The following is a 72,089-nucleotide window of genomic DNA, read 5'->3' as shown; positions in this document are numbered from 1 at the left end:
GAAAAAATTTTCTTAAAATATTAATCCACCTTCAGTAACAGATTGTAAAACTTCTTATACCACTTAGCTGATCTGTTCTGCCTTTACATTTGACATATTTTCTTGTTAATGAATTAGTACTACATTACAGTGATCTATATGTTTATCTGATCAAGTGTTCTGAAATCTTTCAAAAAGCTCCCCAAATATAAAATTCTAATTAATTAAATAAAAATTAATTTAATTAATTAAAATTCTTTTAATCTCCAGTTAAGTTTGGGATGCTACAGAAGGCCCCTGAAACATCCCAAAGAGAGATTTTTAACTATAAAGTTTCATTTGGCATTTTAAATAACATGGAATTGTCAAATGAATCATAAAACTTCTAAGGTTATATTGAATGAGACAATATTATTAATATAGATATTGTAGAAATTATATGGACTCCCTAAAATTCTGGTATATCTGAAATGTTACCAGTGATAATTATGGGTATAGTGAACAGATTTCTTTATTGATTATAGTGTAACGGTGTTTAACCATGCTTTTAAATCTTTTGTCATTTATAGACAGTTAATTGTTTTCTTCTGATGGTTTTGCAAAATGCTTTCTCTTCAAGGAGATTTACTGATTCCTAATAAATTTCACACTATAGCACTGAACTAAACTGGGTAAGACATTTTAAAGTTCTAATGAAAACTCTCATTAAAAGAATTAGTTACATGGGACTGATTAACCTGCTGAATATGGTTATAATTTTTGATATTGTTTGAAATACTACTGGCTTTTAACCTGTTTCCCAGACGTAAAGAATCTCTTCTCCTTAAGCTAGTTATGGTTCACAGCAATTTGATAAATTATACCTATGTAATCACACTTGGAACACTTATCTTTTCTCTCTATCTGATCCCTCAAGAGACTAAAAACACTTAGGTCCCCAGTGGCTCTATCAAACAAATTAGGGAGATCATCTCCTAACAGATATAGGAGTATAAAGATATTTTAAGGATTTTAAAGAGAAAAGAATTTACCTAAATCTGTAAGGCAGAAACCCATGAAAAGCCTTGACGTGTCTTTCTTGGCCTTAGCAAACCTTAACATTCTACCCTGAGACTCCGTATTAAAACTTCCAACACAGCCAATTTAAAAAAGCCTATATGATCAAATAATCAGACTTAACTTGTAAAAAATTAATCTTGATTTGGCTATATTTGAGAAAACTGAGGGTAACTTAAGAGAGAAAATAAATTATATTTTAGTGGATATTAAATTCTAGTTTTGTTAATTGAGGTCCATATTTACTAAGACACTTCCCAGATCATTCCTTGCTGTTATGTCACATTACTGTACGGTTTAATTGAATTATGAAAAGGATACTCTAGGTTTGTTTCTGAAGCTCAGAAATCTATCCTTGGGTAAAGTTCCAATGCCCCATGACCTGCAGCCAGGGGATTATACATACTGCAACAGGCATGACTTAAAGAACTGTCTCCAACCTGAATGGAAGGACCCTTTTTCAGGTACTCTTTACCAGACCATACACACCAAAGCTGAAGGAAACGGAGTCTCGGATTCATTTCCTATCTGAAACATCCCCTGCAGTGCACTGGCCTATCGAGTGCTGCTCACCTTAAAACAATGCCCAAATGGAGAAAAAGCTACCAGACCAGGATGAGAAGAAGACGACATCTGAGCTAGACAGCTGACCCAAGACACCGGACCAGGACTGTATACCAATTACTTTGATAATTTCTCCAACCTTTGATTATGATCTACTCCACTTGTTAAGTTTATGATAAATTACCTATGTCTAGTACTTCTGTGTTACCTTGGTGGGTTTCCCTACTCCAAGGCTCTAATTAGATAGCCCTCAGAAACGTTATTCTAAAAAGAATTTATAGTTCTGTTTAGGCCACTGTTGATCTTACAAGGTGGGAGATTTCAACTGGCCAATTAATACCTGCTCTGACCCTGACCATAAATATGAACTTTCTCATAGGATCAAACTCAGAAACACAAGCAAAATTTTAACCCAAAAATACAACTTCTCGACTATTAAATTCTTACTCATGACTTTATTAACGTTACTAGCTGTATTACTTATATCCTGTCTATTTTATAAAATTGTTGTCTGTTACATTTCCCAATGTGTAACTAGGCCCACAAGATTGATGATGGCTAAACATCTTGAAGAAACAGATAAAATTTATAACCCTGAATAAAATAAATATAATAGTGTGATTCTAGGTATGGGAATGAGCAAAGATGGGTAAACACTTTCTGTATCATAATAGACTAGTAAGACAGGTGATCCAGAGAACTTTTAGTATCAACAGGGACTGACAAAAAAAAACTTACACCTTGAATGGCAACTTAGAAGATTCTTCACCTGAACTAGGAATGAGCCATTCTAGCACCGTGGGACAAAATTGGTCATGAAATGTCTCTCAAAATATTGGTCAAATTTAGGACCAAGTGGGAGCACTGTGAATGAAAATACTACAATGTGCATGAAAATACTGCAACCATGACAGTAAACAAAGAATGCTGAATCCGAGTCATCAGCGGCTGCTGCCAACCCCCAGCGAGTACATGCCTACAGCCCGGCCTCTCAGCCACTCACAGTGGTGCCCTCTGAGCAGACTCAGAGTAAGAAAGGACAGGATACTGGCCCTAGATAGCCAGGGGCTTGCCAAAGGAATGAATTCAATGACCCAAATGTTTGCTTCTCACCATACATAGAAAACCACTAAATACTTGAACTTGAGATATCTGGTTTTCTTTAGATAACAAGCAATATTTTATTGTTCCAATTACCTGGTCTTTGTTGTAAGCTTCTATATATCCTAGCTCCTCCCCTACCTCTTGGGAGCAGTCCCTCAGAGTGATCTGAGAGGCTGTCATCCCGGCTCGAGTCCTCCAGCCAAATAAAACAAAGCCCTTAACATATAGGCTGAACGTTTATTTCAATGACGTTCCAGAATAGACACAACTCATCAATTCTGTAATGGAACACACTGAATCAGGAACCAAAGCGTGTTTTAGTCCGGAAAATCTCCGGGTTCCTATTTCTTCCTGTCATTATACAATCCCTCTAGAACTCATTAATTTGCTGTCTGCTCCTCTGGCAACAAAACTCGTAGAAGACTCAACTCAGCAGAGCGCCCTGCTGGGGAGAACACCCCGCAGAAGCACTGCAGGCTGCCTGCCCTCCTGCACGCTCTGCTGACCCTTGGTGTCCTCCGTGGAGACCAGGCCAACAGAGTTGTTCCTAACAGCTACAAATTCGCACACGTTAAATAAATCATTTTATTTTATATGGTATTTTACGTATATACACATCTCTGAAAACAGCTTTGCAGAAGCTCAAATCTTCAACATCAATCCCCAAAGGCAAATCCGGTCCCCAAGGGGAAACAAGACTTAAGACGACGCTAAGGCCTCCAAAGTCCTCTCAAGGACCGTCAACCAAACTGCCTGCAGGTCTGCAGCTGCAGGCTGTTACATGTCTGATTTTAAAGCAACCCCTTCCTGCCCTCGGGTATTACAGTGTCCCTCTATGCCCTCCCGTCTCAGGGTAAAAGCAGCCGTTGCAGAACCTTGCAGGGAAGCACTGACAGGAGTCGACAAAGAGGATCAGAGCTAAGCTAATACTTCTGATGACACGACCTTGTCACTGTGTCACTTTACAGATGAAGATATATATAGAGAGAGGTGGGGTGATATTGCTCAAAGTCACACAGCTAATAAGTGGCAAAGTCTATAACTCTGCTCTTCCCTTCGGCGTGACGCCCCAGCTGGGACGCCCACAGGGTTGTCTCATGCCTGCCTGAACAATCCTCTCCTGTCACTCATAACCCACCACAGGGTCTGACCCTAGCCTGCCTTTTCAGCATCTATTTCCTCCAGTCTCTCAGGAACAAGGCCGTTTGGGCCACTGTATGACTTCCGGCTCCCGGAAACATCAGTGCTCATGCTGGTCTTGCCTGTGCATCCGGCCCGCTGCTCAGAGGCTCTTCCTCCCCTGCAGGAGTACGTTTCCACTCTCCGCAGGGACACCTCCTCAGGGGAGCCCTCTTCTCGCTCTCAGCACGGCAGGGCCACATCCCGAGCTGCCCCATTAGGACAGTGTGCGCCCAGGTCTGTTAATCAGACCAGCAGCATCAGAGATAGGGATTATGCCCGGGCTACCCTGCAAAACTACTGCCCGCCACACAGCCCCCAGCCAGCAGGTCACCTGGAAGTCACAGCAAGTGCCCCACCCAATCCAGAAGCCTCTTCATTTGCCAGCATCGCTGATGACTGGTTTCCAAACTTTGGTCAGTTTCGCACAAAACAGCACCTTCAACTGTGAAGCAGAGGGTTTCGCTTCTGCTCCCCATCCTTACTGGTAATGTCAAGGAAAACAAAGAGGCCTTTTCTCAACACTTTTATAATGACACCCTCCCACCCACAATACTCATATGCTCAAGAGCTTTGGATCCACGTGATTTTCTTTCCCTTATGATAAGCGGCTCAAAACACTGCGGGATTCCTTCTATTTAGAGGGTATTTGTACTCAGTTTATCGGCTTTAATCTGTTTTTGTCTCTCTTCAATATCCCTAGCAGTTGCCACCTCTTACTCCCTTCAGCAGCCTCCCTCCCAACATCTACTCTAGGAAATCAGCTGTGATGAGGGGCCCTGGGGCAGTCACAGACGATGCAACTAAGGCAAAGAGAGGGTCCATAATTTGCCCGAGAAGATCAGCTTCAACCCCCAACAATGTGTGTCACGTCCCTGTGTTTAACTCTTATGCTAAGCAAGATAACTTTTTGTAGATTATGGTTATAAACAGATGAGGTATAAAAATACATACAAGGACACACATCTACTCTAAGATGCTCACTAACTCCACTATTTTGTTTCTACTTATTTCTATTAAAAAATATTAAGAACCTCTGCAGTCAGTATAGCAAAATGTTACTGGGCTTTAAATCCAGAATATAGAGGTGTTAAATGTGTCATTACTCATACTTATTTGTATGTTCACAATACAAAATTATTTGAAAGTCCCTCTCACCTCCCCCTACTCACTACTGGCTCTCACCTGAGCTCCCAGACCACACATCTAACAACCTTTCACTTTACCCACAGCTGAACTCATCAGTTTTCCGCAGAACTCCCTCTGCAGCTTTCCCTCCTCAGAGCACAGAAGGACCATCATTTACCTCATTAATCCACCCAGAAACCTGGGCCTTACTCCATCCTGCATTCACAGCCAGCCTTCATCCTTTCCTTTTTACCATCTAAACATGCCTTCAATATGTTCGCTTTTAAACACTGACCGTCCCACCGCTCAAGTGGAAGCCACCAACACTGCCCACCTGGACTCACGAGTCTCCTAAGTGGCCCCACAGCCGCTCTCCCCTACTTGAGACAAATGGGACTGTGCCACTCCCGCGCTCTTTGGACTCTTTTAAGACCCACTCTTCTAAGAAGAAACTCCAAGTTCTTCACCAGGTGAAAGTCTTTGCCATGAAATTGTCACCTCAGGGAGGGCAGGACCCGCCCTCTCCCCTCGGCCCCGCCCTCTGGCAGAGCATCAGCTTGGGAGGACCTGCTGAGCTACACCAACCTGTATTCTAAACCTGGTCTGAGTTCTTAGCAAACTGCTTCACTTATCCATACAATTCCAAGGTAAATTAGAAAGATTTTAGATGTTGAGCTAGACTATTGATTTTGGGATTTTGCACTAGCAACCTGCAAGGACATGTTCTAAAGATTCTGTCTTCTTAAAACCACACCCAGGTTAAAGGAGTATTTGTGGAATGTCTTCGGAGGAAAAGGGACTGTACTTTTACAGGCTTTATGTTTTATAACATGAACAACCCGGACAGGGTCACAAATGGAACCGCCTCACAAGTGACAGAAGACAGGTGAGAGGCACAAAGCAACAGGTTGCAAAGATGGTAAGAGTAAACATGATTCTCCAACCCCCCCAAAAAATTTTTGAAACAACCAAAAATTCTGAATTTTAAAAGTAAAAGAGTATCATATAGAGAAATGAAATAAATAATGCTCTTCATCAGGGTTTCAAGATCTCACTCCAGAGTTTTTAGCAGGCCATACTGAATCCTAGCACAGAAAAATCAAATGGACTTGTAGTGAGAAAGTTCCAGGAAAACTGCAGTAATTCCTCCACTTGTGTAAGGACATACACTCACCTGCTGAAGGTGAATGTAAACCGCATTCTGGATAAATTCGAAAGCTTCCAGGCTCCGCTTCTGGATGCCAAGGACATGGACAGCTTGGAAGCATGCTTCTAACTCAGTCACCGGCATTTTTACACTGCAGGGGAAACGGAGGCACCCAGTCAAGAGCAGAGATGTTCCTGTCGTGTCTCACAGGCCGTGCCTCGGGGATTCAGTGCCCTGCAGCAGCCCGGCCCCAGGCAAGGACCAGCAGCGTTTTCCACCCAAGCAGGAGGGGCACTGTGCTTGAGAAAGCCCATCTCCGATGGGGGCAAGAGGGGCTGGTGGGGTTCAGTGAACCTATAAATGCCCACAGAAATATGCCTGCATTCATTCAAGTGATGCAAACAACTGTAGCAGGCTATTTAACAAAATTTCAATTGTCAGTGGAAATTTTGCCATTCCTTTCCGCTTGTCCCCTGCACTCTGAGACAGGCTTAGGCTCTCTTACACCTGCAGCTCTGTGCAATAGTTGTGAAGTCATTTTACTTTACAGATACCACGGTTCTGCCCAGGGTGATATCCAGCCCAGAGAGGTGGCCCAGGCCAATTTAAAGCTATGTGGCTTGCGTGCAGGGACAATTACAGGAGCTGGTTCCGGAGCCAGGCCCCTCCCCACCTCTGCTCCCCTCTCTCCCGAGGCCCCGCTGCCAAGCACTCAGGCTCCGTGACCTTAAGTCCTACTCTTCTACTCTACTCCAAACCCTTTTCCTTTTCTTTTTTTTCCCTAATTATTCCCAGCTGGAGTGATTTTTCAATCTCAATATCTGAAAAAATTCCTGCAGCCGAAAAAGAGGTCTCCAGAGGTCAATGCCCATATGCTGGTTCCTGAAGAGAGCCCCTGGCTACGGGGACCCTCACCAACACTCACGGGGCATCAGAGATGTTGCAGGGTCGGCCACCCCCTACAAGAGTTTGCTGTCACCCCAATGCCTGCACAGCATCCCTGCTCACAAAATATATTTGGTACACTTATCGGTTATTAAGAAGCAAAAATACAAAATTGCTCATATTTCTTACTAATATTATCTATGAAGCTGGAAACGGAATTGTAATAAAATGTAACAGTTTTTACCCTATGTTAAATCTGTTCCTTTGAGTTTAAACCTGTGCCCTGTTTCCTAGGCTCAGACTTGGTAGCTCTGCACCATTTGAAAAAGAAAGTTGCCTTTAGCCTGAAATCTGCAGGAAAGCCTATTCTCCTGGCCCTGATCTTTAAAAATGTTAGCTCATCTGCACTTCTGTAGAGATGGCAAGTTGCATAATAGAGAATAGCCTTTGTTTTTTTGGAGGTTTTACAGGGGTACCATGATTTGATCCACATGGACAGCTGCAAGAACAGTGGATTCAAAGGACAAACAATTCATAAAGCAAGAAGTATGCAACAACCAACCACAACACCCCCCGTTTTTAGTATAAAAGGAGACTGAATTCTTACTTGGGGAAGATAGTTCTCCAGGACATCAGTCTGCCGTCTTCTGGGTCTGCCAGCATTGCAAGTGAAGTCACTATTCCTTGCTCCAACACCTCATGTCCCGGTTTATTGGCCTGTCATGCGGCGAGCAGAACGAGTTTGGACTCGGTAACAAAATGACTGCATTGGAGGTAGTATGTCTCCAATGTTTCCTCGTTTCCAATATGTAACATGCACATCATTTATGATCTAGTGCAAATAATTCATCAAAGACAACCACAAAAAGAAACTATACTCACCTAGCTATCAACACTGAAGTCACAACCTGTCAATTTTATATGATGTTGAACAACACAATGGAAAAACCTAACATAGGGAGTTGATTCCACGGAAATAAAATTATTTCTACTCCTTCAATACTTTTTCTTTTCTTTTCTATTTTATTTTGTTTTGCTTATTGAAAGGAAAATAAAAGTCAAGTCATTTTATTTCACGTATTTTTGTTATAGCTACATTCTTTAAATACTACAAAGAGATTTAAACTGCAAAAAATTGTTCATATATTAGTATAAAGATATATACACAATCAATGGGGATTAGGAAAGGAATGGACATTTACTAAAAATCCACTGCAATCTTGTCTTTTACAAGCATATCCTGGAATATAAGCTGTATGATCCAGGGGGCTCCACCCCCATTCTCACTGTTGAGTCCCTTAGCAATCAACTACTAAGGCACCAGCATAGAACCATGTGATCAGTATTTTAGGAATAAATTAGGGAATTAGCACATTCAATTCTAAAACAAAAACCCTAAAATAAATACTGAACTTATTTACAGATAAAGAAAATTGGAACCAAAAAAGTAGTTATTTCCCCAAGGTCACAAAGCTAATAACTGGTAAAGACAAGATTTGAACTCATCTGCCTGATTCTAAAAACTAAGGTGGAAATCCCATTTGACTGGGGAGGGTCCAGCAGCAGAGCCTATCACCCTATCTTTGTTCAGATCTAGCCTTAGACAGCCTGAGACAGCACCACATTCCTATGGAACTCGAGGGCAAATGATAACAATAAGGATTTTATATCCAGTAGTTTGTTAGGTCTCATTTATATAAAGTGTCAGCAGGTCAGCAGAAAAACTCTGGAAAATATGAGTGGGTCCAGAGCTTTCTGCTGATTAGTAACTCAGTCTCTCAGGACATAGTGACCTTCCCATGAGAGGCCTCATGGACATAAACTAAAGGCAGCTGAGCAATGAAAACTAACAAGAACCTGGAACTCAAGGAAGAAGGTTCCCTGCCATCCCCCACCCAGTTGCCTCTTCACCCGCGTGGACACGATGGCAGGAGACCCAGATTCTTGTCTAAGTTACATCATCATGGATTCTCATCCATAATAATGTCTGACTCTATGCCGCCTTATGTCCATTAAAACTCAAATATGATAACACCAATATCTCAGCAGAATATCTATGTCTCCACTTCCTGTCTTCTAATAGGAGAATATTTTTATGGACAAAAAGCAGAAATCCAATTTAAAAAACCATGCACGAAGCCAGGTGAAATTCTGCTTAAGAGACTGCTCTCACGCTGAGTAAATGAAAACTCAGAAAAAGTGGCCCTTCTCCCTCAGTAAATGGGAGGTAGCCTGATGTGTGTGTGTGTGTGTGTGCACGTGTGTGTGTGTGTAAATCAAATACAATGAATTCTGGGATGTGTACAGTTTTTTTAAGTCACTGTCATTTCATGGGAATGAGCCAACATTTAAATAATTTGAATCTAGTGTTCTGAGAGAGTCTCGGGCTCTTGGTGGAGGAGGTGAAAGGGGAGAGTGAAGGAGGAAAGAGGTACATGAAGCAAAGAAGTAAGAATACTGCCAGGGAAAGGCAAGACGTTAGTTTTGTTCTTCCTTGCACCACATACAAATTAGGGACTCGCTTTCTGCTGATGACTTATCGAGCACTGAGTTGCAGGAGAAGAGGGGACAGCTCATTGCTCACTGAGCTTGTGACTGTACGTGGCATCTTATAGACACAAATCATTTACCCTGATCAAACACTCTAGCAGCAGGCTGTAATTCTTCTGTTTTGAGAGACAACAAAGCAGGAGTTCAAACAGGATGCATAACTTGACAAAAGTCAGAGGTCCAGTAAACTAAAGAGGATTAATTCAAACTCAGATCAGAATGCAGTCTGATCTTCCCACTCCCAGGACTGGAAAATCCTTAACACAGGCTCCCCAGCTCCCCTGCATTGTTCCTGGCACCAAGCATTTGCCATGGCAATGGTCACCATTTCTCACAGACACAGCGCTCTGTGCAGCAAATGACCTTGATCAGACCTTGATCATCTACCTGCCACGCCCACCAGGCTTCACCATACAGGCAGGAAAGCTGGCTTTCAAGTGCATACAAAGCCATTCCTTGTCTAACCTGGGCTCTTCTGTGGTTTCTCCAGCCTAAAGGCAGCCATGAAACTGCTCACAGTTTGTACATGAGCCACACTACCTCTCTCCATCTGTCTCCCCACCTATACTACTTAGCTATGAACATTTTGAGAATCTTCGACACAAATTTTTAAAAACAAAAAAGAAAGGATTCTGGAACAACTACTTAATACTTACAATTTTAAATGACAAAATACGAAGTGAGTATTTACAAACCGAATCTTCCTTTCTAAATTTCAGTTTTAAGCATTTAAAAATATAATAGCAAAAAATTTTCACTTACAAAATTGACAAAAACATAAACAATAATCTGGAATAAGTTAAAAAATAATGCCCATGTTCTAAATGGAGAAACTTCAGGGCTGTACTGAGGGGTAAAGTAAGAGGTGGGAATGTAGAGACATCAACAAATTGCATGGAGGAAAGCAGTTTTGTAAAGATGTAAGTTCTCATCAGAATAATGCAAAACTTACTGAAAACTCCCATGACAACTCCAATCTGATTTTTTTTTAACTTGAACAAAATATTTTGGAATTCTTCAGGAATAATAAAATCATAATACTAGACAAGAAAATTTGGGATGGAAGAAAAGAATGAAAAAAAATTCAGACTGCCAATTATTAAATAAATTTTTACAATATGTAAGTTATGGTGCTGGAGTAAGAAAGGCAGATTGACAGAAGGGAACCATGAGCTCAAAAAGAGACTCTAGTGTACATAAGTATTTTGTAAAGGTGGGATTTCAAATCAAAGAGAAAAGTATGACTTCAGTAATTGTCCTGAGACAATCAGACAGTCACCTAGAAAGAATAAATACTATTCCTCTCATAAGGACCACAAGATAATTTACAGACAGTGATGTAAATATAAAAAAGTACTAATAACAGCAAATACAACACTTTGTTCTTATTAACTCAACTTACCCTTACATTAACAAGTACTATTATCATCTCCATCTTAGAGATTAAAAAAAACCTACAGAGGAGATTTATTCCAGTATAAGAAATTATTTTTAAGAATAATTTCAAAGATAAAACACATAAGGAATACATTTATTATCATAAGAATATTTTGAGACACTACCAAAATTAAAATCCTCCTAAACAAAATGAAAGGCAAGAAATGACAAGAAAAAGCTCTGTGATACATGTTGTTGAAGACAAGAAGTTAATGTTCATAACATACAAAGAGCTGTCACAAAGCAACAAGAAGCTCCCCCACTTAAATGTGTGCAAAGGATAAAAGGAATCATTCATTTTAAAAAAGACAAATGGCTAATGAGTGAAAAATGCTCAATACCTCACTGGTCATCAAATGCAAACTAAAACAATGAAAAAGCACTTTTGCTCATCATATTGGCAAATATTTTTAAAAGATATTCTATCTAGTGTCCATCTGTGGGAGAAGAAACCATGAGCGACATTTTCAGAGGACGACATGTCAATGGATATGTAAACTCTGAAAAACGTACGTACACACTGACTCAACACCACTTCTACGAATCGTTTCCTCTAGGAAAAAACAAATTTAGTCCAAAAAGATGTACCCATCAGGGCATTTACACAGCACTGTTTACAATGGTGGGAAGAAAAACTGAAGTGAAATCATATCCAGCAATAGAGAATTGGTTACATAAGTAATTGTGCATCTTTTCATTCCCCTATGGAAGGAATTTCTAGAGTTACTTGAATGGAGTCTGTGATGAATGTAAATGTCACATCCAGGGACTAAATTTCCAGAAGCCTTAACTAAAGGAATACTCATAAAAGATCACAGGAATGTCTGTACAAGAAGGATGCCAGTCAAATATCCTTTCTGACAGTGGAAAATGGAGAAAACTTAACTGTCCACCATCAAGACAATGATGCGGTAAATCACGACGAGCTGTGAGCAATGAGGGAGCCGGCGTTTCGCCGTGGTCCAGGGCCTTGTCCACAGCATTCTCTCACCAAAGGTGTGCGTGGGAAAGAGACCACACCCGCAAATCAGGAGACCCCTCCACTCTATCTGAAAGGACCGTGTGAGTCTGGAGTGGGAGGACGTCTATGATATACACCTGAGTGATTAAAGCGAGCTGCAGAAAAACATATAGTATGGTCTCATTTTTAAATAAAGCATATATACACACACGTATACATGGAATTCTCATATGTGTGTATATATGTATGTCATAGGCATAAAGGTCATGAAACATATATATCAAATTTTCAACAGTTTTTACTCTTCGGAAATAAGGGGAAGGGAGGTAGGGCCTTCCTCTACCACCACAGTTCTCTTTTCAGTATTTCAGTTAAGTATACTTGGAATTTAAAAGTTTATTTAAGTCCGAAGTAAAATGGACAATGCCTCCACAAGACAGAATGCTATACTGGTCATCAAAAATCATGCCAGAGGAGATAGAATATTGTAGAAAAACATATAAAAAGCCGAATGGAAAATGGAGGTGTCCACACAGTAAACAGTCACAGAGTGCTCTCTGGTTTTTTATGACAGAGGTGATCCACACTGATGAAAATATACGTTAACGTGTTAATTATTATCTTTGAATAGCGGGACAAGGATAGCCTCTTTTGCCCCCTTTTTCAGAGTTATTATTTTAAATGCACATTCTTTTTCATCTGAAAAAAAGCATTTTTAGGTGTGTAGTACTATGCATTGGAGAATAATACAAGAATACTTAGAGAAACAAGTAACTAGGAGACAAAGCAGCAGCATCACACAATGTAGGACGGGCGATCCTGATTAACACCACGAAGTTACATAAGGACCCACAAAGTGAGAGCACCTGCTGTAACAGGGCGTGGCCCCCTTCTATTTGTCAGCAGTGTCTTCAGGGCTGAGGCAGTTCTGAGCACGGCCAGTGTCAGTGCTGGTGTCTTGATTGATGCTACTGGGGGTGAGGGCACCTGCAAGCCGAGAGGAAGAACAGAAATCATCCTCTGCCTTTTCTGTCTTGTTTCTTTGTTACTTTAAAAGAGAGCCATATATAAGATAAACCGTGTATCTCCCCAAATGAAATTTCAGTAATGAAACCGTTTTTAAAGACTTCACAGCTTATATTCTGCCTATAACTGTCTTTTCAACAAAGATCATATTTATTAAATGTTAATTAACTCAGTTAATTAACTCCCTGTTGAAACATTCTAGTAAAGAACATGAAATGCAGTATGTAAAAGAACCACACCTGCAGTGACTAGCTCAGCTGTCTTGACGGCAGTGCAGTCAGCCCCCACCATCCCGTGGCCCTGAGCTCCTGATGCTGGTAAGAGATTACGCTGCCGCCTCAGATGGAGAGAAACGGTGAAAGCATTTCTTGAACCCTACAGCACTGACAAAACATAACTGACAAATCCCAGGCCCCTTTGAGGCTCTCATTTTCTGTTTCTGGCCAACCCCCATCAATGAGCAGAACCACCCAATCCCCGAGCCATGGGACTCACGTGGGAAGCAGTTTTGGAGAAATTTCCAGGTATAGAATGTAACCAACTATACATAGAACTCTGAAAAAAGAAAAGATGCCATACTCTGATTTTGGAAGACACTCAAAATATTCTCCTAAGCCTTAGTAGCTGGAAAGGCTGGGCTTCTCCTAAGTCACTTATTTATTTCACAGCCAGTAAGCATCTCCCTCAAATCCTGCTTCCCTGTGTCTGCTGGGAGCTTGAAGCACACTGCTGCTATCGATCTTATAAGTCACATGGCAGAGGCATGTGTCTCACGCCTGCAACCCTCACACAGGCTCGCCTCCTAGCCTCACTGTCTGAACTGGGCCCCATTTTCTCACCTGTTTATTTGGTATCTGTTCTTCTGTAAGCTACCTGAAATGCGTTTTGGAACATGTCAGAAGAAGCAGTGGGTTGAGAAATGGACAGATTGAGAAGTGAGAGATGGGCAGACAGAGAGAGAGACTCCAAGAAAAGGGGAACAAATAAAATTTCCTATGCAAAACCCTCTTCTAATCAGGGAAGGAAACCACCACGGAAAAGTGTGAAGAGGCAGGTAGCTTAGGACTGTTTCCTGGATTCCATGAAAAGTAACACCAAGAGATGAGAGGGTAGAACTTTAAATAGTAAAAGAAAAAAAGCACTCATGCTTGAAAAATATATCTACAATATGTACTTTCTAAAGAATAGACTGAAATCAGCAGGACCCAATAACACTATACTTGGGTATTTACAGAAGTGAGAATCCCATCTCCAAACCACAAGGCATCCCTTCAGAGCACTGACAGTCTACATGGGGCGGTCATAAAGCCATCACCGCAAAAGCTATGCTACCCTGCACTTACGAGGAATGAGCAGCTGTGCTCAGGCTGCCCACGCGCGTCATTTACACCCCACAGCACCTCTACGGGGGGGACGCCTAGCGAGCCCCGTCTCTGCAGGACAGAAAACCAGTTCTGGAGAGGCTAAGCCGATTTACCAGTTCTCCATCTCACAGGACTGGTCTCTCCAGAGCAGGACACGAACTCGGACCCACGATTGTAACCATGGTACTACAGTGCTTTGTGTGCTGTTTGTGTGTATAATACATTTGTTTCTATCATGAAAGGTTATTTAATAAATGATCGGTTGTCTTGTCTATCTCATTAGCTCACAATCAATCTTTTTATACTGTTGAATTGTACTCTTTTCCCCTGAAGAAAGGAACGGAAACAGCGGGGGTCAGAAAGAGGTGGGGCTCCATTCTTTATCTGGGATCTCATCTCATTGAAGTCCCCAAACAGGGAAAAGGAGCAAATGTTCTCTTTATCTTTTAAAGAGAGGGCTCCAGTGATGGTGACTTATTCAATTACAAAATCAAGGCTGGGGAAAGGGCACATGCAGCAACTAGAGCAGTATCAGCTGTAGGAAGGTCAAAAGTGCTCATGGGAGGGCTCAGGGGGCAGCCTCATTTAATTTCAATCAATAAAACAATAACAAACTCTAAAACTACTGGCCTACAATGGATTAGCTCTTTCTTGACATCTAGCAAGTTTCCACAGCCCACATGTAACATTATCGGGAACCAGTGAAAGGAAGAGTCCACAGACAAGGAAAATCAATGCCACAGGCAGGCTGAAACCCAGGCTGGAGTTTAGGAAGAGAAAGGGCATAGTTAAGAACTGGGGAAAGGCTGGGGAAAAAAATCATCACAAGGACTCTCAAGCATCATCCAACAATCATATAATCATTCATTCAAGAGAGAGTTACTGAGGTCGTATTCTGTGCAAGATTGTACAGCGGGTGAAGCAAGAGCGCAGCGTCCATGGTGGCAGCAAGTTGCGGGGCTCAAATACACTTCTGATCCCAGTACCTTGCACACTTGTCCTCAATATAAAGGCAAAGATAATTAAAGTAAAATAATACTCTGTAAACTCAAAGCATTGTTGAAAAAAAAAGTTAAAGAAGACCTAAATACCAGGACAGACACTCCACACACATTCCCCTATCAAAAGAAAGTGCTCTTGGAATGGCAGTGCTCCCCAGAGCGATCCGTATATTCAACGTGGTCTCGATCACAATCCCAGCGGGCTCCTCTGCAGAAACTGACTATCTGCTGCTGCAATTCATATGGGAATTCGAGGATCTCAGTAACCAATACGTCCTTGAAAAAGAAAAATTTGAGAGGACTTATAATTCTCAATTTCAAACCTTACAACTGTATCTCCAGGTGAGATTAGAGGCCATTGTGAAGTTATTACTGTGTTAATTCTTATTTACTAAATTCTCTACAATGAATATTACTGTTACAATAAGAAAAATAAAAAGTAAGTTATCCTTTAAAACATGCACACCGATTCATTCATTGGGAAAAAATTATTCTATCAATTAAGAGATAAATATCTATTGAAAAAGGACAACTTAAAAACAAGAGTGCATTTGCATTTTTCATAAATTGAAAACTGAAAAGCACAAAGACGTCAAGTTTCTAGGGAGACCAATGCAACATACTAATAGTTATTTTCAGAAATTCTAATTTAACAATGAAAACTCTGGAAAGGGAAAATCGTGACTGAGAGCCAACTGCAAACACATGGAGAGCAAAGGCCTAGAAATCACAGTTCCTTTAACTCTGCTCCTAACACAATAGGAGAGGAAATTCCTCACTGAGGGGACAGTGGAATCCCATGCATAAGACAGGATACACAGTACAAACTGCACTAGAATTGGGGGTGATTTCCATAGAAGAATTCTAAAGTTACAAAATTGCTGAAAAACTATTAAAACACTGACAGAAAGATTAAAACACACAGTCATATATATTATATAGAAACATAGGTAGTCTGCTCCCATGTTGCATTTAAATACAAATATATTTGTTCATTTATGGGCACTTATGACTTTATCCCTGGTAGAATATTTCAACTAAAACAAATAATCAATATAACACTCCTTTGTCAAATCTACTTGATAAGTTACTCTGCTATGTAAACATAATGTGTCTAAGATAGATCTAAAATTAGTGAAAAAGAGCTTTGTATGGCTTCTTGAACTATTCTCAAAATTCAAAGCTTAATTTTAAAACAGATCTGAACAGTAATTCTATATTACCTTTTCCGTCGTGAAATGAACAACACAGTCTGTTGTCAAAATTCTGTCCTTACAATGATTCACGAGCACCGTATCCTCACAAAACTGCTGGACAGCAAGGCACTATCCAGACACTGTGACCCAACAAATGAAACACAATGAAGACAGTGACCCTATTTTGGAGGGCTTATAGTCTGTGTCAACACCAGGGTTTTATTTGATTGGTTTGATTGGTTGGCAAAATAAAATCAATCAAGTACTTTCTTCTTTGAGCATTCTATAAGTCATGACTCTGCTGTTAGTGTCATGAGCAGGAAAGACTTAAGCATGACTTGATTAGATCAACTAGCAACAATCATCACTGGAGAGTGAGTAATAAAGAAGTTAACTGATAGCAATGCTTCTCCCTACATGAGACCTAAAATAAATCGACACTGATATCCGAAAAGAAAATGAGAATTTGAGGTCCCCAATAAGAAAAAAATCTAACAAGAAATCAAAAAAGTAAAGATTTTTTCATTAACGTTTCCTGGAAAGATTGGAGCATGGTGGTGTTGAGCTCAGATGCTAGGGAAAAACATGAGGGTCTGAATTCCCACAGCACTGGGTAGCTTTGACACTAATATGTCAGTCAAATTCTCTGCATCTCAGTCTCCGATGCATAGACTGGGGCAACAACCGCACCCATCTCCTAGAACGGTCCTAAGAATTAAGTTATTTTATATATACAAGTTTTAATAAAATACATCAGATATTAAATATTACCCCAAAAGCACAAGGAAAAATGAAAACAGAGATAAATTGGAGTTCATTAAACTTTAAAACTTTGCTTCAAAAAACACCATCCAGAAAGTGAAAAAACAACACTCAGGAGAAAATTTTTTCAAATCATTTATCTGATAAGGAATTTGTGTATCAAAAAAAAAATTCCACAGCTCAACAATAAAAAGGCAACTCAATTAAAAAATGAAAAAAGAATCTGAAAAGATATTTTTCAAGGAAAATATACAAATGGCCAATAAGCACAATGAAACGGTGTTCAATAACATTAGCTCTAAAGGAAATCAAGTCAAAACAACTAGGAGAAACCGCTTCACATTCACTACAATAGGTTAAAATCAAAAAAAGATTAACAAGCACTAATGAGGACACAGAGGAAGCGGAGCCCGCAGCCATTGCTGGTGAGGATGTAACACAGCGTGACCACTTTGGAAAACATCCTGGCACGTCCTCAGAGAGTTGAACATTTGGCTTCTGAATGATCCAGCAATTCTGCTTCCTGGGCACACAAGTAAGAGAACTGAAAACAAATGTTAACATAAAAACTCCTACAGGAATATTCACCATTACTTTTCGCCATTAATTTTCAGAGCCAAAAAACAGAAACAACCCAAATGTCTATCACGTGATGAATGGGTAAAAAAAGGGGCCCAGCCATACAGTGAAATATTATTCAGCAATAGCAAAGCATAGAGTACTGACCCAGGCCACAACGTGGACAAACATTGAAAACATTACTCAGTGTGAAAGAAGTCAGTCAAAATAGACGGTTCCACTTACATGAAGTGACTCGATTTGCATGAAATGTTCAGCACAGGCAAATCCACAGAGACAGAAGAGTGGCTCCCTGGGGCTTGGGGAGGATGGGGAAGTTGATAATGTCTGCTTATGCGTACTGGGTTTCCTGTTGGGGGGAAGAAAATATTCTAAGATTGACTGGGATGCACATTTCTGGGCATAGAGTAAAATCCGCTGTACATTTTAATGGGTGATTTGTATTAAAACTGTTAAGAACAAAAGCACCTCGGATTAGTACCTTCCATAGTAAATGCAAATTGCTAACATTTATTACAGGAAGAAGAAACTGCCCTCAGCATGAAAGCAGGAGATCAGCAAATATTAGTTAACCGAAATTGGACAAGAGCATTTCACTTGAAACTGTTGCTGAGTGTACAAGAAATATTCAGACATGACAAGGAAAATCAGTTTGACATCACGAAGAAGCATTCTGCTTCAAATGCAAATCAAGGATTCGGCAAGCCCAGCTGCTACAAATGACCAGAGAAGAAACCTGGTTCTTAAAACAAGCACCAGAGCCAACAAGGAAATGGTGGTGAGGAAAGCAGGCGGCCTAAAATCTGGAACAGTGTGCTACAAATAATTTCTCCACTGAAAATTCAAAAATAAAATGAAAGTGATGTAATGCTGTGTTGAACTCACGTGAATGGGCTTCCTGCAGTGCTTGACAGTTCTGTAACCCCGAATGACTCAGGAGAATCAGCATGGCTCCTGGGAGTCCCCAAGTAACTGCCCATCAGCACGCTGACCACCATCACACGTGCCAGGGTTGAATTGCAGAGAAGAGAGCAACCTCTGAAAGGCACAGGGAATGTTGACAAGGGAATAAAAGGCTGCGGTCAATCCTGGGACAGAGGCCCTGTGAGCAGAGGCCAGAAGGCTGCAGGTGAACTGGAGTGGCCCTGGGGCAGGAAGGGACCACAGGGGAGCATATCTCAATTATCTCCTCTCTCTCCCTCGGGTAGGAGGGATAAAGCCTGCATCCTTCTCACCTGGAACTGTGGGTTCTGGCTGGCGGAAGTCTTACCGACACGGAATGAATTTCTCAAGACTGCGGAAAAAGGAAAGAAAGCGAGAGGGATTAGGGAGCCAAATCCACGAGTCTCTCAAATGCTCCCATATTTATTGTGTATAATCAAAGTAAAAAGTCAATAACAGTTGTGAGATAGTAGGCAGGAACTTGGGGAAAGAAGGGATGAGACAGAGATTGTAGACTCCACCATGAGTACTAAGGCTTAGTTTACCTTTAGGGAAGTCATGGGCTGAGGGGAACAAGATACATTTTTTAGACATGTTCATTACAAAGCAGACCACCAGACCAGCCTGGTCCTTGTTTTGGGGATAATAGACTATCTAACACCACGCAGGCCTGGCGTTTATAGCTGAGGGCCTGGGTCATTGCTGTGCAATAAGCAGTGTGCTATCTATAACCTCAAATATGCAAGCAAGGCATTGTCTCTGCTTTTTATGGCAAGGAGACAGGAGTGAGGATGCACAGGTGTTTGCTTTAAAGCAGTTAATAAGCACATTTTTTTTCTTAAAGTTGACAGGTGGCTGGGATGTGTTACAACTTGTTAACTCAATCATGGGCTCCCACATGGAACCATTATGGAGGACATCCTAGGATGAAAAATCCTGGCTCTGGATCTTTTCCTGCCAGCTTCGGCCACTCCAGCAGGGTCTAGACACATCCCTGAATAACGATCCCACAGAACCACCTAAACTCTTAACTCCTGGTGCTTGAAACTTAATTTTAGCTCTACACAACTTAATGTAGAAAAGTTTCAGAAATAAAAGATATTATATTCTTTTTATATCTCATCATAAGACTGATTTTTCTGATTGCTCTAAGCTGCTTCTACATGGTAAAGCACCTAATTCTGCAGGTGAATTCAGTACTTTCCTTTGGGCATAACTAGACAGTCTGGGCTGTCTGACTTCTATTAGTCAAATACCAATACACTTAATTGATTTCTTTGTTCATCAATTTCAGCCTGGAGGTGAGGGTCTATCACTATTTTCCTCAGCCCACCCTCTACTCTTTTCTCATCAGCATCTCAGGCCTCCTGAAAACAAAACAAAGCATTTGTTTCCCTTCATCTACACTTTCCACAAAGGCAACAGGAATCATCATGCCTAGAGAATGAATTCAACACAAATGTTAAAACAAAAATCTATAAACCTGAAGCAACTCCATCTCCGGCTCATGATACACAATGACATGAGAGTAAGTGTGTCAGGTACAAAGCATGCGTGAGCCTGACCACCTCATTTCTATTCTTCAAAGGAAGGAAGGTTTTCGTATTTTTTATTATCATTCTTTGTCATTGTTTCTGATTAAGCCAAAAAATTTTTTATGAAATAATTAAGCACTGCAATAACAGATTTTCGCTGTATCAATTACAGAAGGAATTCAGAGGGGATAGGAAAACCCACCTCTGTAAAAAATGCAAAATTCCTTCCCCTGTTAAGAACACGAATACAAAATGCAACAGAGAATTCAAATTCTTGTGGAGAGGACAAAAGCCACAGAATCAAAGCAAAGTCATTATTATGACTCAATCCAAAATTCACTGGACAAACATGCTCAATGCATTCAAATAATTTTTAAGGCACACTGCAAACCATTCACTTAATTATCTACAGGCTAGAGGAAGAATTTCCCTCTATAACAGACAACATAAATCAATAGGTTGCCCCACCAAACAAGGAACAAACATCAGGTTTTTTGCAGTTCTGATAAATCAGCAAGTTTTAAAGATCAAAATCCAGAAATTTTAAACATTCATTCACACCAGAATGAATCAAGCACTTAAAAAAAATAAATAACCCAAAGAAACTAAACACATTGATCACGTACCTGGATCAATGAGAAATTCTTGTACAGCTGGAAAAAAAGAACAGTCTATAGACTTATACTTGAAAAATAAAACTACTTTTAAAGATAACTGCTAAAACACATTTCATCATTCATGTTGCCTTGAAAAATCTGAGGCACTTGTCTCTGATCAGAAAAGCAATTCTGAGTATTAGTATGTTACAATTCAGTGCCAGTTTGCTTTAGAAGAAAAAAGAAAAGCTACTGTTTCTCATCTTGCACAAAGTTTAAAGAACCTCCCTGCCTCTATCTCCTCCCATTTTCTAAGCTCATGCTCCCCAACCCTTCTGAAACAATTATGAGAACCTCTTATTCCCACCAATATGCCAAATCACAAAAGAGTATCAATTTATTTGTGTAAATATATACCTACACCTTGAACTGGAGGAGAAAGATTTCAGAAGGCTATATGGAACTTATTGCTACATTCCTGAAATCACACACATACACGTTCACAGAGACACAGACATATACAAACTGAATTACTGGGCACTTCACAAGCTAAGGTCTTACAACTTCTAGAAGATAACTTTGTAGTTAGTTTAAAATACAAAACGGTCAGCTTTTGAAAGCCTTGAACATTGCAAAATCATCCAAATATCAATGAGGTCCAATTAGCCTTCTCTGTAGAATGTAATTCCCCATGATGGCAAAGCAGACCCTAAGAAGTAGTGGATCCAAGACTCGTGTTTTTCACTAGCTATGATCGTTTTAAAACATGTAAACAGATTTAGAAAGGTATGTCCCTATGACATTTATTCTTATTGAGATGGCATATGTATTCAATTGTCTATGCAGAAAATAGGACCCATGATGGTGTTTAAGAAATATTTTGTGTATTGAAATATTTATTTTTAAGTGCAGACAAGGAGGGTGGGTATTACTCCATTGTAGAGCACCTGTTGTGCACGCACATGTTCCTGGCTTCAATCCCCTGTACCTTCATGAAAATAAATAAATACAAGTGCTTACTTAAAAATAAGAATAAATTTATATAAAAACATAAATGCAGACTAAAAACCACTGCAATCTAGGAGCCACAATTATAATAAAAAACAAGAGTTTCTATCAAATATTGACTATACGCCAATCACAGAGACAACCACAAATCACACCTGACAACCATCACGTGTGATTCTCAGCAATCCTACTAAGTAGACACGGATGAGAAACCCGGCTCTGCGGATGAGGAGACGGAGCTCGGAGGAGCCGGGGACACTGACCGTCCTGCTCCCCGTGACACCGCGTCAGCCCAGGGCAAGCGCTGACAGAGCTGCACTGAGGGGACACCCAGCTGCATGGAACCATAGGGGATTGGGGAGTCCTAGAAAATACTCAAAAGTGTTCAATGAAAAACCAGCTCAAATATGTTACTCTGTGCCCCATCCTCTAAACACAGAACATGTCTGGGACCTTTTTGATGCCTCCGTGTCCTTTCTGCCATCATCAGTTACGTGCCCTCTCAGCGCGACCAGTCATGAACTGGACCCCATACGAAGTGCACTCAGATGGAAGAGCTTTAAAAGCTGTTTTATGAAGTTTGTAAGACTCTGTCTATTCCTCACACAGGCGGTCATCCGGCACTACTCACCGGTGCGGATGTACCACCTGAAATCACACCTTTCTGCTTTTTAAAATCCTTTCATGTAATACAGACTTTTAAACAGCAAAGAAGCAGCTCAACCACAGACAGTGGACATCTTTTCACCAAACGGACTCAAACAGCCCATCGGACTACCTGGAAGCCCTTTTCTTCTATTAAACCCACTTCCAGGTACTTCATCTGATTGGTGGACTCGGCCTCTGAATGGCCTACTCAGAGAGATCCCATCCTCACATCCGGGGGTGGGAGAGGACCCTGCTGCTGGGAGAAATCAGTGAGGAAGGTGGACATCCTCCAGCCATTTCTGCACGGGTAGAAATGCCACATGCTCAGAAATTATACCGTCAGCACCCCTCGGCTCCCATGGACTGGTTTCACATTAAGCAAACTTATGACACACTGATGCAAGAAAACCAGAAATTCAATTTATTAATGTAACAGGAGATGTGAAACTACAAACCAGATTGAAATATCAGAGTTCAACCATGAGTACAGATTCTCCTCCACGGCCCAATCTCGGGCAGGCAGTCACATGGCAAGCGTGGACAGAAGCAGAGCAGGAAGGGTTTCTAGATTAACTCAATGGACTAAATTTCTGTTATAAGAACAGATCTACTGCCTGGAAAACAATTAATGCCAATCACGGGGCACACTCCATGGACAGTGGCTGAAACATGACTGTGAGTACCTGTATAACTCCACTTTCCCTGTCCTTTCTGGTCTAACTGATGCAGAGGTACAGAGATCCAGGGATGCAGATACCTGTAAACACCCAAAGCCCATCCCTGGGAGCCTGGAAACCAGATAGCCAGGATTTAATCAGCTCTGCCACTTACTAGCTCTGTTACCTTGGCCAAATTACTTACCCTCTGTGTGCCTCAATTTCCACACTGTAAACCTGGGATAACAATCAAATCTTTCTTACTCACTTGTTGTGAAAATTGGAGGATTCATTTCTGTAAAACTCTCAGAAAAGAATGTAGCACATTTTTGGTGCCCAACAAATTTCAATTTAATAAGAAAGTGATTTACAAGTCTCCCATCTAATCATCTTCTGTGTTTCATGACTATTCTGAGTCCCAAAGGAAATCCTTATTTCCCCTCTTATAAACTCTTGAGGAGCACCCTTCTGTTTCAAGCCACCACCTGTTTAATCTGAGGGGGGATTCCCTCCTCCCCACTCCTCTGGTCCATGGGAGACTGCTTCTCCCTTCACACCCCTGACCACTGGCCCACGGCTAGCCCTCCTCACACTAACAGATTGAGGTGTGAGTCCGGGGAGACAAGCAGGGCATATGAAAGCTTTCCTTCCCCTCCAGTGTTGGCCACCCTTAGGAAGCAGCCGGGATGCTCAGTTCCATGGCAAGACAGTCCTGTGCATTATGGGTCAGAATCTCTCAAGGGAATGCTCGCTGTGGACCAGAGTTACCTGGGACTGCGTAAGTCTCTAATTCTGGGACATAGTGTCATGACACTCACTCTCCCACAGCCCTGAATTTCATGGAGAACGTGGCTTCATCAGTAATAAAGGAGACATTTATCGCCTGCCTGTTCTTCTTTGTCATCTCTCAGTTGGCTGCTGGACACAACATGTGTATAAGTATTGGGTCCCCTTAAGCCCCAACTTATATGAAGTAACAAAAATTCTGTGGCTTAACATTGGTTCAGGGCGACTGTGTAACTGTCCTGACTCTGCTGATGCTAAATTATGTGTATAGGAACTATGGAACCTCCTCAAATATCTTTCATCATAAAACCAGCTTTTCTTATTTTCCTGTTTCTCAGTAATTGCCAAAGACTATCAAATGATGGCTTCACACCAAACAGCAGTTAAGATTATGAGCCCTCTTGTCATACACACTGTGCTAAACACTTTACATAATTTCTAATTCTCACAATTCTACAAAGCAGAAATGAGTGTCCCCATCTCACAGACGAGGGAAAAACTCAGAAAGAACTGACTCAGGATCACGTAGCTCAGTGGCAGCGCGTGCACGCAAACCCAAGTCAAAACACCACACCCCTTTGTATATGTACCAAATCTCCTACCACCCATTGACACACAGCGGTGGGGATAATACTTAGGGAACTCAGTACACTTTTCAGCTTTAAGGTGCTCCAGAGGCCGCTTCTAGCTCTTTTATAAAATCCCGGCTCACTGGTTTCTAACACTGCAAGAAAAGTCCGATGTTGCAACTGTTTGCACAGGAAGTCTGAAATGTTCACAGCGAGATGATAGAATAAAACTAAGACATAAGCAGAATAATAGTTCCAGGTAGTCAGACATAATGGACATTGTGCTACCCTGAAGCACTAAGCAAAGGAATCAAAAAAAAAAAAAAACGTTGTTTAAGACTTCCTTTACAAACAGGAAAGTTAAGACTGTAAGAAGGTGTAACAGCGCCACCTATGGCTTAAAAGGCCTTCCTGGTTGCCTGGAAAGGTGCAACACAAAAATTGCCTGTGGATCAGAAACAAGAATCAGATAACTAAAAGCTTATGTAGCACATACTGCTCTCCTAGTCCTCATGTCTTGCACTGTAGCAAAAACCAACAGAACTGTACTAGGCCTATATTCATAAAAGTCATGTCTGTATTTTTCCAACAGGAGGTAATCTAAGTATCTTGCAAAATACTTCTCAAAGAGCCAGGAAATCATAGAAGTGTATTGAAATACAAAAACATTTATTTACATATTAAAACAGCATGAGCTTTTTTCTATTAAAAAAGCTGACATGTCAAATCAATGTTTTGATATTTTAAAACCTATTAAGAGTGCAGAAAAATAAATCAAAATTTTCTTTAATCACAAAAGAGAGAAGCTTATTCCCTGAAAATGATCAATGTGGATTTTTCTAAACTTAATGCTTCTGGTCAGAGTCCTACGAATTTAAATGTCTGAGTGTATAGTTACACAGCAGCATGAACACTGAGTTGTAACAATACACATTCTGTGTAAATAATCTTCAAGGTCGTCTGCTTAAGTCAATTTAACTAGTCCCTGTCTCAATAGAATGATACAGATTTCATTAAAACTTCATACTGCACGCACACACACACACAAAACCCTGAATCCTTGTTACTTTAAGCCATATTCATATATATCCATATTGAATATGCATCAGAAACAAGCCACCCTCTTTAGTATTCACAGTTGATCCTTCTAAACTATCTGTCATTGTGACAGCACATTTTTACTAAGCAGCTCTTGGATGCTTTGTATACAAGGCGTCTACCTCTCACAGTCAGACATGGTAAACGGCATCACTCAAATTTCACAAATGAGGAAATATACTTAAGCCATGGAAACAACGTACATATTTATCATCAGGAAAGAAAAGAGTAAAGATTTTACTTTCAATATGCACTGACAAACTTTTCCTCCATACTAAGACTACATACATAAAACAAATTCAGTCATTGTAAATTATTCTGTCAATAAGCACCACTAGAGAAAAACAAGCAACATCATTAGCAATGATTGGACTTTCAAAGCCCACTCCTATTTTGCACTATAATCATTTTTAATGTTTTGTTTTTAGTGCTTACATAGCACTAATATAAAGAAAACATAAACTATTTAAGTCATTACCTGAGAATGCAACATTTGTGAAAATGTACAATTTTAATTTATGCCGCTCTGTCTCACATTCTCACTGGTGTCTCTCCTTTGAAGGCCTCATCAGGCTGAGATCGCCAAAATCGGTCATTTATGGACTCACAGGAGTTCGGGAAACCACTCAACGGGAGGCTGATCAGAGGAGAAATTGAGAATGCATCCTGTGCAGCCTGGGTTCCAGCACCGAGCTAGGCACCGCCAGCTGCGTTTGATTTGGGACAAGCTGCCCACCTCTCAATCCCTCAGCTGCAAAAAGGAGACATTGATACCTACCGTCAAACACCTGCTTTGAAGTAAAACATGAGAAAAACAGTTTAGCCTTTGGTAGGTGTCCACTCACAGCAAGCTTGGTCATTATGATGATGAGGATTACTTTTAATAAGTTAAGCTAGACCAAAAATTAGAAATCACCATAAAGGAGAAACATTTTAACTCAATAAGCATTTCCTTTTGAATGGATTGATAAAAGTTCTAATGATTTTTTTAATAAACCAAATTTTGTCCATTAATTTTAGATTTACCGGTTTATGGACAAGTCTCCAAAAAAAGAATTAGAGGCCTCTAACCTCTGAATACTAAGAAAGTAAAGTTTAAAACAATTATGGGGGAGAGTATACCTCAGTTGAGAGAGTATGTGCTCAGCACGCATGAGGCCCTCAGTTCAGTCCCCAGTAACTCCATTTAAAAACTTTTATTTAAAAAAAAGGAGAATTAAAGGAAAAAGATGGAGGACTACAGAATTTTTTTAGAGAATCCACTCAGATTTAAGATGGGGAAAAAATATCCATTTCTCACAGGAAATCTTGAGAACTATGTAAACCGGATCTGAGTTGTCTAGTCTTTAACATTATTCATGAATTCATATTACCAAGTCTTAAAACTACCTGATAACCCACAGTGGTGATAGTGATCATAAAACCTGCCAATGCGGATCGAACTCTGGCTAGGACTGCTCTGTTCTGACATCTCTGCCCCTGAGGCCTCACCAGGCTGAGAGCACTAAATTTTGTCATTCATGAGCATCTCGTGTAAGTCTTCCATTTGTGCTTCTCAGTCTCCTCTCACCAGCCCCTCTGAGGGAAGCACTGTTATCATCTTCCCCACACGCAGATAAGGTCACTGAGGTACAGAAACTAAACCTGCTCCAGGTCACATCGGCATTAAAGGACGTCTGTATTTCTGCTGTTTTGCGATTGACAAAGGAATCTGAGATATCAATACAAGATAGACTGTTAAATAATCAAGTCTGTCAGCTCTTCACCTCAAAGAGCAGATACTATAAATTCCTGATGTAGGATGAGGCTGCCGCCACAAAATGACTCAGCTAGAAATTAATATCCAAGATGAAGCAGCGGATACACATAAATATTCATGACTGTCAACTCCTCTCACGGGTCTTGGCCCTTCACTGCCTGAATGGGGGTGAAATCCCCACCCGTGTCTGGGAGGGTAGCGCGGCTCTTCCAAGTCTCACCCAGGCTTCACAGGCTGTTTCCCCCTACAGACTGTCCTAAATGATTAAAAAGCTCACAAGATTTTTACACCAGCCAAAACTGAAAGACATTTCTGCATATGGAGCACTTTCTCAGGCTTAAACCATTTTTGCCTACACTCAGCAAGGGGGAAAAAAGAAACATGACTCTGCAAAGTCTCTTAGCCTTACCACTCACAGGAGTTGAATGGTCTCAGCACAAGATGACCCTTCACATTACAGGATGAGAACAAAATAAAGCCGCCCCAACAACAAGCACTCCCAGAGACAGCGCTCAGCAGTCTTCTGCACACTCACGGTTGTGCAGCCCTCACCACCATCTATTTCCAGAACACTTCATCACCCCAATAGAACACCCCTGTCACTAGCAGTCACTCCACAACCCCCCTCCACCCAGCCCCTTGCAACCATCATCTGCTCTCTGCCACTGCATGAGCCAATTCTGGGCATTTCTAAGATCACTGAAATCAACAATATGTGGCCGTTTGTGTCTGGTTCCTTTCAGTTAACGTGCTGTTATCAAGGCTTTCCCATGTTGAAGTGGTATCAGCATGTCTCTTTTTTTTTGAAAATGTTAAACTTTATTAGAAGGTGGTAAATACTATCAAAAATAGTTAGAGTGGGGTATAAGGGGTGGGGTTTCAAAGGGAAAAGGCCGGGTTGAGCAGTCAGGGTGGACTACCCAGAGCAGATGGCTTTTTTCATATTCCCCTTTATTTATTTTTTCTGTTTTATTCACTCTTATGTCTGAATAATATTCCACTAAATGGAGATACTACATTTTGTTCTTTCATTCAGCAGCTATATATGGACGAGGTCCAGAAGAATGAGTGTAAGTGGTGGCTAGCAGGGATGGCATTTAAGCAAAGGGCAAGATGTGCTTTCAAAAAAAAAAGTGAACAATCAGAGGCACAAGGAAATTCAGCGCGTTTCTGAGAAAGTGCATGGTTGCTTCAGTAGGACTGCCATGCAGGGCTGTGGGGGATAGTGACAGGAGACACAGTGAGGGAGTCACCTGAGAATATTCCCCACTGTAAGCAGCTCAGCCAATTCTCCTCCCTCATCCTGTATTTTAGAGACATTTTTGCTAGCTTTTCTCTTATTTCAAGTAACAGTACTTTAGTTACACATCTGATCATCTGCATCAGACCACATTAGCTCCAAGCCACAGAAAATCATTCACTGACCGGAGCAGCTCCAAGACATAACATTGATGGACCAGGGAGTCCTGCAGCATCCCATCCTGCAGGCACAAACCACACATGTTCCCTGGTGATGTCCGGAAAGTAAAATGCATGGAAATATCTCACTGCTGCTGCACGACATCTGCCCACAAATTGCCCCCAAATCATGCTGGCACAGCACTACTCAACCCTCGCACTACCCAAAAAAAAAAAAAGAGAGAGAGAAAAGAAAAGAAAAGAGAAGAAAAGAAAAGAAAAGAAAATATAAGAAAAGAAAAGAATAAAGCTAAGAAAGCAAATTTAGGCTCTTCCATTGAAAACCAGCAACCATCACTGCCAGTATCTGAGCTGGAATGATCCTGACTTCAAAAACCACTGTGCAGTTACTATTCAAATGTGACAGACATATATGTATTTCACTTAGATGATATTACAATAGGATTTTTCTTTTCAAAATTTCCAGTTGCAACAATAGCACAAGAAAGTTTATGTCTCATTTTTTAAAAAAAATCAATTATTTTCCACTTTGTTAATTTTGAATCTATTATTATTTTATAAAGGGAGCTATGCTGCAGATTATAAACCAAATATCTGGCTTCTGCAAACAAGACCTATATGACTTCACTATTTCAGAGCAAGTTTTAATGATGCTTTCAAATTGGGGGCGCTCACTAACAGCTCTTTAAATACTGTCAAAGATGTGCTATTATGTAATGCAAAGGGTCTACCTACACATCAACTCAGAAACCAAAGAAACTACACGAAAGCCTTAGTTTATCATTTTAAAATATTCCTATTATTTTGAATATTAAATTTCTTAAAAGATAAGATTTTTTTTGAGAAAGACATCAGTTGTATTAAAATTCCTCTCACCAAGAAAGCAATCTTTATCAAGAATTACTACCCCTATGAAAATCCAAAAGACAGGACGTTTCTAGCTAAGTTAACTTACAGATCTCAACACAAGCCTAAATCCTATCTGCGCTCACTTGAACGAGCCCAGCAAAGTCCTGGGCTACTCTGGAACTTAGCTCTTCTGTTCCATATGTTGGCAGAGCTAAGATCATCACACAAGGCAGGGAAGGAGAGAAGAGGTAAGTCCACCTGGCGGCCTCCATCTGTTTACTTCCAGCCACAAGGTGTCGCTAGAGCGACCCCGCTAACAAGCCCTCCACATAAGGAAACCCGGCATCCACTCTGCCCCTGCGGTCCCCAAGCAGCCCCGACGCCCCTCTCCCACTGGTGGCCTCCGAGCCTGTGAATGGTCTTCTAATGACCCTCCCAGTTGGTGACACTCTCCCCCTCTTCCCCGCTACACACACACACACACACACACACACACACAGCCAAGGCAGCCTTCCCAAAGCACAAATTTGATTACATCTCCCCCACTTCAAACCCATCAAAGGCTCCCTGGTAGAGTTCTAGCCCCACCCCCGAACCTGCTTGTCCATCCTCACCTCAGTACCAGGTCCCCAGTGACCTCAGGGGCCCCGTGACCTGCTGCTACTTCCCACTAGCCTCCAGGCTCATTTTAACTGTTTGTCAAGGAAGTCTTCCTTCCCTCCAACCTCCGCACTTTGGATTAGGTGCCCTGCTGTGTTAATAAAACATTTTAATCTAAGTCAACTTCTGACACTGCTAAGCTCTCAAGAAGCAAGTACATTTTGCTTACTACTGTGGGTCCACCCCCTCTCCCCTAGACACTCAGAATTGCGTGTGTTGTGAATAAAAGAATGAAGGGGTGGGACTCAAAAGGACAGGCAGAGCTGCTCTCCTAAGGGTCACTTCCTGCTGACACCCTTCACTGCCTCTTCTGTGTCAGTTCTAGTAAAACCAAGCTCCTCCAAAGCCCTCCACCCCTAGGCCCTCTCCAGTGTCCTTCAAAGCAGGATCACCCACCACCCTGGACCACACAGGGCAGTCTCCCCGAGTCCCCACCCCACAAGCCTCCAGGCCTCTACCCGGGCTGCTCCTGCCACCTGAGTCACCCTCTTGATTCCTTCCCCTGGCTGACTCTTACTCTGTCCTCAGAACTGAATGTAGAGCCAATTTCTTCCAGGAAGTCCTCCCTGATGATGTCCTTTAGCTCTTGGCTGGGCTCCATCTACAGCAGCACTGCTTGGTGACCAACTGGTATTTGTCCACCTGCTCCTATGAGACCATGACCTCTTGGAGGCCACGTGGGAAAAAGGAGTGAGGTGACAAGAGGGGTGGGAAGAGCAAACAGGAAAGTCGCAGCTCAAGTCCCAAATTCAAGGATTCTGTCTCAGATAAAAAGAATAAACTGTTTCATACGTGTGTCATTTGGCTATGATTTTTGTGGCTCATGGAAAACAAGAGCTTGGTGTTCAAGCCTGAAATCCAAGTTACATGCAAAGAAATGTACATATTCATATCCAAAGGAAACCAGAGCTGCTCAACAACACTTTGCAGTTAAAATCCAAAGGAACTTTGATAAAGGCAATCTCCCTCTCTCTCTTTATTTTTATTTATTTATTTTTTTTGGTATCATATAGTTTTAGAAGTATTTGTATAACTAAGTGATGGCTACAGCCTATGATTCTGCACTGGAGTGTTTGGGGCTAAGGAAGCCCAGATTACATGCACTGTGTAAATGCAATCACACCAACACAATGACAGGCGCCCTAGTGGCTGAGCTGAAGTTCCAAAGCAGAGAACTTTATGTTGGAAGACAGCTCTCAGTAGAAAGTAAGAAATGCAATGTTCTGTACTCAATTTCATTAGCTTTATGAGCCATTAACAGATAGTATGTCTTGTCTAATGAAACCCCAAAATATATTGTCATCTTCGATTTTCTCCATCTGACTGTTTTATGCTAAATTTGGATATCAAACCCTCACTCCATACGGAAAGCTCAGGCCTTAGCTGCAGCACAGTTACATCCCGTGGAAGAAAGCCGATCAAGGGAGAACAGGAGAGTTTCCCTTCAGAAGCTGCTAAGTGTGGTTTTGCACCTGTATGTCATTTACAACCACGCCATCGTCAAAGGAGTAAGACCTTACATCTGTGGGGCAAAAAGCACTGCGGTGGTTCCGAACCATGAAAGAACACTGAGCTTTGTGCAACAGTCCTGAGGCACTTAAAGCGTACTTTCTCTGAAAGGCTCCGAAACTGACTCACTTCACCATTTCAGGTACAACCGGAATTAGTAGAGAGAACATGCCCTTGAAGTCTGACAAGGCCCTGCTGGAATCCTGCTACAGCATTTACTAGCTGCTAAATGAACCAATTCCTTAAACCTCTGAGGAGGCTTCCCAATCTTCTAAACGGGGCTGCCACCGCCCACTTGGGAGGCATGGATGTGAATGCAACACGCAAGTAGGGCGGCCGACTGGTACGTGACACGGGACCTGGCTAGTTTCCCTCCGCTGCCCTTCTCCCCCTTTAAACTTGCACTGTTCCCCCTGGTAAGGGTGAAGCCCCAGGAACAGACTGCCCGATTCTTCTGTATATCCCCGGATACATACCTTACCCTTAGGAGGTCAGAAAAACAACTGCCTTCTCCCCAGTCACTATCAATATTCTTAAGAGTCTGGGTTTTTTTTAACTCTATGTTTCAGGGAGACTATTCAAGAATTGTTCAACCACCGTTCTCCAGGTTGGCTCCTCTCCCAACGCCCATCCCTTCTTACCTCAAATCTTCTGTCTGATTGCCTTTTGTTCGTGGGAAAGAGAGTCCGCTAGGGTGCGGACTCCCTAGGCCTCCCTCCCTTCATCACAGGAGAGTGTGACTACATTCTCCCAACTCCCCACTCCGACTCCAGCTTCTGAGGAGTTTCCCCTTCTGGACCCTGCAGCCTCTGGATCGTCCCAAGACGCGCACACGTGGCCAAAACCCTCTCTTCAGATTTCTTCCTGTGTGGCCCTGCCCACCCCCCAGAACCTTAAGGATAAATGCCATTGCTCTGAAAATCACAAACGCCGCTGACTGACACACCAAAGCTGCATGGTCCGGGCTTTCCTCCAAACCAGGCACAGCCCTGCCCCCCCTCAGACACAGTCTGCACCTCTTGAGATGAGCTGATCCACTTGCACGGCTGTGAACACCAGCTAAGAATGACGAATCCCAATGTGTATCTCTAGTCCGGCTCCTTCACCTGAGCCCCAGGCTCATAGACACGAGTGCCTCTTGGAAGTCCTAACTTGGATGACAAATGGCATCTTAAAAATGCCATATGTCAAAAAAAAAGGCCTTATGTCCACCATTTACTCTAGACTTCGATTCCTGGCAGGTACCTCCCAGGCTCCCCATTTTAGTAACAGCCCCAGCACCCACCTAGGTGTTTGAGGTCACATTCAATTTCCACTGTTCCCTCCACCTGGCCCTGCCCTGGAATCAGTCTTGTTATTTCTGTCGCTAAGCCAGTCTCAAGTCTGGTTCTGCAGGGAGCACGATGGAAACCCACAAGCTCACAGCAAGGTGCACTGAGTCACAGTCCTCCGAAGGGAGTTCCCTGGAGGGGGAGGCATCTCCTGCTGCCAGCCACCTCAGAAGGCACTGGATTCTCACAAAGAAGGACCAGAAGAAGGGACTCAAGGATCTCCCGTGATCTGAGGTTTGAAGGGCCCGAGGTCTGGGGGAGCTCCTAGTTAGCTGACACTCCTGTCAGTGAGCAGATGAGGATGGTAGGAACCCAGGCAAGTCTGTTCTCGCTCCGACCCCTTTTCTCTCGGGAGCCACGGGAAAGGCCAGTTTCCAGGGCACAGACCGGCCATCACAGATCCCAGCCTGCATTTGCTAACCCAGACAGCCTAGACTCCTACTTGCGACTCTTACTTCTGTTCTGTTCCCCCCCAGAATGTGATGGACTCTTTCAGAAAGTCTGGACTGTCTCAAGCGAGACCAAGTCAGTGAAGGATGAAGTGTCCACATTTGGACCAGAGCATGAAAGGAGAAACAAGGCCTCATGTCCAGCATGACGGTGGTGGCCAAGCCCTTTCCCTGGGTGAGATGAACCAGGGTCGGGGTGAGAATGCAAGGTCCCTTCACGGCTGACAGGGGTGTTGGAGACTCACTACCGCAAAATAACCACACGGCCGTCAGTGGTGGACATCAGCTGCAACAGACACAGAGTCAGCTATTTACTGCCAAAAAGGGGTAAAAGTAAAGGCCGGTGCAGGGAGGCCTGCACGGCTGCTGAGGCAAACCACAGACCTGGCTCTGAATGCCCACTGGCTGAAGCAGAGAGGAAGCTACGGTCCCCTTTAGCGGTCCCTGTGTCCACCACATCCAAGTGAACCAGTTACTTAGGACAAGGCAATGTTTTCCTGATACTTAGAAAAACCAGCCTCATAAAGGGAACAAAAGAGTGGCATGGTTTTAGGCCCGCTCCTGCCCCTCTATGAATGCAAAGTAAAGTAAATGGCACTGGGAAGGTGAATGCAAAAAAAAAAACCAAAAAACAAAAAACCGGTGACTGCTTCCTCCAACAGCGTCCCCTGCAGCTGCTCACCCCCGAGCCGGCCACTTCCTCACCAGTGACCGCCGGCCAGGAAGCGCCGTCACGCACGTCACACAGCGACAGCCAGGAACCGTGTGCCGAGCACGTTTGTGTAAAAGCCAGAATCAAGCAAGGTGCTGCAGATTTTGACTTTCCAAGTTTAAATACTCCATGAAAAAAATCCCTCAGCAGCCGCCTAAATCAATTCGCATCTCACTTCTTCAAAACAAATAAACAAAATTAGTAAGAGAGCATTTGTTACCAAATATAAGGACGAACTAACAGGTTCCTCAAAGCAAGGACTTTAACAGATATCAAACTCCAGTGGGTGATGTGCTAACATAGCAAAAATTCCAAAAAAGTAGAAAATAAGATGACTAGGATAATATACGAATCATGGCAACTGTTAAGTTTTTGCTTTTTATAGCGATGGAGACGGCACAGAGGGCGATCTGGCTATTCCAATGCAGGGTGTGCACAGCCCACATTTTCAGACCCAACAACATGCTCACGGGGTGGTATAAGGGAAAAAGGAAAATAGAAAAAGGAATAGAGGAACAGCCAAAATTAGAAACACACGAGAACAAAAATGACTTTGACAGCATTTACAAGAAATTACGTCAGTGTGATGAGGACAGGGACGCAGGGACGGTGAGACCCACCCTCACCTCCTGATCCAGGGAAGGCAGGGGCCTGAGGGGAGCGATGCTGCCGGGGGACCCCAACGTGGTCAGCGCCCCAAACCAAAACTTCACCTAGATGCGTGTAGACAGCTTTTGAGCTACAAAATGTGGTCGCATTTCAAGCTGGACAACTTTACTCACTCCCACCAAGAGGAACAGGGGAGAATTAGGTTCTGCTCCTGAACCAAAGCATTGTTTAAAAAATTAATGACTGTGTAATAGTAAAAGCAACAATGGAGTAAAAGTCACTGGAGGAGAACGTGCTTGACCCGAGCTCACTGGCCACGTTATCTTACTGACGTTCAGATGCTGGCTGAGCCCTTATGGTACCAGAACAGACAGACCCACCAGGAGGGAGGTTTAATGCGCTGCTGTATTTTGATGCCGGCAGCCATGCCTGGTACACGAGGTTCTGGGTAAACAATGGTGACAGTGTCAACAACTATGGGCTAAGCACACATCCAGCTACTCCGCCAAATCCCAAGGGCAGACTTCAAAAGGCAAAAACAAGCTGGCATTCTCTGTTGGCTCTGCAGAATCAGAGCCAAGCAGTTGCTGAGCAAAAATGTCACCAGTGCCTCCTATGACAAAATAGGAGGCACTGGCGTGGGGCTGGGGCAGGGCTCCAGGCTTCCACTGATCACCCACCAGTCTGTCCAGGGGGTGAAGGAGGTCCCTGCTTTCATTGCACCGATGCACCTACCTTGAATGACGCCTTAGGACTCAACAGGAGGTGACAGGTGAGGTGAACGGAGCCAGTCTTGGTGTAGCACGGTTCTGGCAGCTATGCCCTCAGCAGTGCCCAGTTTCCTAAACCTGACACCTCATCTCCAAGGAGCAGAAGTGTAGTGTGGGCATGTAGATCACAGGGCCCTGTGAGGACAAGTACAGATCATGGCCACGACATGCCTCTCCCCTTCCTTAAGCCATAGAGGAATGTCCGGGGAGGAAGTGAAAATTATTCCAGAGCCTGCCAGGCACCACACGCAGGTGGGACACGGATCCCCTGTGTCTGTCATTCACAGGACTGGTGTGGATTTTCTTTTTATCAATTCTCTGGCATCTTCTCCTCCATCTTACCAACAACAAGAAAGTAGAATCTGACCTTAGAATCACAGAGAATCACAGAGAATCACAGAGCCCCTCCTGCACAGCGGGCCCGGCAGCACGTGCCATGTCCTCCGACCGTCACCTGTGGGACCGCCATGAGCGCTCTCCAGACTCAAGGCCCGAGGCCGTAGGCCGGGGGGACACAGCTCACCTCACTCTCCCCAGTAAAGGGGGACCACCTCTCGGCAAAGACGTCTCACCCTCTTCTGCCCGAGGGACAGCTTGAAAGATACACAGGGAAACATAGTAGAGGGTGAGGGGTTAGGCAGCCCAGAAGTGATCGTCTGCACTTCCAAGGCAGAGTGGGGCCTTTGACCTAATCACAGGGACAAAGTGAGGACGAAATTTTCCCTGCTGTGTCCCATACACCGTGACACGCCTTTCCCTGCATAAGGAGCTAATTCGGAAGCCCCTGGCAGTGTTTCTGATGTCCTAACTTGGCATGGTGGCTGTCAGGCAGGGGAGAGGGCCTGAGCCGTGCTGGTGCTGGGCCTGGGAGGCAGGAGACATCGGCTCCACCCTGAGCTCAACCAGCACCTCGTTCTGCGTCTCGGGATTCTGAGTCTCATTTATAAGCAAAGGGATGAAACTGTCCCAGGACAGGCTGTCCAACAGGAATGAAATGAGAGTCATGTAAATAACGTTTCCCAGTTGCCAGGTTTAAAATGTAACAAAAAAAAAACCAAGTAACTGATTTTAAGAACAGACCTTACTTATTCTACTGTATGTAAAATACTATCATTTTGACGTGTAATCAATATAGAAAGTAACAAGATAGTTTATATTCTTTTTACTAGACAAGTTTCAGCGTCTGATGTGCATTTGACTTACAGCACATCTCAGCTCAGACCGGCCTCCTCCCCAGCACTACTAAAATCAGTAGCTGTGGCTACTCTATTGGACAGCAACTCCAGGGGTCCCCCCAAGTGTCCTGGCTGAAAAGGGGGAGTAAGTGTCCACACTAACCCTAAAAGGATCTCTCTGAAACAAAGGCGGATTTAGTTTTAAACGTCTGAAAACCGGCGGGCTACACCTCCTTCCCGCCTTGGCTACAAGAAAGCCCTCCTCCTTGATGATCCCATTCTGGATGTAGGGAAGCAATCTGTCACACAGCCAGGGTGGCCCGGCCTTCAGGTTGACTTGCCTGCTGTCTGTGTCCAGTCCCACGAAGTCCTCCTTCTCAAATAGGATGTAGAGGAGGGGGGTCTTCTCCCCAGAATTTTCGGGGTCCCCATCCAGCCACTTGGACTTGGGCAAGATGAAGAGTGACTCAGTGAAGTCGTCGATCCTCTTCTCCACCACCCTGCAGTCCTCGTAGATTGAAGGCCACGTCGGTGTGCGGCTGCTCGGCCACCTCCCCATACAGCACAAAGACAAAGAGCTGAGAGTCGTAGAGCGTGGTGCCATACAGCTCCTCTGTGCGTGGAGCTTCTAGAAGGTCTTGGCCAAGAGGCAGTCAGTAATGGTGACAAGGCCCATGACATTGCGGTGGGTCTGGAAGTCACTCCATCCATTCTCGGGCACATAGAGATACCTATAGTAGATACAGAGTGCCCACTGGGAGCCGCACGGTCTGATCTGGCTCACCAAGGAGATTCCATTATAGATGCAAAAGAAATTCTCTAAGATGATCCCCACGGGTTGGACCACAATCGGGAGAGTCTGGTGGTCCTCAGCGCACTGCACGTAGTCAGGGGCGTTCATGTTGAAGGCCCTGCCGAGAAGGGAGGGTAAATCGATGTACATACTGTGCTGTGGGCTGCGGGCCTCACTGGGATGCGGCGACCTGGTGTGCACCAGCCAGAAGGCAAGGGAAGTCCAAGCAAATCGGGGATAATTTTGTCCTCAGCATCTGCACATGGCTACTGAAGCTCAGATCACATTACCCAGCTTTTGGTCTAGGCTTCCATCCCCTGCAGAAAAGGATCATTTCTTGTTTTCTGTTTCCAAGCACCTAGGCAGGCCCTGATGCAAAGTCGGTGCTCAAAACTGCTGAATAAATGAATGAATAAAGGAACTGCTTCCCCACCCCTCAGCAGGATATAATGCAAAGAACCATAGTAGGATCAAAATATCTGGATTTCAACGCCAATTTATTTGAACTCCTAAGGTGCAGAATAATGGGTAAGAAAACTTGCTTTGGGGAGGAGGGTACAATTCAGTGGTAGAGCACGTGCTTAGCATGTTCAAGGACCTAGGCTCAATCCTCAGTACCTCATTTTAGAAAAATGAAACAAATAAATAAACTTAATTAACCCCCTCAAAAAATATTTTCTCCATTCAAAATTCAAAAAAAACCACCTTGCAATTGACACAACATTGTAAACTTGACTATACTTCAATTAAAAAAAAACTTCTTGCCTTACAAGAATATATCTGGATTATGGAAGTTTGCAAATGTAAAATGCCTAGGGTACCACCTGCATAAGAAGAAGGAACTGTACAAATGTACTATCCCTCATTTATGAGCTATTTTTCCTTTGGGGAGATTATAACCTCTCAGAGATATTTTTCTCATATTAAAAAAAAAAAGAAAAAGAAAACATTACCTGATTCTCCATACTGCTGAAGAATCAGATAACCCTATGAAAGCATCTGACACACAGAGTTTATTCAATAAATGTTTGTTGAATGAATGAATAAACAAGCAAAGTGAATGCTGCTCCCTGCCACAGACCATCATAATGGTACTGCTTGGAAATGCCAAGCCCACGTTCCACCCAAATCTTCACTAACCACGTGGGTGACCTGGGCAGACCTGTGTGCTTCTCTCAACACCAGTTTATTCATAAATAGAAATGAGGGCAATAACACAAACCTAAAAGGGTTAGTGAGTCACGAATGAATAGTACCCCAACTTTGCAAGATGGAACTATTAAAGAAAATTGGGCAAAGAGTCCATAGGCCCTCTCCATATTATCTCTTACAACTACATGGGAATCTACATTACATCTAAAAATAAAAAGTCTATTATTTTAAAGAGGCTATTGAGTTTAAATCAGCTCACCGTCTCAAATAAGGAACACACAGTACAAATAAGAGAATGCGCAGCCCATGAGATGCACTCAGTAAATATTCCCACTGAACCCACTGGTCCCTCCAAATTCAGAGCATGAGGATGTGTCCTCGTGGCCAGAGGCCACTGCACCTGAAGCTAAAAAAGCTAATGGTCCCCACTTTCAAAAGCCCCTGCCACCAACCTAGGTCTAATTTTGTATTTGTAATTTTTTTTCTTTTTATAAAATAGAAATCCCCAATTGCATAGCCTTCAGGTCACCAAAACCTGACCACAGAGATCATGATGGCAACCCTCCTTGGTGAAACAATAAAATGAAAAGCCATTTCCACAAGACCTGTGTGTAAATCTACTAGGGAACTTCATCCTGGACTGAGAGGAAGAGGACTGGGGAGGAGGGGGCAATCTGAGGCACACAGACCCATGGGCCACCTGTCCCACGATGGACATTACACTCAACCCTCACCCTCCAGGAACTTCAAAATACACACAGACAGAGTGATGTGGACAATATATATGTATTTTTAAAGAAATTCCGACTCTCTAGCAGGTCTTGTATCTACCGAGACACAAATGGCTTATGTGTATAATGTTTCACAAAAGCCTTAAAACATTACCACCCCAACTTGACACATTAAGAAACTAGGGATAGAGGTTTATCACATTGTGCAAGATTAGAGGGATGCCACATCAGACACTGTATTTAAACCCAAGCCTTTGCTCCAGTGCTCACACAAGAAAGTGTGACATACTGCCCCTTTCCTGCCCTCTCCCTGCAATAAATCTCTGAAGAGTCTTTTCTGTGCCACGTGGAATCACAATCACGTCAATTTACCACAAAGAGCTATGTGACTCCTTGGAGGACGTGTCAAAATCTAAAGGGTTGTGATGGGAGGAGAGATTTGAATTTTCTGTTTCTCAAAGGAAACATGGCTTTAAAAGAAACTGAAAAGCACTTATCTAGTCTAAGCCTTCATTGTGCAGAGAAGGAAATGGAGGCTCAGAAGAGATGAGGAAAGGGACTTATTAACAAATATTGCCTCAGTGCAACACCAAGCCAGCCCTGGGCCCTTCTGGGGGAGTACCTGGAAGGCCCAGGAAAATGATTGTTAGAAAAAGGAAAGAGAAGAAGCATACAAGGCCCTGTCTCTACACCACCATACCATGAAGTTCCACCAAATTATCCAGTATTGGGTGCAGCCAAAATTTAGGTGGGCTAAAGAGGTTATAGAAACCTGGAAGTCTCAACCATAGTGGAAATTCCAACATTTACTGTTTTTTTCCAAGTTCAAGCATCAGTTCAGTGGGCACTCCATACGAGGGACTACACGAGGCCTGGAGTTCTCCCAAATACAGATCTCTATTATCACGTGTGCAAACCACACACAGGCCCACCAGAAGAAAAACGCCCACACATAAGATGGAACTACGGAAACAGAAAAGAGCCAACCAGCATATATTGCTAGCAAAAACGGTGCTGCTAGAAATAGACTCATGGACATAGAAAGCAAACTGTTGTTAGCAGGCAGGAAAGGGAGGATTAACAGATACACATTAATAAATATAAAATAAATGACAAGGACCTACTATATAGCACAGGGTACTATTTTCAATTTCTTGTAATGAGTTGTACTAAAAACAATCTGAAAAACATTTATATACATATGCATAAGCTTATAACTGAATCTCTGCTGTACATCTGAAGCTAACATGGTAAATTTACAACACTTCAATAAAAAATAATTTTATATAATAAGTAAAAATAAAAGCAACGCCATAAAAAAAAAAAAGTAAAAGAACACGGTAATCCCCTTAGCTGTAGATGGTGGAGAACTCTGCAAGCACCAAGTCCACTCGAATACTCCAGCACTGGCGGTCACTCATTCTAACCATCAGAGAATCACTTGGCTTCTACGAGGTTACTTTTCTCTTCAGTGAAAGGCTACAGTTCCATCTAATGATGTATTGAATCTCATCATTCACAAACCCAAGAATTAATGAGGATTTCCCATAGGCCTGGCTCTGGACAGATGAAAAGATAGGGTCCCAGATATATTCATGTGTAGAAGAAGTTTATGCCATAAAGACATTAATTCTTCCTGCTTTGATAGACAGATTCATTGCAATTCTGATTAGAATTCCTCCCAGATATTTCATGGAATGTAACAAGTTAATTTATGGTCAGGAACAGCCAAGAAACTTCTTTAGAACCACCACTGGGAAGGGGTGGATAGGTCATGCATTTCAACTGGTCTTTCTGATGTGATGAAAACGTTCTGGAATAATAATGGTTGCACAAATGTGAATATGCTAAAAGCTGCTGAATTGTAACATTCAAGTGGGTGGACTTCATGGTGTGTGAACAATATCACAATAAAGCTGTTATATGAAAAAATCCTTCTTGCCAATTATTTTTCCCTCTATACTACTAGTCTGTCCCACAATTTAAGTAAAACAAACAAACAAAAAAAACAAAACAAACCAGATTTTGCCAGGAGCTCTTTAGGAGTGCAATGTCCCTGGGTCTCCAACGCCTCGGGTTGTGCTGTTCCTGTTAACACACAATAGCTGGGCTGGACTAGTTAGGGACTATAAGTATCTTTTTAAGATCGACGGTCTCACGTTTCACCCTGGGAGAGTGAATGATGGAGGATGAGACAGCCTCATGCCTTCAGCTCATTTTTAACTGAACCAAGCCCTGCTTTCACCACTGTAATCCCTCTCAGTATAAAAACATGTGACATCAACAAGCACCGCCATCATAACACCTGAAAGTGTTCAAGGTACTTACCTGGGGCAGAAATCCTGATCAAGGAGACAGAAGCTCCCTCAGCACTGCCGCTCCCTTTTCCCGACTCCACCAGGAGAAGCTGGGAGTTACAGCCGCGGGCTCTCAGCCTGGGGAGCAGCGCCCACGCCGCTAATCTGGACCTCAGGGATCGGGAAAGGGAGAGGAAGGCAGCCCCGGGGTCGCGGGGCAGGGAGAGCGGGGTGGGGGACGCGGGCTGCAGCCCCGCTCGGAGGCCAGCCCCAGCCCCAGCCCAAGCCGCCCGCCCCGTCCGGGTGTGCAGACCCCGCCCGCCCGGGACACAGCCCGCCCAGTGGTGGGGACGGGTCGGCGGCCTAGGAGAGGAAGCCCGGGAGGGGAGGACTCGCGGGCGGGAGAGGGGAAGCGGATGCCAGCCGCGGACTGAGGGGAGCCCGGCTGGGCCAAGAGGCGCAGGGGCACACCTGGCCCTGGACAGCTGTGGCCGGGGCGCCGGGGCAGGTGGCGCGGGCAGAGGGGTCTGGCCCGAGCAATCCAGCTGAACACACGCTGACTGGCGCCCTGGGGGGCTGTGACACGCCGACCGTCCTCCCGCAGCCGCCTCACCCCTTTCCCGATATCCCCTCACCTTGCACTTCCACAGCCAGAGGCCCCGGCCCCAGGCAGTAGCCAAAGGCCTACAGGGCGACAGAGCTGAGAAGCCATTGGGGCCGATCCCCGGCTCGGAGCTGGAGCTTCCAACCCGCGGTCCAGCTGGCAGCAACTGCGCATGCGCAGGAGGGCCAGCGATCCGCTCTGGGTCCTGAGAGAGAAGGGGAACCGAGGGAGGGAGAATAGGGGAGGAGGAGGGGAGGCGGGGAAAAGTGGAGGGAGACACATGGACAGGAGGAGCAGAGGGAAGGCAGTTATCTGGAATTGGGAGGGGAGTAACAGAGATGGGGAGAAAGCGTTTTACCTCTTGTGGCACCCCGAAGGAGGCAGCAGTCCTGCCTATACACCCTTCTCTTACCCGTCATTGCCCACAGCTCATATTTTACGTCCCTGGCCCAGCCCTCCAGCTAAGGTCTCTGCAGAAACCCTACGGGTATCATACCCGTTGCCCCCACAAGGAGCTAGGTTTACTGTTGCTCAGGGAACCAAGCACCCGCAGGTGTTGTTTCTCAGAACTACCTTGGGAAGAGTACATATTCCCCTTTTACACGCTGGGAAACAGGCAGGCACGATCTCTGCCTTAGCTCCACTGTCCCAAATGTTGCGCTGGCAGGGAGCGGGAGGTAAAATGTCAGAGCCCCAGAAGGAGCAGACTGCCTGAGTGCTGGTGTAGAGTCCCCATCCCTCCTGGGTAAACCACACCCCAACCTCGGGGAATAATCAAGGGCTCACCGTAGGCCCCTGTGTGTGGGAGAGCTGCCCTCAGTCCCAGTGTCCAACTTGCTAGGTAGGTAGAAGTGTTATTGAGTCCAAATTCATTCTCCTCAGTGCAGGACAGGCCAGTAAGTTGGGAGACCAAGTGTTGGGGCATGGAATAGCAAGTTTCTGTAGACCTAGATGGCAAACTAATGTCCTGGAAAACCATCTCCCCAAGTCAGAATTCAGGCTGCTTTCCTATGTGCTTGGTTTTTGCAAACTTCTTGGTGTAGGAATTCCTTCTTGTTAGAATCCTTTGTTCTTGCAGCTATCTCCCTGGGTCAGATCCCTGTAAACCTCCAACAAAACAAACGTTATTTTCTATTCTGCAACGTGTTATCTTTATATGATTGGAAAAGTGTTAAATACCCTTAAAGGTCAGAGCCTTCAGAATAGGCTCTCCTGTATATTTTAGGCTCTAGGCAACATTGTTTTACAAGCAAGAAGAAGCCTAGGAGACAGAGCACAGGGTTAAAGTCAAAGGAACAGATCTAATATGGAGTCAGATTTCTTCTTTTCTATTACTGTGGCAGAAGCCACTTGAGGATTTAAATCCCTTAAAGTTAAAAATAAGTAAAACTTTAAAGGAATTTACATACATTGGTGGGAACTTGCATAGCATATCTGGAAAAGCACACAAAGGATTGTAAACATTGGCATCTCCAGGGAGGCGTGTAAGAACAGAGGATGAGGGAAAACTTCTTTCACTTGAGTGTTTTTTGCTCTGTTTGAATTTTTTTAACCATATGCATATATTTCTTTTTCAGTTAAAATAAATGTGTAATGGAGCAAAGGAGTAACTAGTTCAGCAAATACAGCAGCCATAGACTCACTGAGTCATCATTTTCGATTTAAGCCAGGAAGCATTGATTGTCTCTCTCCTATGTGCCCAGTGCTGTTTTAAAACATTTTAATATATTTTTTTTATAAAATAATAACATGCTATCCCTCACCCCTGCTCAGGGCTGGTGGGAAACCAACTGAGTTTTTATTGAGTTGTTTTCCAAGGAGTAGAGATGAGTTATAAACAGAACACAACTTCAGGGCAAAACAGGCGGACTGGTTTTCCAGCAGGCCAGATAGCGATGACGGGTTTTCAATAGAGGCGCACAGAGGCTGAGAGAGAAAGCCTCCAGGACCCTACAGAAAGCTGCCCACAGTGCCTTCTCCATGGCACTACTGAAATAGGAAAGAACAAATCTGACTCCATATTAGATCTGTTCCTTTGACTTTAAACCTGTGCCCTGTTTCCTAGGCTTAGTCTTGCTGTTTCTGCACCTTTTGTGAAACAATGTTGCCTAGATCCTGAAATATACAGGAGACCCTATTCTCAAGGCTCTGACTTTGAAGGATATTATCACTTTTCCATTCGTATAAAGATAACAAGATACAGAATAGAAAATAACATTTGCTTGTTGGAGGTTTACACGGATCTGACCCAGGTGAAGAGCTGCAAGAACAAAGGATTCTAACAACAAAGAATTCATACACCAAGTTTGCAACAACCAAGCATTCCCGCTTCCCCTTTTTAATATAAGAAGAGCCTGAATTCTGACTTGGGATGATGGTTCTCCAGGACATTGGTCTACCATCTTCTCCGCTGGCTTTACAAATTAAAGCCGCTATTTCTTGCCCCAAATCCTTGTCTCCTGATGTGTTGGCCTATAATGCACGAGTAGAACAAGCGTGGACTCGGAAACACAAACATACATTGAAAGTACGCATTTGGTATATTAAATGACCTGCTTCCACTCGTATTCCTGAGGTTTTCTTCTCTTGACCACTCCTACTATATTTATGAAAAACCTGTCATGTGGACACATTTCCTTCTCTAGCCACTACCCTTCCATGTAAAAACTGATGCCAAGAAGGCAATGGAAGTTGCTAGAAGGTATTACCTGGCCAAAAAAGAGCAGAAGTGGGTTCTGGCTGATGTTCAGGAGCAGGCCGGGGCACCTGACAAGATGTCATAAGTACGGATAGACAGCTGGGCACCAAAGGAGAAGCTTCTAAACTTCCATGAGGGACTTGGATAGGAAGGAACAGTCCCAGACTATAGCTCTGATCCCACCACGAGCTTCCTGGGCAAGGCTGGGCAAGTCATTTAAATTCTCTAGACCCGTGCTGTCCAACACGGGAGCCACCAGCCACATGCAGGATTATGATGTTATTCTGTAGCCAGACAGAATTATAAATAAACACTTTATTGCAAAGGGTCAGCAGGTATAATATTTAAAAACATTATTGGTTATCTTGCCTTAACAAGTTATTTTTGTATGTCTAGCTTTCTGTGGGTTGTAATGCCTGCGACTAATGTTTCCCTTACAGTGAGGTATTTTGAAATTATAAGTTACTGGGCACAGTACACTCATATCACAGTTGAAAAAAACTGATTAAATAAGCAAGGTGATCTGACTTAGTAGTTATGAGCAGGGGCTCTGGGGCCAGCCTGCATAAGTACTAATTCTCACTCTCCCTCCAGGGAGTTCTGTGTGAATCTTGGACAAATTATTGTTGCTGTTGTTGTTGTTGTTGTCGTTGTCATTGTTATTATTTGTGCCTCTTTTTCCTTACCTTTTAAATAGCGAGGAAAATGTAGACTCTATCCCCTACAGTGTTGGCAGGATTAAATGAGTAAACGTCTGTGCTGCCCACTTCCCTGGGTTTCAGCATTCTCCAGGCAATCAGTGCAAAACACAGTGGCATTCTCCACTGTCTTCGTCAGTCTGGGATTCTGTAACAAATTACCGTGTGTCGGGTGGCTTAAACAACCAGCATATTCCTTATGGTTTGGAGGCTGAGGCTTTCAAGGTCAATGTATCTGGGAGAGGATTGCCAGCTCGAAGATGGCTGTCTTCCCACTATCTTCATGGCCCAGAGAGGAGAGAGAAGCAAGCACTTTGGGGCCCTGTATAAGAACACTAATACCATTCATGAGGGCTCTACTCTCATGACCTCATTTTATCCTACTAATCACCTCCCAAAGGCCCCGCATCCCTATATCATCACCCTGGGAGATGAGGTTTCGACATATGGATTTTGAGGGGATGCATTCAGTCCACACATTGGCTAACTCTCCCAAACATGCAGTCATCAAACCTGTAGCTAATTTCAAAATAATGTTTATATCTCTCTGCCCATTTCCATTCCTACATCTACTAACACTGAAGCCCTGCTACATTTTATTTCTTATTTTCCTTGTGAGGTTTAATTGATTCCTCTAACTCCAAGGATTCGCTCACTCCAGTCTGCTTGACAGCCCTGCCAGGTAGGTCTTCCTTAAAACACCTTCCCACTTCACCTGGCTGTTTTTAGGTGTAAATGTCAGAATTCTCTCCACACCCCATCCTAGACCTTTAATCCCTTACACTACCACTCACTATGTTATTTTCCTATTACCACTGTAACAAATTCCCATAAGCTTAATAGCTTAAACCAGCACAGAATTATTAGCTTATGGCTGTGGATGTCAGAGATCCAACACAGTTCTCATTGGGATAAATTCAAGATACCAGCAGGGTTCCTTCCTCCTAGAGGGTCTAGAAGAGAATGTTTCCTTTTTTTTTTCCAGTTTACAGAGGTCACCCACCTTCCTTAGCTTGTGCCCCTCAACTTCCTCCATTTTCATGGTCAGCAGCCTTTCTGAACATTGCTCCATCGCTACACCTCCCTCTGATTTTAAACTCAGCTGGGAAATATCCTCCATTTTAAGGACCCCTGTGATTACATTCAGCCCACCTGGACAATCCAGACTACTCACCCTATTGTCTCATCTCAGGATCCCCTTGTCCCATCCCACTCAGGCAGTATGTATGTGGCTGTGACATTCACCTTGTGTAACATTTCCTCATGAGCAATTTATGGTTCAAGGCACTTATAAGTGACTTTTTGTTTTTCTTCCTTATCCTTTCTACATTCAGTTTGTCTGGTGAGATTATATGAATCCTTTTTATTTGTGCCCCTGCACTAATCTATAATAATGTATCATGGGTTTAAAGGCTAACTAATAGACAATTTAGGAGACAGAAATCCTCTAAGATTTTTAATCCTAAAATATCTGTCATCCCTTTTGCCATGTACAGTAACATGTCACAGGTGGCTACCCTGTGGCCGGGGAGGGACATGATTCTGCCATCACACTCCCCTCATTCTCACCAATGTGCTGATCAACTAACCAAGGATCTATGCTCTCCAATTCACTCACTTCCTCCTCCTTTCCATTGACTATCCTGTTCCCACCGCTTCCTTCATTCACCACATCAGGATTTCATGACCACATTCTCCCCTAAATGAAATGGGTATCTTGCATCTAATGTCTGACAGCTGTTCTTATTGTATATGCACACACTGACCTACACATAATCCCGTCCATCTCTTTATTTTCCTAGAATCTTCCAGAAGAATCAGTTCCATGATGATGATGATGATACTGACAATGATGACAGGGGCCTCTCAAGGATTCTGATAAAGAGGGAATCGATAAAGGGAGGGAATCATTGCAAAATTGCCCCAGAAACAGGCTTAAAGTTAAATAACTCTTATAGTGTTTAATGAAATTGACTAATATTTAACTATTTTTAAGACTTTATATCACTGAATTTAAAATTTTAACGGGAATTTTCATTCACCACTAACCAAGATTCAACTCTGGGACCAAAATCTAAGGATTTCTGTCTTCTAAAAAATTGTCCACTAGCCTTTTAAACACGTGATCCTTTTAAAAAGTTTAGTGCTGGGCTGAAAATAAGCAGGATTCATATAATCTCACGAGACACAGTGAATGTGGAAAGACTAAGAAATAAAAACAAAAAGCCATTCATAACGTCTTGAACTTTATGTTGCTCACAGGAGAAAATGTTTGCCAATGTGTGTGTCACATCAACATGACGACTGAGTGGGATGGGGAAGCTGATCTTCCTCATCAGTCATTTATGCTGATTTGTTAGATGCCAAAACAGTTTCCTCATTGAAATTGCTTCTAACAAGTATGGAAGAATTTAGGTTCTACCAAAAGCAGGCTAAATATTTTCCCCTGCTTTCAGGTCTCTGGACTGAATGTCCCCACAAGAAGGACATGATTATGTTTCATAGGGAAGTCTTCCTGAGAAGCAACAGGCTTTTCTAGGGCAGAACTGCAGGGCCCCCCATGGAGGGCTGGAGGAGGTCTAGAGGGGACACTGGAAAAACAGCAGGAGTGAATTCAGATACTGCTGCTCAGGTCGCCAAAGACAGCATTGCTATCTCTAAGGATATGACATTCTCCCAAATTTTCCATGAGTGAAGGAGCCTGTGAACACTAAGCAGGTTGTTAAGACACAGCAGCACATAATTTGCGTGACAACACAATTAGAGTATGATTTGATATTTGGAAAATAACTAGCCCATTGTTCTTTGAAACTGCAGCAGTAGCAATAGAAATAAAAAAGACTGAGCCGTCTTGGAGACAACAATCAATAAACAATTCTAAATCTGCAGAATTCCTTGACAATATTCAAGCAATGAGCTAGATGTGTGCTGCAGATACCTCTTACTGCAGGGCTCACTCCTGCAAAGCATAGAACTAGTTTCTCAGCACACAGAGGGAACCAAGTCAAGATTCCTAATCTTTTGAGATTTACTAAATGGCTGGAAAGATCAGACAAGTACATACAGGCAAATATGATTAAATGTAATCAAATAATATCAAATGTGATTTGAGCACAGACGAAAGAGAAATTCCTTTCACCTGGGATCTAGAGAGACTTCTTCAGAAAATGTGGCTTTGGAGACGGCCAAAGACATGGGTGGAATTTTGGCAGAACAGGATGTAAGGAATTTAAAAACTTATTCTATAATTCATATAAAAATTCAAAGGATCCCAAAAATCCAAAACAACTTTGAACAAGAAAAACAAAGTTGGAAGACTTGCACTATCTGATTTTCAAACTTTTTTTTATAAAGCTACAGTAATCAGAAATTATGGTGTTGGTGTAAAACAGGAAAATAGAATAATGGAACACAATAGAATGTTCAGAACTAAACCAAGACTTATACAGACAATTGATTCTCAAAAAGGATGCTGTGGAGAAAGGATCTTTTCAGCATGTAGTGCTGGAACAATTAGATCGTGATACGCAAAAAAAAAAAATGAACTTTGATCCACACCTCACAAAATATACAAAATTTACCTCAAAATGGATCATAGATCTTAATAGGAAATCTAAAACTATAAAACAGCTAGGAGAACAAGCATAGGCTTAAGGTTTATGGCCTTGGGTTTGGCAAATTTTTCTTTGCTTTGACACCAAAAGTATCATCTATTTTAAAAAGAAACTGATAGAGTGAACTTTATGAACATGAAGACTCTTCAATGCTCTTCTAAACACTGCTAAGCAAATGAAAAGACAAGCCATAGACAGAAGCTATTTGCAGATCATATATCTGATAAAGGTCTCTCTTTGTATCTGATCCAGAATAAAGAGGTCTCAAAATTCAATAATAATTCAAACACCTGAATGAATGAGGCCAGAAAACACACTTCAGTAAAGATATCCAGATGGATAATAAGCATATGAAAAGATGCTGATTAAAGGTGTCATTAGTCATTAGAGAAATACTTTTAAAAACCACAGTGAGATACTAGTTCACATACATACTAGAATGAATACAGTTAGAAAGACTGACCTTACAAGGTGCTGGCAAGGAAGTAGAGCAACCAGAACTGATACACACCACGAGGAATTTACAATAGTACAACCATTTTGGAAAAGTCTTTAACAGATTCTTTTAAAAAGGTAAACACCTGTGTACCATATAATCCAGATATTCCTCATCTGGTGCTTTAGAAAGGAAAAGCATATGTCCATACAAAGACTTGTAACCAAATATTCACTGCTATTTTATTTATAATAGCACAAGTTGTAAATAACCCATGCATCCATCAAGAAGTAAATGCAGAAAGAATTGATGGTCTATACAAACACTGCTCACAATAAACTCTTCAGTAAAAACTCAGCACTAAACAATACTCTACTATAAGACAAACAAGCTATTAATACAGCAACACAGATGATTCTCAAAATAATTACACTGAATGAAAGAAGTCAGACAACATAGAGTAGATACTGCATGAATCCATTCATATAAGGATCTTGAAAATGCAAACCAATATGTTGTGATAGAAAGCAGATCAATGGTTCCCAGGGGAAGAGACGGGGAGGGAGGGAGGGACAACAAAAGTCAGGAGAGAAGCTTTGTGGGTGATGGGTATGTTCACTGTCTTGAGTGTGGTCATGGTTCCTTGGGGATATACTTACGTCAAAACGTATTAAGCTGTACACTTTAAACGTGTGAAAATTATTTTGCCAAGTATACCTCAAAGCTGTTTTAAGAAAAAAGGCACTTTAGTCCTGATCCACCTCAGCGCCTGATTGGAGTGACATGATCAGTCCCTCACACTGTCTGCCTAACGGGAAGGTAGAAAAGCTCTCACGGAAGATAACATGGATTTTTCATTTGCAATGTCTGCCATGTAATAAAGAATTTCTAGACATGCAACATGTCCAGACTATATGACAGATAACATGAGAATAAGGAGCATTAGACAAAGGATGCAAACCCCAGGTGATGTAGGCATCAGAGTTACCAATAAAGGCTATAAAATACTTTTAATATATTCAAGAAAATAAGGAAATGATGGGACAATAGATAACAGGGTAGAGACTTTCACCAGAGAAATATACTGGAATGTATTTTTAGGAAAAATCAAACTGATACTCTAGAACTGAAGCTTTCAGCTCTGGAAACAGGTAAACAGAGCTAATTAGGATCCCTTTTAAGTAAAACTTTCAGTAATTCTGGGTAAAATATAACAACAAATTAACACAGAGCTAACTATTGAGAGAGAAGTTCCCTGATGACAATACAAAGAGGACACTTAAAGCCCAGAGTGGTCATCTTGTGAGCTGATGCCACCGCACCCTGGAGGGAAGGGGTTTTCATCTGCACATAAATAGGGATACAATGTCCACGTAGGAAAAAGGGTCCATACCAGATGTAGAAGACTCTTCCTCTATATCTATATAGTCAGAGACAGAGATGTAAAGTGGCAGCAGAGGTCACAGTGACACAGGGCCCTGGGCCAAGGAGTGTGAGCACCTCTGCAAGCTGGGAAAGGTAGGATGACGAATCCCTCCCAAGAGCCTCGGTGTGGAACTTAGCCTTGGCCACTCGTTGGTTTTAGCCCACTGACATTGACTTTGCACTACTGCACCCTAGAACAGTGAGAAGATGAATGTGTATTGCTTTAAGCCACTGAGTCTGTGGTCCTTTGTTACAACAGCAATAGGAAAGGAACTCAGGAACCAATATGAACTTGAACCACAGGCTGCCTGCTGTGCTGGCAGGGAGTCCTTTGTCTCTGATCCTGGGGGAGTGTCCTGTCCTCTGGCAGCATCCACAAACTACCTCATGCTAACTTGGCAGTTTGCAGAGGGTTAAATCTTATCCCTGCACAGTTCTTGATATTTAGTTAATAAAAATGATGGTGTCATCATGGGTATTTTTCCATCTTTTAAATACCCTTCAGTCTTCTAATAAAGCTACTTCTAATTAAGAGACCGTGTAAATAGTTTTCAATCTTCATAATAAATAACTGTGGTTTTATCTGGTTACTTAAATTATGAATAATAATGTTCACATTTGTAAAAGTTATTAAAATCAACATTGTTTAATGAAAATATCATTTCTTTTCGCATGAACATGTATTAACTACAAGAAATGTTCCATGCTTTCTTCTACGATTTACTGTTAGAGCCTTAAAGAATAATATTTTCCTCAAAAGATATTACGGCAAAGGGATTTCTTTTGGTGGAACTGTTCCGGCATCAAATCTGGTGCATGTCTCAGGCCACTGGCAACATAGAGATGATAGAAATTAGGAGGCATTATAAACACAGAATCATTTTTAAAGGAATTAAAAAAACTGGATGTGTGTAAACAAAGAATCAGAGAATATTCTGGTGAAATAAATGTATTTTTCAGCTTAAGCAAGACATGGGGTGAATAAATCTGAAATGAAAAAACCACCCAGAGATTAGCAGCGAGTCATGCACGCAGTGTGAATGATCAAAACCAAGTTGTTTCCAAACCAGTGTGCAGGCTTGATGCCTTCATGAATCAAATCTGTGTGGCACCAGGCCACCTCGAAAGCCCTTCACCATCCCAAATCAAAGCCCACGCACGAGCCACAAGACCATCACCTACACATTTGGAAAACACACAACATGGTGAATAGCACTTTTCTTGTTCAGTAGCCGGTGGCAGCGAACTGTCAGCAGACAGAGATACAGGGACACAGAGGCACCTCCCCTCACTCAGCTGATAAACTTCCGTGCATCCCTGGGGACAGGATTGTCATAAAATGCACCATGGATTGATTCTCCTCCTAGGAAAGGAACCGTAGTGCTGTCATTAGGTTTGAGCAGGGGTGGGTGGAGGATCTCAGAAGAGTTGTTTCAGCACACCAATAGAATTCTTGGCCACCGTGACCACGAAAGACAAGTCCCCTGCCATCCCGGTAGGCACTTGGGCTCCTGACAAAAGCTGGGCTCAGTAAAGTGTTGAGTAGAAGGCACAGACCTGAGGGATGCCCCAGCAATAGGCAGGAGGTAGGGCCTGGTTTATACTGCTCTGGGTGTATCCCAGACTCATCCGAATACGAAATCAGAAATTTGCAAAACAGCAGAGCTGGGGTGGATCATCTACTCCAGACTCCTCACCTTACAGTTAAAAGGGTGGCAACCCTGACAGGCAAAGCAACGTGCTAAAGGCAGAGCGTGGAAGTCGCAGTGCCAGATGAAACGCAGCGTGCAACCCCCGTTCAAGGCCGCTGACTCTGACGACGGGGCCAAGGTTTCCAATGAGGAGAATAAGACAGTGTAAATACTTTGTTCCCCCTAAAACCCCAAATGTTTTTTAAAGGCACAAAAACTCACCTTAACTAGATCTCTTCTGAGGGGGCTCTCTTCTGCTTCTTCGTCTTTCTGTCTCCATTTCCCTCTCTCAGACACAAACACATTCAGTTTTGTGAAAGGGGACTTCCTTCCATACAAAGACAGACTTCACATCTTCAGAAAGATACCTGAGAAAGCACGTTTCTCAATTCAAGTCTTTGTGGGAGTTCTGGGCAACTGGCTTATTTTCTAGAACAATCGGTAGTTACAAAATCAGGAAATCATCTTCCACAAAGGCAGAGTTCTGGTCCGTGTTGATAAAGTTGGGGATGTCACATTTCATGAGTCTGTTCGGCTCCTCCTCTGGCCACCTGCTGCATCTGATGGCTTCCTGGAGCCGAATAACACTGTAAAGGGCTATGGTAGGGATACCAGCTTTGGCCTTGTCCAAGTGGTCCACTTCATTGATGTAGCAGTGAAAGAGGGACCTAGATTCGTCATTGCACTGCCAGAGAACACCTTGGGCAGCAGCGGTCTTCCAAAGTCTGACACAAAGCTGTTGAGTCTAAATCTCTTCTCGGGAGACTCTGCATTGCTACAAAGAAAACCAAAATAAAATATCGTTCACAGTGTAGCGCGGTGACCTGAAGAATCATAGTTTTTGCCATCTACTGAGAGTAAATCCCTGCACAGAGCATGCTGACATGCACTGGAATTGAAAGACATCACTTCTGAACACATACAATTAAACCCAAGGCAAAAGTCTAAAGTGAGGGCCCATGGACCATCCTAAAAAGACATCGTTCCCTGAGAATCCTCAATATTGGTGCCTCGCACACCAGTGTTTCTCCGTGGGACACTCAGATCTCTTCATCAGGATTCGTTAAAGTGCTTCTTAAAATGCAGAATTCTGGGGTGCACACCCTCAGAGTCTCCAGAGGTAGCGACTGGTAGTCTGTATTTTCATAGCCACCAGGATAACTAAACATGCTCAGGTTTAGCACCGCAGTCTACATCGGGTCACCTGAGCATCGACAATTCTGTCTCACGGGATGGGGGGTGCCATGTGTGTCAGGGTGCTGTCCTACCCATGTGTCTCCCCTGATTCTCAGAACTGACAGTGCTGCCCCATTGGGCACGAAATACCACCGTTTCACAATGCATACGCAGGGCGCCCGACTGAAAAACTATCAGTGATAGGAGAGGGGACAAAACTCAGCTTCCTGTTACCTTGTTTCACTTACTGTGGGACGAGTGATCAATTCAAGGGTAATAAATCAGTGAATGAGTGAATAACATGACTCGCGTTAGTCCCACGAGTGCCTGGAAGAGCAAGCCTGGGCACATTGAGAACCATAACAGCCCATCTACTTAAATGTCATCCTCCACAGATCTATGTATAGGTTACTTCCACCCAGGCAGTGACTCCAGAAGGGCAAGAATCACGTATGAACACACTCTCAAATCCAGAACAGAACCTGACAACAATTAGGCTCTGGAGTCTGTGTTTAGCGAGTGTGGAATCTCAGTGATTCCAGCTCTTACACCTTGCCTTCCCATCCCACCACACACGATATGGCCCTTATGTCCAGTTCTCCCGGGGCTGGGGCCACGGAACCCATTTATAGGACTGGAAGAATCTGATCATTTAAACCATCCCCCAGATTATCATCAAGAGTCACCTGCATTTCAGGGATCAGTAATCCCAGAAGCTTTGCAGTTCAGGCAGCTGAGGGATTTTTATATCAGCTCTGTCTTCTACTGTGACTGCCTGGGTGACATCAGACAAGGAACTCTGAAAAGCCTGAACTTTTCCTTTCAGGAATAATCTAATTAACAAATCTCGTTGACCACTCAACAAATGTGATGTGAAGATCAATAATTTACACAGGAGTACAACATTCACTAGGTCGTGGATTTAGAATCAGAGGAAAATCATTTTAGAAAGATTGACAGAATGTAGCTTTAATGCGAATTTAAGTATTCTTACCTTTCAGTAAATCATCTTCCCCTACTTATCACTTCACCCAAGTTTAAAAGATGTCTGAGAACAGGGATGAGTGTGCCAGCAATCTGAGACCCAATAACCTAAAATGTCACCTAGGAAAAAGAGGGGAGTAACACATTTTTAAAAAGCATGGTGAGGATGGCGGGGCCATCCCCAACCCCAGACTAAGAAGCTCTGAGTAATAGCTTTCCTGCCTGCCTGGGGCATCAGCTGATGTGAAAATCCACCCAGAAACCTCACTGTCCAGCAGCTCTTCCATAACACAGGCTACACTTTCTCAGAATTAAGAATTGCGTCCAGTAACCACTTCGCTGAAGAATAAAGACAAAGGAGAACAAGAGAGTTCTGCCCCTCCCAAGGGAGAGCCCAGACCTCGGGCTGCATGCACTGCGCCCACCTCCCTGGAGAAGAATAAACTGGAGAAGGGCGTTCTGCGAAACTGCGGCAGCAAAGGTTGAGATGGGAACAAATTGACCAGCTGGCCAGGGACAGCCCCCTCCGTCGCTGCCTTGGCGGCTGCCTCAGCCCTCTCAGCCCATCCTGCCCACCTCCGGTGGCTAAGCTGTCAGGGAAATTGCTTTGCGACCTGGAGCAGCAGAGGCTGCCCTCAGGCCAAGCTGCGGAAAAGATGGGAGCTAAACCCCCAGCTCCCGAGCGGCAGGCTCCATACCCCCGCCAACACCCCGACGCCCCCGCACCCTACCGCAACCCCGGGGAAATATGACCCGAAGAAGTGTGACCTGGGAACGAGGGGCAGCAGAGGCCGCCCCCACGTCAGGCCTGCAGAGAGATTGGAGCTTATCCTCCAGCTCTCCAGGGGCAGCCCCTGTCCTCTCCACCTCCTGATCTCACCGCGCCCACCTTCCAGGAGCAATCAGACCAGGTGTGGGGTGTCAGGCGAATCTTGCGCCAGAGAGGACGTCCCCAGGCCAGGTCAGGGGAGAGGAGAAGAAGTGGCCCATTAGGCGGGGCAGCCGGCCGTCGCAACTGCCTCTGCCCCTCGACCACATCGGGCCCGTCTCCCAGGAGCAAGCTGACCTGGAGACGGGCATCCGGCTTCTTGGGCAGCAGAGGACGCCCCCAGGATTGGTCACGGGGAAGAGGAGAGCAAATTGACAGGCTCCGCGCTGCAGGTCTTCTACCCCCGCCATCGCCACCCCCGCACCTTAAAGGCACCGCCCAGGGCGCCCCTCCCCCAGCAGGCTGAGTGGGACAGGTTCGTCTGGTGACCTGGGGCAGGAGAGGCCACTCCCACACCAGGCCATCGGGGAGACGGGAGCCAATCCACCAGCTCCCCAAGGCAGCCCCTACCCCCGCAGCAGCCACCACTCTTGCCCATGACCTCACAGTGGCCTTCTCTAGGGAGCAGGCTGACCTGGAGATGGACGTCCGACGAACTTGGGACAACAGGGACCGTCCCCAGGGCAAACCATGGGGGGAAGTGGGAGCAAATGGACAAGTTCCATGGGAAAACCTGCCGCTGCTGCCACCACCCCCAAAGTACCAAGTCCAACTCCCGGGGTCAGGCCGACTAGGATACACGCGTCTCATAACACAGGGCAACAGCGACCGCCCCCAGGACAAGACGCGGGGAAGATGGGAGCAAATGGGCCGCTCCCCCGCTGCAGGCCCCCGACCACCGCCACCCCTGCACCCTGACTACCCTGCCTCCCGCCCCCAGCAGGCAAAGTGGGACAGGGGTGTCCCGGGACCTGGAGCAGCAGAGGCCGCCTTCAGGCCACGCGGTGCAGACATGGAGCTAATCCACAATCTCCTCCGGGGCAGCCTCCCTATGCCTGCAGCCACCACCTTAACAGCCCCCTGACCGCACCGCACCCATCTCCCAGGAGCAAGCTCACCTGGAGTCGGACCTCAGGCAAATCCTCGGCGGCAGACGTCGCCCCAAGCCAGGCCGTGGGGGAGAGAAGAAATGGAGCAACTCCCTGGAACACATCCCCTGCCCCTGCCGCCTCCGCCGCCGCCTCCCAGGAGCAAGTTCATCTGGAGACCCGCGTCCCGCCTCTAGGGCAGCAGAAGCCGCCCCTGGCTCCGCCTCCGGGGAGAGCGGAGCGAATTGATCGGCTCCCCCGCGGCAGCCTCCCTCCCCCCGTGGGTCCCGCACCTTAACGGCCCCGCCCCTACTCCGCACTCAGCAAGCTGAGTGGGACAGGAGTGTCCGGCGACCTGGGGAAGAAGAGGCCGCTCCCAGGCCCAGCAGCCGGGACAAGGCAGCTATTCCACCCGTTCACCAGGGGTAGACCCGCTCCGCCCCTCTGCCGCTGCCACCGCCCTCTGACCTAACGGCCCCACCTACCAGGAGCAAGCTTACCTGGAGTGCAACATCTGGCGAATCTCCGGCGGCCAAGCCCCACCCCAGGCCAGGCTGCAGGGAAGAGAAGAAATCGATCGGCTTGCCCGGGCAGCGTCCCAACCGCCACCGCCGCCGCCGCCGCCCAAAAGCATTGCAATAGCCTACCGGGGTCAGGCTGACTGCAAGGATGTGCACTTGCCTTCTTATCCTGGCCAGGTCCCTGAGCACCTCCCTGCATCCCTACACTCCCTGCACCTCTGCTCCCCTGCTACTCTCTGCAATTCTGCATCCCTCCACCCCCACATCCCCTGAAATGCCTGCGCCCTCCACAGCCCCTGCACCCCTGTCACCAGTTACACTTTTGCACTGCTTACACTCCTGCACCCCTGCATGTCCCACACACCACCTCTTGGGCCTTTGGCAGAGTCTCTGCTGTTAGACCAATGCACAGTGACTCACTCTTTGCCAGTATATGATGCATCAGTGGACGTCAGGGGTTGCCTGCAGGAAGGTACATGTTCCCGGTCACTAGCCTGGGCCACTAGGGTGATCTCTGTGAGGTCACCCAGGACGGGTTCAGAGATGCTGTTCTCTGGGAAGAGAGGAGTTGAAACCGGTCTTGAGGGCAGAGCTGTGCTCACCAGGCCGTCCACGCTTCATGTTTTACACAGGGCTTCGGAGAAGTGAAATGGATCCGGCCAAGTAATACCGGCCTGCTGTGAGCCCACCTCAGTCCTGGGCTCTGAGTCAGACCGACTGGCTCCCTCAATCAGGGCCCAGTTTGGGCACCTGAATGGTCCCTTTGAGGCATCCCAACAGTTCTCAGGATGAAGTCTGGCTGCTTCCACCCCATGGCCCTCCCTCCTACTGTGCTGGCCTCAGGAAGGTTCCTTATATGGGGAAGAAGGCAGCCCACACCCTACCCCACCCCTCACCTTTCTCTAACCCAGGCTGGTGCTCTCTCTGCCCCTCAGAGTCTGGGAAGCCATCCCTCTTCAGTTATGTCCCTTCTGAGATGGACTTGCTTCCACTCAATTCTAGGCGAGGATGCACCATGGAATGCACTGGGTAAGAGAACCAAAATAAATAATTTCTTCTGTGAGGTTGTCTGTTTATCTACTGGGGCTGGGCTGTGTGTAGTTTGCTACAGCTATTGGTGTGAGAGGCTAAAACAGCCTGTGTGTCCTTGTTTTCATCTCCCCGCTGTCTTTGGGTTTTCCCTAGACACTCCTGAGACATTTACTTCTGTTAGTATTATTCCTGTTATTACACACGGGCCCTACTGACATGGAGGTAAGGTGTTGGGGGAGCGGGACAGAGCAGGGCATCTGCAGTCCTGTGATTAGTTCTCATTGAGCCTGTGCCCTGAGCTGTGACCTCCACAAGTGTGTCTCTTTCCCCCCACCCCAATTTGGGTGACACAGAAGGGATTTCCCTTCTCCCAGGTTGGTTAGGCTCTGGTAAAATAATTTCTCATTAAAAAAACAAACAAAAAACAACTTCCCCCAATGAAACAGAATGTTCTGGGTGTATTTCAATACAGTTATTTTCTCCTCTCCAGGCAGGAAGCATGAGGAGTTATCCTCTGACCTTCATTCTGAGAACAGGACACGGTCCTGGATGTAAAATACATGAAAAAGAGCATGGGGCCCCTCTGACTGGCCCGCTGGAGTTGTCACACTCTGATTTCCCCACACTGAGCCTCCTGCTGGCCTCAGGGACCTGTTAAATCTGCCTGCCCCCGGGGTTCTTACAAAAGCAGGTTCTGCCTTGGGAGCTGTGACTCTCCAAGCCTGCCCGCTGTTCCCTTTGCAACCTCTCTGGGTTGGAAGCAGCTTTCCCCCTCAGTCTTCTGGGATCTAAGAAGAGCAGTGGGTTTGCAGCTCCCTCAGATTTGGTGTTATTTTCAGGACAGGAGGAAGAACTTCTGAGCTCCACACGAGCTGGACCAGAGGCTGGAATCCTCCCTTCCTCTGCCACCGTGCAATCAGTGGCTGTGGTTCTAGCCGAGTTTCTGAAGATGTGGACTTAAACACACATATCCCAGCCCTCACAGGAGCACACAGTCCCATAAATCCCCCTAGTTTCCACTGGTAACTATGGAGCCGATGGGGACACGGGTTTCGGGACCACAGAGGCCTGACTGCACGAATTGCTCCGTGGCCTATTTACGTGGTTGCTCCGGGCCTTGTCTGAAGTGGCTTGTTTACCACACCTGGTACGTGGGAAACACAAAATAAGTACTAGAACCTTCACTTTTTCTCCCTCCAGGGCCTTCAAACGTAGAAAGTAATAAGTGAACTCAGACAGCCTAGTCACCACAATGAGGTCCGTCCAGCCTGGCTCTCCTGAGTGATGGGCACTGACTTGCACCTTAACTCGGAACAGTAGGGGAACTGCCTTCCTCTAACTGGGCCTCTCCCCACACCAGGCACGCCCGCAGCTCAGACGGGGCCAGCTCCCCCACTGAGGTGTGTGCTGGTGGCTTCAGTGTGACCTGGCCCTGCCGGGACATGAACCTGCAGTGAGTGAGGTGGAGGGTCGGGTGGAGGGGGGTCCCTTCTGGGGTGGCAGGGGGCCCGGTAGCACCCCTCCCAGCCTGGTGCCTGGGGCTCCCTAACACCTCCTACAGCTCCTGGGTTGGCTCCGGTCCTGGCCACTCCACACACCCTCCCAGTATCTTTTCATTATGTCCCTTTTCTGCTTTTATCAGCGAGAAGTGGCTTCTGTTGCTTGTTCAGTGAAACAGTACATCGGGAAACCAGACTACTTCTAACATCAGTAAAATACCAACCTCGGTCAGCTCGCCGGGCAGACCGTGCAGCACAAAGGCCTGAACAGGGCTGTGCGAACGGCTTACGTGAAGGGTCCTCAGCATCTGTCTTCAGAGATACAGAAGCTGATGGTTCAGGTAAAACCTCAGGGTGGGATTGAGGAATCCAAAGCTGGTTGGTTTCAAAGGCTAACTGGTCAGACCAGACCCCTGAGCTGTGGTCAGAAGCCTGGCTCACCGTCACGCAGACTCAGCGCCCTAAGTGCCGGGTGGGGCCGGTGCTGTTCCCTTTGTAGGCTCTCGTTGGGGATTCAGTGTAGCCCCTTAAATACAGCAGAAATTCCAGCCCCATTAGCCCCCACCCTGAGTGTTCCATGACACAAATCCCGGGAGTGTTTAATTTTCATCTTTGTTTAGGAGGATGAAGGTGGTTCAAGAGAAGACATAAATTCACACTTAGTGACACAAGGTCACAGCCAGTACTTCCTCCACGGAGAGCTATGTGCTCCCACAGTGGTGGCTGGGGGCTCGGCAGAGACCCTCTGCTGGTCCCAGAAGGACTCGCTCCTCTGGCCACAACTCATGGGTTGGACAGCAGATCCAGAGGGTGACAGAGCATCTTTCCTGGGAATTTGGAACTGACACATAGAAATCAAGTTCACTCATCTGGAGTTTGGCGGAGGGGAGGGGCGGTGGTTGGAAATCAAATGAAACCAGAGCATGAGAGTCACTTAGAAGTGAAAGAGCGAGAGACAGAGAGACTGAGCTTGTGAGAGCAAATAGTCAGAAAGAAGGCAAACAATCAGGGGACAGAGGAATTCCAGCTCCTGACTGTCTAGTCTGTCCCAGCCCATCAATGACCCCGTGAGATGTTTAATAACATTCCAGTTTTGCAGATTAGGAAACAGGCTGAAAGAGGTGGGGGCTGGGTTTGGGTGCACAGTTAATTCAATTGCCACTGGACCCCACACTTCCCATTGCCTGAAGGCACCCTAATCCTCACTGGGACCCCTGTGGTCCCCTGACAGCCCAGCACCCTGATCAAAGGGACCCTGCGGGAGTGGGAACCCCTCTTGAGTGTGGAGAGTTCCCTGCCCCGAGATGCCATGCATCAGCAAGCTCCCGCTCACCCCAGCTTAACATCAGCCCAGCTGTACAGTCTCCCAACCCGCTTCCCTCCCTGCCAGGCACCCCCAACCTTACCACCGAGTGTACTGCAGGAATTCAGGCACAGGGATGCCCAAATCAACACGAGCCCACCGGCTATAGAAACAGCAGACTCCCAGCCCCACCTGGGTTGCGAGGGGACAGAAGGTGTCCTCAACTTTCATGTGTCTAAAACAATCTTCTTCAGCTGGAGGTTCTAGAGAAAAATAAAAGGTCCAAAACATAGTTCGGTGAGGAATTCCTCCAAGGACCTGACTCCAGTGTCTACAACCATGTGTACCTACCCCCGGAATTGGGGTGAAGGTGGATTATTGATCAGCACAACCCCTGGTGGCCCAGCTCCTTGGCTTGGCTGCCCAGAGGGGGCTGGGGGAATGGGTAAGGCCAGGGCACTCAGGAAAAGCACAGAGGACCTGACCTCTCCCTTCTGCACTCGTAAACCCTTCCCCAAATCTCAAGGCATTGGACAGAGATCCGCCACAATAATGAGATGCTCCCATCTCTTCACTCACTCCTGTCGGTTCACTTACATGCTGAGCATCCACTGGGTCCCAGGACAAGACACATAGAATGGCTGATGGGACAGGCTTGGTCCTTCCCCCTGGAACCTGTTCAATCTGATCAAAGAATGATCACTCATAAAGAGTTTCTCAAAATTATACAGAGACCAAAGACCAACTGCAGAGTGAACCAAATTTAAAAATATATATGAAGATCCCCCAGTCTCCCCGCCTAAGGTTAACAGCATAAAGCAAAAATTTCTTGCCTTTAATCACCAGGGAAGTTGTCACCCCCTCTCAGGTGGAAAGGAGAGTTATTCTTTGAGCACGTCACAGAAGTGCTCCATCGGATTGGACCAGGGCATCTACATTCATTCAGCAAATGTGTATAAGCTCCTACTACATACGGGAATCTCCTAACTAGACCGTTCCCAAGGCTCTCGGGCTTTATCAGTCAACAAAATAGACATGACTCCCCATCACTGGGGGCTCAGAATTTTAGCAGAGGAAACAGGCAGCATGTTGGGGTAGCAAGAGTTTGGATAAATTTTTAAAAAAGAGTGATATGAGCAAACTCGGGTGATGGCGGTGGGGTGGGAGGCAGGCAGGAGAGAATAAGGCAATCCTGGCAGATCTCACGGAGTAATGAACTTGAAGCAGAATAGATCCGGAGGAAGAAGGAAGAGCCGGAGCCAGAGGTCCCCAGAGTGAGGGGGAGAGTGTGGGCAGAGAGGCAGAGCACGCCGGGTCCTGAGGCCTTTGTGACGACTTTGGCTCCTAATGACATGGTGACCCGTTTAGTGAGTTTTGAGGGGAGGGGTGATGTAGTCCAACTTATGCTTTTGTGTTTGTGTTTTTTGGGGGGAAGTAATTTATTTATTTTAATGAATGTGCTGGTGATTGAACCCAGGATCTCAAGCATGCTAAGCATGCGCCCTACCACTGAGCAACACCCACCACCCCCAATGTATGTTTTTACAGGCTCCCTCTGACTCTGTGTGGATGAGAGATTGTAGGAAAGCAAAGATGGAAACAGAAGGCTATTGGTATCCAGGAAAGGCTGAAGGTGGCTCTTAGGAGGGCGGGGAGCAGAGAGCAGGTATTTAATTAAGACAGAATATCCAGAATTTTCTAACAAGCTGGATTTGCTGTCTGTGAGTGTAAAAGAAAGAGAGAGAAAGGACATGGTTCCAACATCTGGGCCTGGACAATGGGAGGGATGTCCTCTCCGGATGGGAAAGGGGATGGGAAAAGGTGGGGCTGAGCAGGTGGAAAGGGGCTGGTATCAGCTCAGTTCTTCAATGTCATGGTTAAGGGGTGTGTTACATATTGCCACAGAAGTGCCTAATAGGTAGAGGAATCTGTTTTCTTTTTCTTTTTAACATTTAAAAAATATAATTAAACATATTAATTGTATTATGTGAATGATTTGGGAATTTTGTTTCATGCCAAGTTATATGTTATATATAGCCAAATGGAGCATATATCAAAAAGGGGAGAAATGAGGGCTTTCACATAAACTGACTGTCCGTAACGTAGGTAAAACTTCAATAAAACCAGTCTTCAGGGCAAAACCCTCATCTCGGTGTTACATAAAAATAAATGAAAAACGACTATGTTGATGTACCATTATTTCATGTTACATAATAGCCCCAAACTAACAGTGTTTAACTATGAGGCTTGTAGAAATACTATTCGCTTTATTCACATAAATACAGAAGTGCAGAAATGTTCTAAGGCAGAATTAGCATCTTAGTGGAAATAATACATATTTGAGCATTTTACATGATATATATGTACTGATTCAAAATTTGGAAAAGTAATTTCATAGTAGAACATATGTATGAATGTGAAAGCAAGATGAATGAAAGGAAAAGAATGTGATGTGAGTCTCAGGGATAAAGGCTCAGATGGAAAGGGGAAATCAGGGAATTTTGGAGAAATCGAGAAATTGATGGCATGCCAATTTCCAAGGCTGGGTTGCTTCCACCAAAGGAATAGCAGAGAGAGAGAGGAGAGGCCCAGGAACCCACCCTGGGGAACACCCACAGTATATGTTTGGAAAAAACAGGAGACATTGGCAAAGGACCAGCCAGCAGGCCAAAAGCAGAAACAGACAGAGAGATGGGCTGGAGGTTGAGTGAAGCAGGAACACGGGGTAGGAGGGATGGAAGAGCTGGGTCAAATGCTGCCGAGGGGCCAAGCATGATGAGGAGTCAAAATTGACCACTATATTTAGCAACATGGGGTCACTGATGGCCTTGACAGGGCAGTTTCCATAGAGCGAGGGATCAGGCGAAAAGCCAGAATGGGTGTAAAAGGGGATGGCTCAAGAGAAGATGCAGACAGTGAGTTTAAACAACTCCTTAAAGATTTGCTGCAAAGACACAGGGTGGCAATTGGTGGGGGTGAATTAGGGTCAAGGAGTGCTGTTGGTTTAAGAGGATGGACGTTTATATACTGATGGTGTCAAATAGCAGGAGAACAAAATAGATGAGGCAGTGAAAGAGAGGATGGTTTTGGGAGTGACAACCCAGAGAAGATGGGAGGGATGGGGCCTCGGGGACTTTTGGAGGAACTGGCTTTCGATGCCACTTTTAATAAGCGGTGGGGCACCGAGAGTGAGGTCACAGACATCAGAAGGCGAGCGGATGTCCTGGGAGTTGCTTGTGAAATTTCTCTTCTGTTGGCTTGTTTGCTTGTTCAAAGTAGAAAACTAACCTTACCAGCTGAGGAACTAGGAGGAAGAAAGAGTTACTGGAGCCATGAGCAGAAGATAAGAAAGAGCCTTCCAGGGAGAATGGGACAGTAAAAAGGGCAGGGGGAGGCGGGGGAGTGCGCTCCCAGAAAGTTACATTTTCTCTTTGACGTCCCCAAATGTGTGATGTGTTATTACCCTTCCTGCTGTCTACAAAATAAAAATTAATTATGGTTCAGAGGAAATGCTATTTCATTCTAAGAGGCTGCCTGTTTCTCAGGAATGGTCATCTTAAACTGCAAATATTACAAACAATGTTGAAAAGATGAACCTGTGTACCTAAAATCCCCTATTTTCTATTAATCTGTTTACTACTTAGTTCCCCTATCAATAACACATAACAAATACTGCCATGATGGAGGTACACCGATGCTTAAAAGGAAATGAGATCTGTATCCTTTTGCTAAATTCCATGGCTTCCTTAATATGCAGTTCCACTTGGAATTTAGGAATGTCTGGTATAAGAAGTGAGAAACAGTTTGAGAAAATCCCGGCTCAGAATTATACATCACAACCACATCTCACAAGTATATACAGCCGTAAAAAAGTTTAAAAGCAAAACTCCGTAACTACTCTTAAAGACCTTTGCAAACCTGGGCCTGCCAAGATGTTTCCAAACTGGAAAGGAACTCCAATCTCTTGCCTGGTACCGGACCAGAGGCTGGACAGCCTTTTCTGTAAAAGCGAGAGAGTAAATATTTTCAGTTTTGCAGATCATTTTGTTGTAACCATTCAGGTAGGCAATAAGAAAGCTAAGAACACTGGGAGATAGGAAACAAACGGGCATGCCCACACTCTCCCTTCCACTCAGGGCAGCTTCTCTGTGGTGGGGAGCTTTGCCACAATCACTTGCTTCTTTTTTCCATTGGTTTCTTTGTTTCCACCTTACTGCTCGAGCTCAGAACTTCAGGTGGGCCTGGTCCTTCAGCATCCATGCAGAGAAGGCTGAGCGGGGTTGGGAACCCCACCTGATGGAGAAGAGATATTACTGGGAGGGACATTGTGGAGGCCACCATGACACGAGACAATCACACCTTCTGGGGTGAAAGGGAATGAAGACAAGGGAAGGACACAGTAGTGGGACCTCTAGGTCGCCTGCCAGGCTTGTTCTCCCTGCACGGCAACCATGGGGGCCTGGGGGGTGTTGGGCTTCAGCTACGGTGATTAGGATGAAGGGACTCAATATAAAGGACCCTCCAACTCCTCACTAGGTTCCAAACGCAGCCCCTCTAATTCCACCCTCTGAGTTTCTGGAACTCTGCTGGAAGAATACATGAGCAGGCCAGAACCAGAGCCCAAGCCAAACATGACAGGGGCTCGTGGGGCTGTAACCCCATGCTCAGTGGTCGGGGACTCCTTGCAAATCTGCAGAAATCCCTGTTCCACCTCATTCCTGGGAGAAACCCCAGATCTCCTCCTGCTCTGTCTGTTCTTCTCTTGAGGCTATTGTCCTGGAGGGATGCTGAGTCCTTGAACCTGGTCCTCCAAACGTACATAAGCAGCCTGTTCAATAAAACAAATTATGCACTTTTTCACATTTGCCAGTTTTTGATTCCAGAAAGGCTGTGGGACTCATTCTCACAGTCTCCTGTGCCCCCACCACATGGTGGCCCTCTGCTCATGTAAACACGATTTCCCACAACTGCACCCTGCCTCCCAGCTTGTCAGAGGGGAGTGTCCCACAAAGACACAGGTGTTTGTGAGGATCCTGTCCCCCAGCAGAAAGCCTGCTCCTGGAGCCACGGACAGGGATCTGGCCTCCTAAGCCGCTCAGCTCTAATTCAAAGCCTAAAGTGGAGGCCCCGAAAATTGCTGAATGACTTTCTGAATCACCTGGACTGGAGGGGACTGATTTTCTTTCCAGGAATGGAGGTAGCGCAGCCTCCATTTTCAGGGCTGACCTTGACGATGGATCTAGTTCCCCCGACTGCACCGCAGGAAGGAGTGGCCCTTCCATCCCACAGGTTGGAGACCCAACCCAAGGGAGTACTGAAGCAGTGCATTGCTGCCAGGTCCAGCATCCCTGCAGAGTGGCCTCTGCCCTTGAATGACCCCCTTCCCAGGGCCTTTCTTGCCCGGACACCACCACACCCCAGGCTGTGCCAGAGCTCTGGGGCTCTGCGTGTCCAGGGCACACAGGTGGCACCTGAGCCAGGTGTCCCCTGGGCCTCAAGGGAGAGAGGTCTGCTTCTGCATCAGGGGAAGGTGACCCCACAAGGCTGGCAGGACACTCTCAATATGGACCTCCAGGAGCCCTGGGAGCAGTTTCCCTGCAGGTGTTAAGAGCCATCATCAGGAGGGCAGGCCCCTCTTTGTGCAGACCATCCAGCAGTGCTGGGCCCACGTGCTGACCTCAGAAATCTACATGCCCCCACGATACCCCAGGCAACCTCACAACTTCGTCACTTGGTGACCTGGGTACCACGAGCTCCTTGGCCATCCCATGAGGGTGGTCCTTGCAGGCATGGTCTCCAGGTTCTCCCGTTGAGAAATCCCCCTGTGTTTCTGTGGTCACAGAGCAGACACCAGAAGATTCTAGTCCTGCAGTGACCCCCACAGCAGTCAGCTCCCCTGTGCATGTCCAGGAACAAATGACAGCAATTTATTGCCAGGTACCTTGATGAACAAGGGGGTGGGATTCCATACTATGTTCAGGATCCTGGTAACTCACTCTGCACCCCAAAAAGCTTCCATGAGAAATGTGTGTATTGGGATGTCTGTGCCCCTAGAAGAGCTGTTCCTGAGGGTTCCTGGGACCCTCCAGCCCCTCTCAAGGTTCTCAGATCCTGGGTCTAAATTTCTATCTGCCTCTTTTGGTGTACGGCCACCTGTGTCTCGTGGTCACGGGTCACTTTATTGCATGACTTGGCATGTTCTTAGTGCTCGTCCTCCACCCCTGCACTAGACTCCCAAGATGTTCCCACTGACCCTTGGCTCCCTGGGTGGCTCAGGGGGCCCTAAGTCTGCACCCTTCACTCTCCTCCTCTACCCCCACCTCTGGGGCCACCCCTAGGTGGACTTGGAGGTGTTTGTAAATGAGTCTTACACAAGGACATGTCTGGACAAAGCAGGACCCCACCCCCGGAAATCTCACCTGCTCCCTTCTCAGAAGAGGACCCCACAGCCCCACATTGCCTCCCAGGGGTCTACTCAGGACACAGTCCCCCAGTTCTGGGCAAGGTGTCTCCCTGGAATCCTTGCTTCCAGGAAGAGTCTCTCTGTCCTTCTTCAGAGTTTAGAGGTGTTCCCATGTCCCTGACCACCAAGATGCCCAGCACAGTCCCTTCAGTGACCTGGAGAGACAAGGAACTTATGTGGCCACAGGTCTCACAGGACACACCTGCTGGGACCCCAGGGTAAAGGGCTGTCCTTCTGCCTTCTCAGGTGTGGCTCCCGTGGTATCTTTTTGCAGAGGGCCCAAACGGGGAGTGTGGCCCAAAGCAGTTCATGGGGCTCTCTGGGCAGGGAAGACTTGGGCCAGGTGGCCTTGCCTGGTTTCCCTGCTGGGCCACTCTGAAAACCCCCGCTCCTCTGGCTGTGGCTGGAGGCCCCTCAAACCTCAGGGCGGGGCTCTTTCTCTCAGCCTCCACTGACTCCAAAGCCACGCTGGTGCTGGCGAGGGGAAAGAGCTTTCTTGCCTTCTTTTGGCCAAGTTGCCACAGGTGGATGCTGCGGGGAGCTGGAGAGAGAGGTAGCACTTGCTCAGATGTGAGTGGTTAAGCAATTTGACACCCTGTCAACTAGCCTTAAACATTGGAATGAGGTCTTTCCCGGTAAAGCTGGAAGTTACTTTCAGTAACTTGTCTAAAGATTTCTTTTTTTTTCCACTTAAAGACTCATAAAACCTCTCCCAGGTCATTCCTGGTATGGACCATTATCCAGGGATCAATCAGGAAATGCAGGAGGAGAGGGGTGGGGGTGGGGGAGAGGGGAGGTTAGATCAGAGCCCACGGAGAGGAGATGCCCCTCCCAGGAGCCTCACACTGGGCAGTGGCTTCTGGCATCCAGCTCTCCTGTTCTCAGGCCCATTCCATCTGCGGGGTTTTCCAAAAACATAATGGTGGAAGGGCCATGGAGGACACCTAGAACTTCCAGAATAGACAGGGGGAGCAGAGTTACCATGCTGGCCCTGGGTTTGGAGACAGACCTGCAGTGGAGACCACAGGCTTCTGAGAAGCCAGTTTCGAAATAAAGGCAGTATGCACTGGAATACCCGGCTCGAGAGAGTGCTTCATCATAGACATGTAATTTACATAGTTCTCACCACTAAATTCTGTGTTCCCAACACGCTACATGAATGACGGCTTCAACACACATTCATTTCTGAGATGTGAAAAAGTGTAGAGCCGCTCTTTCATCCTGCATAATGGGCATGGCTACACTTAAGAACACTTACCAAGATTTCTCAGCAAGAGCCAATTTCGAAATAAAGACAGTTTGTGCAGGAAAACCCTGTTGGAGTGAGGGCTTCCCCATACACATGTAAGTTATAGAGTTCCCCTCACCATGAAACGCTGTTCCCAACATGCTACATGCATGAAGGCTTCGACACACATTCAGTTCTAAGCTGTTAGCATGTGGAGAGCTGCTCTTTCATTCAGCACAAAAGGCATGGTTACACCCAGGAAGATTTACCCAGATTTCTCAGCTGCTTCCTTCAGCCAGATTCAAAATAAAGGCAGTTTGTGCTGGGAAAGCCTGTTGGAGCGTGTTCAGAGCTGTTTCAGGCTCTGTCCCAGCTGGAGGGTGCAAAGCCCAACCTCCAGAAAGAGGGACCAGGACCCCACCCGCCAGGTGGTGTTGCCTTTGTAGGGGAACAGTGATCTTTGGGTAAGATATATTGCGGCTCTCTCTAAAAACTGCTTTGACTTAAGTTTGCATCCTAGTCACCAGTTCCAGGACAACAGAAAAGGCATACCCTACATCCCTTTGCACTCAACTCTTCCCAAAAGAGCAAATATTTGTCCATGAAAATACCAGCTGCTCTTCTAAGGCCCACTAAATACCCAGCAGTGTGGGCGGTGCACTCTTGATCAGGGACAGGTGGAGAGGGAACAGCGGTCCTCCAGCAGGCTTGGCCTGGTGTGGCAGCTGCGCTGTGGGTGCGTGATGGGGAGGGAATGCAGGGAATCCTGTTTGAGGGGCCTCTGTGCACGCCTGCATTATAGTCTGAGGTTTCATACAAAGGCTCCAGGCATCCTAACTGGTCAGATACAGCCCCCACCCTTGGGCTGGAACCACCAGGAGATAAGTACCTGTAACAGGGACGGTGCCTGGTGTGGGGAGAGGTCATGGGACACTCCGGGGGCAGGGGCGGTGGTGCTGGGGAAGGCAGGGGATGCAGTGAAGGGTGGAGGGAGCAGGGTCCTTTGCTTGGGGGTGCGAGTTCTTTGGGAGACCACAGGGAATGGCACACATCATCCCCACCCTATACCCCAAATTCCTAGCCCCGCCAACACAGGGGCTGCTCTGCACCCTCTCAACGTGGCTCTCCTGTAAGACCGCACCCAACCAGGCATCTGGCACCCTGCCCTACCTCCCCTCTTGGGACAGATCCCGTCTTCTTGGAAACTGCCTAGCAGCGCGTATTCAAGGCCGGCAGCCGGCCTGGCGGATCTGCACTTCAGGTGCCCTACCTGGCCAGCCGTGCCTGCCTGGGCTCAGTCCTCTATCTTGCCCACAGGTAGCCTGGGTCCACTTCCGGTGCAAGCGGAGGCCGCGGAGCCCAGGCTGAGCCCCGCACACAGACAGGTGAGGGTGCCCCCGCCCCGCTGCCCCGCCGCCCCGCCCACTGTTGGCAGCATTGCCCCAGCCTCCGGCCGGTGCCACCTGCAGCTGAGGACCTCCGCGCGGCCCCGCCCGCCCCGGCCCCACCCAGCTGCCCCATAAGCCTCCCCCCACCCCCGTCCTGGCCGCGCCCTTGCTCCCATTGGCTCCGAAAGTTCTGACCTCGCACGTCTAACCTCGGGAGGACGCAGACGCAAGCGCTAGGGGAGGGCCCCGCGGCGTTGCCATGGATAAAGACGCCGCGCTCCTCGCGGGCTGGCGTGCGCTTCTGGGGCAGGCAGCGGGCTCCGGAATTGTGCAGCTGCCCGGGGCCATGGCGGTGTTTGCTGCTGGGGATGGCGGCTTGCTTGGCCGGGCCACTAGTTCTGGCCGCGTCAGTCGGCGGCCGACATCCTTTCTGGGGCGGCGTCTCACAGACGGTAAACGTACGGCAGCGCCGTTGGCGGGGCCAGTGGACATGGACCGGGGTGGGATCCGGGTTGGTGTGGCGGCCTGGGAGGGCTGTGGTGCCGGGGAGCGGGTTGGGGCGGGGGGGACAGGGCTGGGGCACAGCCTCCGGCTTTCCTCCCCCTCGGGCTCTGGGGCTTGGACCGCGACTCCGGGTAGCCCTGCGTGGCCGCGGCCTCCCAGAACCCCTGGGAAGGGCAGGTGGAGGACCCGTCTTTTATGAAGCGGGGCCTTACCCGCGTTTTGAAGAGCCCCAGAATCAGATGTTGGAATAGGGTGGTTTATCAGCCTTGTATATCAGCAGGGAAATTTCAGTTCCATCCAGATGTTGGCTCCTTCGCTAAAACTCAGGAATAAGACAAGGGTCAGTGTCAATTAGCAGTTATCTAGGGCTTGACTCAAAATAGACTGTGCGGGGTGTAGAGATGGTAGATGGGCCCTCCCTTTCAAGGTTGGTAGTCTTCTGGGATTAGAGGCCTCAGTTGAGGATTACATCCTCATCTGCAGTAATGGAGGTTGTGGGAAACATTAACACAGAGAAGGGAGGGGTGTTGCTGCGGTAACTCATTAAAGAAGCCAGGACACTTGCCTGGCTCTTGTGTAGGAGAGTCTCGCCTAGGGTAGGGCAGCAGTTATCAAAGTGAGTCCGAGGCCCCTGAGATGCAAGACTATTTTCGTAGGAACGCCGGGAAGTCACCTGCCTTTTGCACACTCTTGCACTCCCGAGTTTCCTGTGGGGTTTTCCAGGGAAAACCTAGTCTGTGATATCACAAAACAGGTAATGTAGAGGCAGATAGAATTAAGCTCTCACCAGTCCAAAAGAGATTCTCAGAAATTAAAATCACTGCTATTCCTCTCATTAATGATTTTTGTTTAGAAAAATATACTTATTTTTTGCTTAAGAGTATTAATGGTATCATGTAGTAGGTTGTTATTATTTTTAAGTGAACTCATAAGCATTTTTTAAAGTTCTTATTTAACTTCTAACACAGGAACTATTGATAGATTTAACCCACATAAA

The 72,089-nt window shown here is 45.4% G+C and overlaps 1 protein-coding gene across 1 annotated transcript; it reads right to left on the bottom strand.

Annotated features, from left to right (window-relative positions):
• Window positions 1-12,856: 12,856 nt before the first annotated feature.
• On the bottom strand, window positions 12,857-43,740 carry LOC140698886 (uncharacterized). The gene is made up of 11 exons (XM_072970745.1): window positions 43,362-43,740; window positions 42,607-42,887; window positions 42,003-42,081; window positions 41,694-41,762; window positions 21,022-21,048; window positions 19,154-19,212; window positions 18,804-18,956; window positions 18,144-18,267; window positions 13,512-13,571; window positions 13,256-13,413; window positions 12,857-12,977 (listed from the first exon to the last, which is right to left on the bottom strand). Exons 1-7 carry the CDS (start codon window positions 43,552-43,554, stop codon window positions 18,861-18,863), a joined length of 804 nt encoding a protein of 267 aa, XP_072826846.1. The 5' UTR covers window positions 43,555-43,740; the 3' UTR covers window positions 12,857-12,977; window positions 13,256-13,413; window positions 13,512-13,571; window positions 18,144-18,267; window positions 18,804-18,860.
• Between the last annotated feature and the right edge of the window lie 28,349 nt (window positions 43,741-72,089).

Source organism: Vicugna pacos, chromosome 10, assembly GCF_048564905.1.
Source record: "Vicugna pacos chromosome 10, VicPac4, whole genome shotgun sequence".
Classification (NCBI taxonomy): domain Eukaryota; kingdom Metazoa; phylum Chordata; class Mammalia; order Artiodactyla; family Camelidae; genus Vicugna; species Vicugna pacos.
This window is presented reverse-complemented; position numbering and strand designations above follow the sequence as displayed.

Bases quoted from the DNA above. Each gene is read 5' to 3' on its own strand.
- LOC140698886 (XM_072970745.1), bottom strand. From the start codon at position 43,554: ATGGTTTTCCAGGACATTAGTTTGCCATCTAGGTCTACAGAAACTTGC. The intron at 19,213-21,021 runs GTACGTGATCAA...CTTTTTCCGCAG, and splicing joins AGAATTTCTCATTGATCCAG to TCTTGAGAAATTCATTCCGT. The intron at 18,957-19,153 runs GTGAGAAGGATG...TGTGCCTTTCAG, and splicing joins GCCAGAACCCACAGTTCCAG to AGGTTGCTCTCTTCTCTGCA.